At 48.3% G+C, this 71,085-nt stretch overlaps 2 protein-coding genes and 1 pseudogene across 2 annotated transcripts; 1 reads left to right on the top strand and 2 right to left on the bottom strand.

Moving 5' to 3' along the window:
- Positions 1–34,571: 34,571 nt before the first annotated feature.
- On the bottom strand, positions 34,572–37,505 carry LOC112901590 (UNC93-like protein 1). Its single transcript, XM_025970537.1, has 2 exons — positions 36,037–37,505; positions 34,572–34,998 (listed from the first exon to the last, which is right to left on the bottom strand). Exons 1-2 carry the CDS (start codon positions 37,194–37,196, stop codon positions 34,758–34,760), a joined length of 1,401 nt encoding a protein of 466 aa, XP_025826322.1. The 5' UTR covers positions 37,197–37,505; the 3' UTR covers positions 34,572–34,757.
- Positions 37,506–40,625: 3,120 nt separating this feature from the next.
- On the bottom strand, positions 40,626–44,692 carry LOC112901135 (UMP-CMP kinase 2-like). Its single transcript, XM_025969978.1, has 9 exons — positions 44,280–44,692; positions 44,077–44,124; positions 43,921–43,969; positions 43,564–43,681; positions 43,301–43,457; positions 42,728–42,808; positions 42,305–42,412; positions 41,750–41,814; positions 40,626–40,962 (listed from the first exon to the last, which is right to left on the bottom strand). Exons 1-9 carry the CDS (start codon positions 44,583–44,585, stop codon positions 40,956–40,958), a joined length of 939 nt encoding a protein of 312 aa, XP_025825763.1. The 5' UTR covers positions 44,586–44,692; the 3' UTR covers positions 40,626–40,955.
- A 531-nt stretch (positions 44,693–45,223) lies between these two features.
- Positions 45,224–48,038, top strand: LOC112901134 (annotated as a pseudogene).
- Positions 48,039–71,085: the final 23,047 nt, after the last annotated feature.

Here is a 71,085-nt window from a genome sequence, read left to right as displayed (position 1 = left end):
CTCAAATTACATAAACCTATTTATAACCGACACCCTTTAGCAATGCCCTGATTGATTCCAGGATTCGCAAATAAGCCCCTACCCTCTTTAGATAATTCTGAACAGGCCCCTGAACCCCCGTTTAAACCCTGGAACCACCTTTAGCGCGACATTTTATGCGCGAAACGACCTCCGATTGACCCGAAACTTTACCACGCCCTTTCTAGTATAGTTTTGGCACTGCCATTAAGAAACCACCCAGAGATATTGCCCCGACCTCCGTAACTAAATTATTTCCGATTCAAGCTCGACGATAAAAGCTTTTAGTTTTTGTGCTTGATTGTGTGTTTGTTTGATTGCGTCGTAGGACACGGAGTGAACGAGGAAGGTCCCGACTGTGACCAAGCGAACGAGGACCAGTTCCGCGACCCCGAGCCCGAAGGACAGTGCTTCGATCAGGACTTCCCGCAAGGGTTTGACGATGGCAAGTTCAATTCCGCCCTTTGATGCATATTTCTGTCCTAGTTTTTATAAACACGACCCAATGGCCTGTTTTATAAAATTGCATTGTTTTGCGTGCTGGAAACCCGGTAGGATAGCCACCCCTGTTTGAAATAACCATATTTTGACTGCCTGATTTATAAAGAAAATGCGTGTGTGTGGAAAGGGATAAAATGTGGTTTTGAAAAGCGAGTTAGATGAGATGGATGGCATTTCTGTGTGAATTGCCGTTGGTGTGCTCGTACCTGTGTGGTTGAGCGTGGATGGGAGATATCCATCTTGTCACCCCTAAGGACCGAGTTGATGTGACATCTCACCTAGCTTCTCGTAGTGCGAACCACTGGACCGTTGTATGGGCAACGGCTTGGCCTAACCCCACTAGTTAGTCTGATAGCCATCGGGAGAGCTGGGAGCAACGGGTGATCAAGGAGACGGGATAAGCTCTGTGTGACTTACGCCCCGGTTAAACCTCGGTGTTAGGTCGAATGACCCCTTGATAGATCCCGTGGTGGCTAGTCAGATCTAGCTACGGTGGGTAAGGGCTTCGATGGGATCTGCACCGGCACCAAGGTGCTCGTGTTGTGGTACCCCGCCTGTGGGTAAAGTTGCACACCTCTGCAGAGTTAGAAAACTATTCGAATAGCCGTGCCCACGGTATTGGGCAGGTTACGGTGTGGTCACATAACTAGTGTTTCTCTCTGGGAAATGGTTGAACTGGTGTGAGTTGTTTGAAAAGTATCCGGCAATGGTGCTGTGTGCTACGACGGACGGGGAGTCCGGTAGCGGCCTGAAACTTGGATCCGTGGAGATCGACATTGTGCGTTCTTAGAGGCTTGAAAAACTTGTTTTGAAAAATGCTTGTAAACGAACCCCTGCATACAAATGTGTTTCCGCAAAAGAACCGTAACTTTACCCTTGGATTATCCGGTGCATCTAATTCTGTTATAACCCCCCCGTGGGTGTGATTGGACTTGCTGAGTACGTTTGTACTCACCCCGTTCTTACTTTACAGTGGAGGATCCCGACTACAACCCCGAGAACGACGAGTAGGGTCCCGTCCTGCACCCAGTCTTGCCTGTGGGTGAGGTCACCGTTGGAGCTCCGCATGGCGCAAGACTCTGATGATCCTTTGTTCGTAGTCAGTGTAGTTGTGTGGGTTCTGGTTGTAATCCTCGCGATAGTGGCGCTTCACTGCCCATTACCGCGTAGAATCGTACGGTGATGTACCATCTGATGTAATAAAAGTGTTATCAGCCTCCTGGGACTGATAAAATCAACACTTTTAAGTCTTCCCTGATGGGAGGACGCTTCAGGTGGTATCAGAGCCGTAGGCTGGCCGTAGGACGTAACCCCAGGAGCGAGACCCCTTTTCAGACCCTAGAACTTATCCTGGTTTAGATATTTTTCTGCACAAGCACTCACCACTGGTCTTTGCTTTGTTCCAGATGGCTGGCAATGGATGGGTTAGCGGAATCTGCCACGCAGAGCCCGGCCTCCCCAAGTTACTATTGCTCAGCCTGGAACGCGTCGGGGTCATGGAAACGCCGGAGTACGCCTACCGAGAATACATCTCCGGTGGCACCCTTCGGTGCGACACGATGATCTTTGTGGAAAGAAGCACCCGCTACCCTGAGGTGGACCCTTGGTTCATCTCCACAAAGGGCTTCCGATTCCCCGACGCCTACCGAAAGGCCGCCCGTAAAGCCCTGCGCCGATTACGTGTGCTCTACAGGCACTACCTTCAGCGGACTCCTATGGGATTTTTCCCACCCGCTGAAAGAAGTGGACGCACTTGGATTGCCCGGATGAGGGGACTTGGACGAGAAGAAGAAGATTTAGAAGATGCGGTCTCCCACCTATCCATCTACCTTACTGGCTTGGATGCACTCTGCCGCGAACAGTCGGCACAACTGAAGAAGCTAATCCATGGGATTGAAAAGTTAACCCAGGAGCTGGAGGAACAACGGACAAGAGCCGCAAACGCCGAGTACTCCTTAGCCGCCCTCCAAGCCCAGATGCAAGAGTACGAGAACCGCAACGGAATAGGTGGATGGATCGAGGAAGAAGAAGAAGAACCCATGGAAACCCATTGGGATAAGGGTACTCAGACTGAAAACGAGATGGATCAGTTCCTTCCAATAAAGAAGCGCTCTATCAGGACCGAGGAAGAATCCCCATGATAGGATTAGCACCCCTAGCAAAAACCCTACCCGAATGACCACGTATCCATAAAAACTGTACCACCCTTGTTGTAATAATAAATATCATCTACTCCCGTTGCACCTGTACCAGATTGTTTACCCTGTTTCTGTTTCAGATGGCTGAGGAAGGATGGACCCAGGGCGATTGCCAAGCTGCACCTGGATTCCCCAGCCTCTTAATCAACACCCTGGAGGACCTTGGCGTTACAGAGCGCCCAAGGTACTACAGCCGAGAGTACGAGCACCATGGTACCCTCCGCTGCAGGGTGATCCTGGTCATCGCCAGGAGCAACCACTACCCCGACATCCAGCCTTGGCGCGCGACCGCCACAGGGTTTAGGCACCAAGACACCTACCCCTTGGCCATCAGAAAAGCACTCCGTTACTTGTGCCGGATCTTTGAAGAACACCTCGCCCCTACACCAGCGAAGTTCTTTCCGCCGGCCATCAGAACCCCAGTCTGGGAAGCGCGCATGAGAAACCTGGAGCGACGCCGCCACGAAGAAGGGCCCCTGTACCAAGTGGCTACTTACCTAGCTGCCCTGGACCAACTCTTTGACGAGCAAGCCAACCTTCTGAGGGAGCAGACTCACCGAGCCGAGCAAGCAGAGCTCGCGGTGAGGATGCAGCAGATCCGAGCCGCCCATGCCGAGGCAAGAGCCGCAGCCGCGGTCAGTAGCGAAGCAGTCGCCCAAGAGAGCCTCAGGCAGGCCCGAGACCGGCGTATGCAAGATTGGACCCAAAGTGGAACACCAGTCCCGGCGATAGGGGAAGACCATGTTTTGCTCGGGACACCCGTCATAGGGTGGGGATCACTCTTTGGGAGCACACGAGCCCCACCCGAGAATCCTGAAAGTTCTGCTGCCGCCGACGAAGGAGATGCTGCAATGCAGCCCCTGACCGATGGGGACCCAGAAGACGGCGAGCGAGAACCTCTCACCCTGTCCGCCCCGGAAGAAGACACACCACGCAAGTAGAGTGACCAACGCCATCACAGCAATGCCCTCCCCAGCCTTTCTGCTTACGCCGTACCCTTAAGACAAGACCCTGGATGAGTAGCACGAGGCCTAGCCTTACCCCAAGTTGTACCCCCTTTCCGCAGTAATAAAGTTGTTTGTACCTGTTGTGTGTGATGTGTGCTGCTTGTTTAATTATCTACTGGCGGGAAGTAGATTCCGCCATATATAAACAACTTAAACATCACCTAATCGTAATCCCACTCTACCCAATCAACAGATGATTCCCCGGAGCGTCACGAGGGCCTCCCGTAGCCGGAACCCCGCAGCCGCTGGTGCCAGCGCACAGCCTGCTGGGCAGAATCATCCTCAGGTAGAGCAAGAAGTAAGCCAGAACCAAGGGGGGAGTCAAGAAGGAGAACAGCTACCGCCGCCCCCACCCCTCGGAGACCTGGCGCAGATCATCCATAACCAGACCCTCATACTGGAGACTCTGGCGAATGCCCTCATTAACCGGCAGCCACGAGGGCAGAGTATGAACGACAAGCTGACGGCCTTTCTAAGGACCAAGCCACCAACCTTCGCCGGATCCTGCAACCCGTTGGATGCTGACGACTGGTTGCGAGTAATTCAGAGGAAGCTCGAACCATTCGAATGCCAGGACCGGGATAAAGTCCTACTGGCAGCTCACCAGCTCACCGGAACGGCATTATCCTGGTGGGAAAACTATTGTGCTGCAGCCGAAGATGCCTCTACCATCACCTGGGGGGAATTTGTAAGGGAGTTCCGCCGCTACCACATCCCTTCGGCCACTATGAAGCGCAAGGCGGATGAATTCCGCGCACTACAACAAGGAAGCATGTCGGTGGAAGAATACACCCACCGGTTCATAGAATTGGCCCGGTACGCGCCGGAAGAAGTGAACGACGACGATAAGAAGCAAGACATGTTCAAGAAAGGATTGAGCCCAGAGCTCCGGACCTTGCTTACTCCCCAGATCTATCCGGACTTCAACACCCTGATGAACAAAGCTATCCTCACGGAAAGGGCCAAAGCCGAAGAGCGGAAGGACAACAAGCGGAAATTCCTGGAGAGCAAGGCCCGCCAACAAGACCGCTACCAGAAGCCGAGGAACTCCAACTACACAGCACCAAGATATCAGGCTCCGATGCAGTATAGGACTCAGTCGCAAGTGACAGGACCACAGGCCCCGCCCAGGAGCCAGAATACCACGAGGGCCCCGCAGAGCAATACAAGCCAGGTCACCCCCGACAACAACAATGTTAGGGCCTGCTTCAACTGCCGTGAGATAGGGCATTATATAGCCAATTGCCCTTATGCCAAGAACAAGCCGGCCACATCAGCCTTCTCCAACTCGGTGAATGGACCCAGACCAGCCCTGACCGGTGCCAACCGAGTGCCTGTCCGCAACAACGACAACAGCCAGCAGACAAAGCAGCCCCAGCAATCCTTTGGACGAGCCCGCGTCAATCACATCGATGCGCAGGAGGCTCAAGAAGCTCAGGGCGTAGTGCTCGGTGAGTACCTAGTCAACTCAGCCCTAGCAACAGTATTATTTGATTCTGGAGCATCGCACTCGTTCATATCCTCAAGCTTTGTGGGAAAACACAAAATACCCACAGTACTATTAAATACACCCCTATTAACCCGGACACCTGGAGGCGACATCAATTGTCAATTAGGCTGTCCATGGGTAAGGATCAATTTAAGTGGGGTAGAATTTCTAGCAGATTTGGTAGTACTTAAGTCTGGGGGAATAGACGTAATCCTTGGAATGGACTGGTTAAGCCGACACAATGGACTCATAGGATGCACCGACAAAGTGGTACACCTAACAAATCCCGAAGGAATACAAGTGATCTGTCATACCCGGGATAGTAAGTTTGACCCAATGGTGTTTAGCATGGAAGCCAAGCCCTTAGAAGGAGTCCCGGTAGTAAACGAATACCCAGATGTCTTTCCCGAGGAACTTCCCGGTATGCCACCAGACAGGGATATAGAATTCGTCATCGACCTTAACCCCGGAACCTCCCCTATAGCCAAGAGACCCTATAGGATGGCGGCCTCTGAATTGGCAGAATTAAAGAAGCAACTAGAAGAACTGCAACGGATTGGTTTCATCAGACCAAGCTCGTCGCCATGGGGAGCCCCAGTCCTGTTTGTCAAAAAGAAAGATGGGAGTATGAGGATGTGTGTAGATTACCGGGCACTGAATGAAGTTACCATTAAGAACAAGTACCCTCTTCCCAGGATTGATGACCTGTTCGATCAGCTAAAGGGAGCTAAGTACTTTTCGAAGATCGATCTAAGATCAGGGTATTTCCAGCTCAAGATTAGAGAAAGTGACATCCCCAAAACAGCCTTTGTCACCCGCTACGGGCAGTTTGAGTTCACTGTAATGTCCTTCGGACTAACCAATGCCCCTGCCTATTTTATGAACCTCATGAACAAAGTGTTTATGGACGAGCTGGATAAGTTTGTCGTAGTCTTTATCGACGACATACTTATCTACTCTAAGAGTATTCAGGAACATGAGCAACACCTGCGGGTAGTATTAGAAAAGCTGAGGGCACATAAGTTATATGCCAAGTTCAGCAAGTGCGAATTCTGGCTGGAGAGAGTAGCTTTTCTTGGTCACATTCTAACCGCGGAAGGAGTAGCAGTGGACCCAGAAAAGGTCGAGGCAGTATCCAGTTGGCAGCAACCGACTAATGTTAGTGAAATCAGGAGTTTTCTTGGACTAGCTGGGTACTACCGGAGATTTATCGAGGGATTCTCCAGGATAGCCCGACCCATGACGGAACTTCTTAAGAAGGAGAAGAAGTTCGCCTGGTCGGAAAGTTGTGAAAGAAGCTTTCAAGAGTTGAAAAGAAGGTTGACAACCGCCCCAGTGCTGACCCTACCGGACATTCATCGGGACTTTGTCATCTATTGTGACGCATCCCGACAAGGATTAGGGTGCGTACTGATGCAAGACGGGAAAGTCGTTGCATATGCCTCCCGCCAACTCAAGACTCATGAGCAGAACTATCCGACCCATGATTTGGAACTAGCAGCCGTAGTGCATGCCCTTAAAATTTGGAGACACTACCTGATCGGAAATAAGTGTGAGGTTTACACCGACCACAAGAGTCTAAAGTACATCTTTACTCAGCCAGATTTAAATTTAAGGCAGAGAAGATGGTTGGAGTTGGTCAAAGACTATAATCTGGAAATTCAGTATCACCCCGGAAAGGCGAACGTGGTAGCCGATGCCTTAAGTCGGAAATCCTATGGGCCCACGAATGACCCTCTGCGAGAGGAAATGGCACGATTAAATGTGCACATTATACCTCGAGGTTCCAGCCAAGTGCTAAACGTCCAATCAACATTAGAGGATAAGATTAGAGAAGCCCAAAGCTCGGATCAAGAGTTAGTAAAAATTCGCAAACAAACTGGAGAAAACAAAGCACCGGGTTTCAGAGTGGACGATAAGGGAACGTTATGGTACGAGGATAGAATTTGTGTACCCCAGAACGGAGATTTCCGGCAATTGATCATGGACGAAGCCCATAGCTCGGCCTACTCCATCCACCCAGGATCCACCAAAATGTATATGGACATAAGGCAAAAATACTGGTGGAATGGAATGAAAGCGGATATCGCACGATTTGTGGCACACTGTGATACTTGCCAAAGGATCAAGGCCGAACATCAAAAGCCGGCAGGATTATTGCAACCCTTGCCTATCCCGGTTTGGAAATGGGATGAGATAGGAATAGACTTTGTAGTGGGACTACCCCGAACACAGAAGGGACACGATTCCATATGGGTAATTGTGGATCGACTCACTAAATCAGCACATTTCATACCCGTAAGGACCACTTATGGCGGAGAAAAGCTGGCAAAACTTTACGTGGAAAATATAGTGAAGTTACATGGAGTGCCCAGCAGAATCGTCTCGGATAGAGGGACCCAATTTACATCTAGGTTTTGGAAAAGCCTACATAAAGCCATGGGCACTAAGTTAGATTTTAGCTCCGCATACCACCCACAGACGGATGGTCAGACCGAAAGGGTGAATCAGATCATGGAAGATATGCTGAGAGCATGTGTCCTGACCTATGGAAATGATTGGGAACAGAGTCTGCCCTATGCGGAATTCTCGTACAACAATAGTTACCAAGCCAGCCTAGGCATGTCGCCATTTGAAGCACTCTACGGAAGAAAGTGCAAAACTCCCCTAATGTGGTCGGAAGTAGGGGAACGTGCCCTAGAAGGACCCGCATTTATAAAAGAGGCAGAGGAAAAAGTAGCGGAAATCCGCGAGAAATTGAAAGCAGCTCAGTCCCGACAAAAGAGCTACGCAGACAAGAAGAGGCGGGAAATAAGTTTCAATCCAGGAGATTTTGTCTATCTCAAAGTCTCACCCATTCGAGGGACACGAAGATTTCAGGTACAAGGAAAATTAGCCCCTCGATACGTTGGGCCGTATCGGGTTCTAAAGAAGGTAGGAGCAGTGGCATACCGACTGGAGTTACCGGAAGAAATGTCAGATATACATCCGGTGTTTCACGTCTCGCAATTAAGGAGATGTTTGAGAGTACCCGAAGGAGAACACGTGCCAGCAGAGACAATAGACCTGCAACCGGATCTGCGGTACCAGGAAGTACCGGTCAAAATCCTGGACACTGTCACTAGAAGGACAAGAAACTCCGAAGTACGGATATGCAGGGTTCAGTGGAGTAGACATGGAGTAGAAGAAGCGACATGGGAACGCGAGGAGGCTCTCAAGAAAGAATTTCCCCATCTATTTAGGAGCCAGCCGAATCTCGAGGACGAGATTCATTTAAGTGGGGTAGGTTTGTGACACCCTGAAAATTTGCAAATTTAAAACTACGCGTTAGAGTACCCTGGCCGAAAATGTAATCGTCGTAAAACCCTGATTCTCTCTGTTTCGCCGTCACGCCGACGCCCGACGCGAGCCTGTCCGCCGCATTGCTCGTCCGCTAGGGTAATCCGTAAGAACGGTTCAACGTCGAAACCCTAAAACCCAAACGGGACGTTGTCCCGTTCCGTTTCGCTCAATGGTCTATTACTCACGCGCGACCGCCCGCCGCGATTAGCGCCGGCGCGACTCCTCCTCTTTTTCCTCTCTCCTCGCGCGAATCCTGCGCGCGTGGCCGACCGGCCGCGGTCGCCGCCGCGACCGGCGCCGACGCGTTTCCCTCCTCTCTCTCTCCTTTCTCTTTTCCCCTTCCATTTCTTTTCTCTCTTTTCTCTTTCTCTTTTTCCCCTTTTTCTCTCCCCTTTCTTTTTCTCTCTTTCTTCCTTTTCCCTCTCCCTCTTCCCTTCCCGGCCTCCTCTGCCGCTCGCCCGCACACCGCCCAGGCCGCGCCGCGCCTGTGCCCGGCCGTGCTGCCGCGCGCCCACCCCGCGTGCTCCGCGTGCCCGCGTACCGCGCTGACTGCCTCGCCGCGCCACCCGTCGCCGCACGCCCGCCCTGGCCCGCGCCTCGCCGCGCCGCCCGTGCGCGCAAGGGCGCGTGCCGCGCCGCCCGTCGCTGGCGCCCTGCCCGGCCGCGCCGTGCCGTGCCGAGCCACGGCCCTGGCCTGCGCACGCCACCCGCGCCCGCGCGCGCGTGTACCGCGTGCCGCGCCGCCCGCCGTGCGACGCGTCGCCTGCGCGCGCCCTGTTTTCCCCGCGTGGCGCGCCGCCCGCCGTGCCGTGTCCTGCCCCCGCTGTGCCGCCCCTGTGCCCGCACACCGCCGCTCGACGACACCCGCGACGCGACGCGGCCGCCATTAAGGCGCTCCGCGCCGCTCGCCGGCCTCCCCACCGGCCCCGTCTCCTCGCCGCCTCAACCCGCCTATAAGTAGGCCGGCCACGGCCTCTCACCTCCCCACAAACCTCCACCGCCGCCCCTGCCTCTCCCCCGCGCTCCACTGCTGCCCCCGCCGAGCCGCACGGCCGCCGCCGCCCGCCCCACGCCGGCCCGCCGCCTCGCACAACCCCCGCCCGAGGTGAGCCCCAAAAAGGGACCCCCTCTTCCTCCTCTCCCTTTTCCCCCACACGCCCGAGTCGATTAGGCCCTAGGGCCGCTGGATTTGGGGGCCGGCCGTGCCTCCCATCCTCCTCTGTTTCACGTGGTGAGGGGGAGGAAGAAGAAGGGCATTTTGCCCATAACCCCCTGCCCTTTCTTGTTTTCTCCCAAAAAGAACCCTCCTCGCTTATTTACTTCCTTTTGCTAAAAAGACCCTGTTCTTCCCGGTATTTCAAACCAAACCACTCAAATTACATAAACCTATTTATAACCGACACCCTTTAGCAATGCCCTGATTGATTCCAGGATTCGCAAATAAGCCCCTACCCTCTTTAGATAATTCTGAACAGGCCCCTGAACCCCCGTTTAAACCCTGGAACCACCTTTAGCGCGACATTTTATGCGCGAAACGACCTCCGATTGACCCGAAACTTTACCACGCCCTTTCTAGTATAGTTTTGGCACTGCCATTAAGAAACCACCCAGAGATATTGCCCCGACCTCCGTAACTAAATTATTTCCGATTCAAGCTCGACGATAAAAGCTTTTAGTTTTTGTGCTTGATTGTGTGTTTGTTTGATTGCGTCGTAGGACACGGAGTGAACGAGGAAGGTCCCGACTGTGACCAAGCGAACGAGGACCAGTTCCGCGACCCCGAGCCCGAAGGACAGTGCTTCGATCAGGACTTCCCGCAAGGGTTTGACGATGGCAAGTTCAATTCCGCCCTTTGATGCATATTTCTGTCCTAGTTTTTATAAACACGACCCAATGGCCTGTTTTATAAAATTGCATTGTTTTGCGTGCTGGAAACCCGGTAGGATAGCCACCCCTGTTTGAAATAACCATATTTTGACTGCCTGATTTATAAAGAAAATGCGTGTGTGTGGAAAGGGATAAAATGTGGTTTTGAAAAGCGAGTTAGATGAGATGGATGGCATTTCTGTGTGAATTGCCGTTGGTGTGCTCGTACCTGTGTGGTTGAGCGTGGATGGGAGATATCCATCTTGTCACCCCTAAGGACCGAGTTGATGTGACATCTCACCTAGCTTCTCGTAGTGCGAACCACTGGACCGTTGTATGGGCAACGGCTTGGCCTAACCCCACTAGTTAGTCTGATAGCCATCGGGAGAGCTGGGAGCAACGGGTGATCAAGGAGACGGGATAAGCTCTGTGTGACTTACGCCCCGGTTAAACCTCGGTGTTAGGTCGAATGACCCCTTGATAGATCCCGTGGTGGCTAGTCAGATCTAGCTACGGTGGGTAAGGGCTTCGATGGGATCTGCACCGGCACCAAGGTGCTCGTGTTGTGGTACCCCGCCTGTGGGTAAAGTTGCACACCTCTGCAGAGTTAGAAAACTATTCGAATAGCCGTGCCCACGGTATTGGGCAGGTTACGGTGTGGTCACATAACTAGTGTTTCTCTCTGGGAAATGGTTGAACTGGTGTGAGTTGTTTGAAAAGTATCCGGCAATGGTGCTGTGTGCTACGACGGACGGGGAGTCCGGTAGCGGCCTGAAACTTGGATCCGTGGAGATCGACATTGTGCGTTCTTAGAGGCTTGAAAAACTTGTTTTGAAAAATGCTTGTAAACGAACCCCTGCATACAAATGTGTTTCCGCAAAAGAACCGTAACTTTACCCTTGGATTATCCGGTGCATCTAATTCTGTTATAACCCCCCCGTGGGTGTGATTGGACTTGCTGAGTACGTTTGTACTCACCCCGTTCTTACTTTACAGTGGAGGATCCCGACTACAACCCCGAGAACGACGAGTAGGGTCCCGTCCTGCACCCAGTCTTGCCTGTGGGTGAGGTCACCGTTGGAGCTCCGCATGGCGCAAGACTCTGATGATCCTTTGTTCGTAGTCAGTGTAGTTGTGTGGGTTCTGGTTGTAATCCTCGCGATAGTGGCGCTTCACTGCCCATTACCGCGTAGAATCGTACGGTGATGTACCATCTGATGTAATAAAAGTGTTATCAGCCTCCTGGGACTGATAAAATCAACACTTTTAAGTCTTCCCTGATGGGAGGACGCTTCATACAGGCAACACGGTGAACCTCGTACCGTGTGCCCCAGCCCCCACCTCTTGCTTTTATTTGGCGCTGCGCGACGGGGGCCCACATGCCATTGACTTGGCTGTGCGCCCCCGATCAGGGTGCGTAACGGACTCCGGATCGGTCGTTGGACCGATCCGGGGTTGAGATCAAACTAACATTCTCCCCTTTGATCTCTACTCACTTACTCACTTCTTACATCCGATTTCATTCAGATTAGTGCATTGGGCATGCCTCGTCTCAATAGTTAATACTGTTGGATTAACAGCCACAACACACTCTTCTGTTTGAAATAGAACCTTGCTTTTGGGCCCTTACTGTCCAGGAATCATAGGCTTTCCCGTAAACCCATGCCGGCTAAGTGTTCTCTGAACACATTGGGTGGTAAGCCTTTTGTGAGCGGATCCGCTAACATCTTCTTTGTGCTCAAATACTCAAGACTAATTGTATGATCCTGAATTTGCTCTTTAACAACATAAAATTTTATGTCAATGTGTTTGGCAGCTCCACTTGACTTGTTGTTGTGAGCGTAAAATACTGCAGGCTCATTGTCGCAGTACATCTTTAGTGGTTTTTCTATGCTGTCAACCACTCTTAATCTGGATATGAATTTCTTTAGCCATTTAACCTGCCCCGATGCCTCGTAACATGCTATGAATTCTGCATACATCGTAGATGATGCAGTGACTGTCTGTTTGGAGCTTTTCCACGATATAGCTCCACCTGCGAGAGTGAACACATAGCCTAACGTGGATTTTCTGTCATCCTTATCTCCCGCAAAGTCTGAGTCGGAATAACCCTCTATCACTTGGGATTCAAATCTCCTGTATGTTAGCATGAGGTCTTTCGTTCCTTGCACATAACGTAAGGCTTTCTTAACCATTTTCCAGTGTTCTAACCCTGGATTACTCTGGAATCTGCCAAGTACCCCGGTGACAAATGCTAAGTCAGGGCGCGTACATACTTGAGCATACTGTAGGCTTCCGACAGCTGAAGCATATTGTACCGCTTTCATCTGATCGATTTCATACTGATGTCTGGGACACTGAAATTTCCCATAACTATCGCCCTTGACTATAGGAGCAGGTGTTGGCTTACTGCATGCATACCATACTTCTTTAGTACGTTTTCTAGGTATGCTTTCTGCGATAATCCTAAAACCCCATTGCTTCTTTCTCGGTGAATCTCAATTCCTAAAACGAATGAGGCTTCACCTAAATCTTTCATGTCGAACCTTGAGGACAAGAATTTCTTCGTCTCCAATAGCAGATCAATATCACTGCTAGCAAGCAGAATATCGTCCACATACAGAATAAGGAAAATGAATTTTCCATTCTTAAACTTTGCGTAAATGCAGTTGTCCTCCTCATTTTCTTTGAAACCAAACTTTCTTACGGTTTCATCGAATTTCAAATACCACTATTTGGAGGCTTGCTTTAATCCATAAATGGATTTCTTCAGACGACATCCCATCTTTTCTTTTCCTTCCACGACAAAAACTTTTGGCTGTGCCATGTAAATATTCTCATAAAGGTCCCCGTTGAGGAACGCCGTCTTTACATCCATCTGATGTAACTCTAAATTATAATGTGCCACTAACGCCATTACAATTCTGAAGGAATCCTTGTATGAAACAGGAGAAAATGTTTCATTATAATCTATCCCTTCTCTTTGCGTGAAACCTTTCGCCACAAGTCGCGCTTTATATCTTTCTATATTCCCTTTGGAGTCACATTTTGTCTTGTAGATCCATTTATAGCCTACTGTTTTGGCTCCTTTAGGAATTCCTTCTAGATCCCAAACATCGTTGATACTCATTGATTTTATTTCATCTTTCATGGCTTCCAACCATTCAGATGAATGAACACTTCTCATGGCTTCTTCAAATGAAGTGGGGTCACCCTCCATCTGAATTTCCTTGCTATTATAGATTTCATAATCGTTTGAAATAGCGGGCTTTCTAGTTCTTTGAGACCTTCTCGGTGCCACAGCTATCGGCACTTCTTCTACTTGGGGCTGCTGTTGCTCCCCCTCATGTGCGGCTATCGGTTCTGTCGGATCCTGAAGGACAGGTTCCTGATTCTGACTCGTCGCCGCAGCTAGAGAACTAACAACAGATGCTGACACCGTAGGTGAAGCGGCATCAGGTGGAGAACTAACAACAGGTGATGACACCGTAGGTGAAGCAGCAACAGACAACACAAAAAATAGATCTTGGATCATCGGAGTAGGTACAAAAACCCGTTTCTCCTCAAGGTCAATCTTTCAAGCTACCGTGCTCCCCCTCATCATCTGATCCTCCAAAAAGACAGCGTGTCTCATTTCTACGAACTTTGTATATCCATTAGGACAGTAGAAACGATAACCCTTCGACTTTTCTGGATAGCCAATGAAATGGCAACTTACTATCTTAGGGTCTAACTTTCCAATACTTGGATTAAATACTTTCGCCTCAGCTGGACAGCCCCACACATGTAAATAATTTAGTGTGGGTTTTCTCCCTGTCCATAACTCATACGGCGTTTTAGGCACCGACTTACTCGGTACACGATTAAGAATATGAATAGCGGTTTTTAACGCCTCCATCCATAAATTAATCGGTAACGTGGAGTAGCTTAGCATACTCCTCACCATATCCATTAAGGTACGGTTACGTCTTTCAGCGACTCCATTTTGCTGAGGCTCGCCCGGTGTAGAGTACTGAGTTACTATTCTATTTTCCTGTAGAAACCTTGCAAAGGGTCTAGGAACTTGGCCATACGGGGTGTATCGACCGTAGTACTCACCTCCACGGTCAGATCTTACTACTTTTATCTTAAGATTTTGCTGATTTTCTACTTCAGCCTTAAAAATCTTGAATTTATCTAATACTTCTGATCTTTCTTTAATTGGATAAATATAGCCATAACGCGAATAATCATCTGTAAACGTTATAAACGAATCATAACCGTCTACAGACTTTATGTGAAATGGACCACAGATATCTGTGTGCACTATCTCCAAAACCCCTGAACTGCGTTTGGCTCCTTTCTTTATTTTCTTAACGTACTTTCCTTTAACGCAATCGATGCAATGTTCTTCATCTGAAAAATCTAACGGACGGAGAATATTTTCTTTAATTAATCTCTCGATTCTCCCCCTCGAAATATGGCCTAAACGACAGTGCCATAATTTCGCTGAATTTTCATTATCGCATCGTTTGCGCTTATTGCTTGCGTCGTTAGTCGTACGTTCAATACTCGTAGTATTGCTAACAGAATTCACAGTCTCATGCATAGGCAACATATAAAGTTTATCTTGTCGGATGGCAAGACCAACACACTGACTATTAGATATAATCTCACATTGTTCTTTGCCAAAATGGCAATCATAACCATCATCTGCCAAATATGATACTGAAATTAAGTTTCTAGACAAAGAAGGTACATAAAGAACATTATGCAACTGGAGTCTAAAGCCGTTCTCTAATTCTAACGTGAGTTGATAAACTGCTTCAACATCGGCTCTAACTCCATTGGCGACTTTCAGAACTTTCTTTCAGATGTTTACACATGATGAGGTGTTGAAGTTTGAGAAGGATGCACATAAATATGAAGCTAAGATCAATAAGGGCATATGCTTGAATGTTTACAATGAGATGGTGGAAGCCCGCACATATATTAGGACCCAAAAAACCTTGAAGTCCTTCTTGCCAAAGATGCATGAACAGAGCATGAGATCCCGTGAGAGAATAACACAGATTCAGCAAGAGTAAGGGTTTGGAAACCTGGTCCTAATGGTGAGGCTGCCTGAAGCTTCACATGTTTTTTTTATTTTGGTTATGCACTATAGGAGACTTGTAATAAGACTCTTCATCACTTTTCATTTTTCTTTAACTATCAATCACCAACAATAACTGGTTGGTAGCAAAAGTGATATCTGTACAGTAGTAAGTAATATGTCATGGACTTTGATGATGGAAGATAATGCCTCTAGAGTGAACGAACTGCCACCACGGTTTCTCTTTGCTTTGGCGTGTGAAGATTCACAATGATAGAATGTCTCTGCTTTAATCTTTCATGTTTAAGTAAAATACTTTCTTTACATTTATTGTTTCCAGTTTTCTGTTATAGTGGGTTAACTGAGCCTAAAAGAATGTGGGTTAGCTCTAAAATGGTAAAAGATTTCCATGAATGTGGGTAAGCTGTAAAACGGTAAAAGATTTCTGCATATTGAAAAGGAGTTAAATGCAAAACTGGTACTTAGACCTGATCATTCGGTTTGGGTCCGGCCAAAAAGAGCCCTTCCCCAAAAGCAGAGCAGGGCAGCAGGCACGAGCAGAGCGGCAATCTAGCCTGTATTCTAGACTTCAGGTTAGTTCAATATTTTTCTTGTTGGTCCCAACTCTTTTTTCCTAAATAATTTTGTGTTGTTGTATGTTGACACAACTAATTAATCACATGTTGCAGTATGTATGTTTTCATTAATGCAATTAGAATTAGAATTAATCACTCCCCATCAACAAGACCTGGTACTAGCAAAAGGGATTCTTGAACTTTTTGCTGCTGATTCTGGTTTAAAGACTAACATTCAGAAGTGTCTGATTTCGCCGATTCAGGGCTTCCTCGAGGACACGGTGATCCTTGTACAGCACTTCCCATCCAAGCTACCAATTACCTACTTGGGCATCCCGCTGGCCGCCAGGAAATTGAAGAAATCTGAGCTGCAACCTCTGGTCGACAGGGTCAATGATTGCTTGCCTACTTGGAAGTCCAAGATGCTAAGTAAAGCTGGTCGCGCACTGCTAGCAAAAGCTAAACTGTCTGCTATCCCGATCCATACTGCTATGGCGATCACCCTCTCACCTTGGGTGCTCAAGTGTATTGATAAATGTCGTAGGGCGTTTCTCTGGACGGGTTCGGATTCGGCAAAGGGTGGTAACTGTTTGTTAGCTTGGCCGAAAGTTTGTAGACCACCGATTTAGGTGGTCTTGGTTTCTTGGACCTGCAGCTTTTTGGATATGCCCTGCGTATGCGTTGGCTGTGGACAAGAGCACTGACCCTTCTAGGCTGTGGGCTGATCTACCGGATACTTCTGAACCGTTGGTCGTTGTGATGTTTCATGCTTCAGTTTCTGTTCAAATTGGTGATGGTAACAACACTCTTTTTTGGTTGGATCGATGGATAAATGGCAAGTGCATTGAGGAGTTAGCTCCATGCCTATACCAGATAGTCAGGAGCAGAACCATCAAATGTCGAACTGTCGTGCAGGGTCTCTCAAACAATGCTTGGGTTAGAGACATTAATGGGCTCTCACGGTGCATGTGATCCTGGATTTCTTGATGATTTGGGATACCACGAGATCCTTAACACTGCAGCAAGGGGTACAGGATGTCTTCTTGTGGAAATGGACCAGTGATCACTGCTTCTCTATAGCTTCTGCTTACATGGCATTCTTCATTGGTCAGTATGCCATTCCGGGTGCCAAAATCCTGCACAAATCAAGAGCCCCGGGTAAATGCAAGTTTTTTCTCTAGTTGGCTTTGCATGATAGGTGTTGGAGGGCCGAAACAAGAAAGCGTCACAACCTTCAGGATGAAGACTCTTGCGCCCTTTATGACCAAGATCCAGAATCTATAAGAGTAACTTGCATCAATCATACAACAACTTGTATGGTTGTATCACTTTGGTCCAATAAGTTGCAAACCGTGCAAATATGTACATGAAGGTGTCACATATGTGCGTATATAGTCACATGTACACCAAAGAATGTATTTTATCCTGGTGGGAGGTCATGTAGACTACACCTCACTAACAATATGATGTAATGGGCTAAACATGTCTTATCATATGTCTAAAAAATAATTATATATTTATGGTGTGGCTGTAATGGGCTAGACATAACCTGAATAAAGAACCTGAGCAAGAAGAGAGCAACCGGTAAGGAGGAGCAAAGGTCAATAAGATATAATGTGCGTTGGCATGATCATGTGTGTTGGGATCCGAAGGATTATTTTCCCAAATAGAAAAGTAGAAGTGGTGTTCTAACTCAATAGGGTAACTTATATGCACTCATAAAATTTTAAAAATCACCCCAGTTACAGTAAAAGGCGAGGGTATTTATACCCCTACCTTCATTACATAGTGTCGGTAATGCCCTTGCCTACCCGGAATATGCGTAGGATATTCCGGTTTTCTAGTCATTTCCGGATATTGGAGTGTACAATTTGCTCAGTACAAGGTGATGACGCTTCTCATGTTACATTGAAGGTTCCAAGATACCTTCGATCTTCAGTCACGTACGCGCCCCCACCTTCCGTTCCGCTGCTGAGGTCTCGGCGTCATTGAAGGTTGTGCAATTGCTTCCTTCATCATCCTGAAGTCGCTCCTGACCTTCGATAGGCTCGCCACAGGTCCAAGCGGCTGGCCCATCCTTGCGCAAAGGTTGTGATGGAACCTTCATGCGTTCAGCATGGCGCGAACCTTCGATCATCACAGAAGGGGCTAATCCTGCAAGACAAATGGAAGCTCGTTTAGCACTTTTTTAAACCTTTCGAAGGTTCCTACCTCGATACCTGTGCACTTGGATTTTCAGCGTAACCTTTGGCGAGACCATCTCGGGGATAGCAATCCCCAACAGTAGCCCCTTGCAGGCGAGGGCCGACTCCGACAGTCCGAACCCTCAAATAAGGATTGCCAGCCAACCTCTGTGAAAAAACATCTCCCCGAGCATTGGAGCTTGGCACGAGCCGAAGGTTACGTTTGCTTACGTGTTGCATTTTGGTTGGGCGACATTTGGGCTTCCTCTCGGGTTTACCGCCGGCCGTTACTGTACCTCCCCCCATCCCCCCCCCCTATATAAGCGGGGGGCTAGGGTAAGTCGCTTTCATGCTCTCATCAGCTAGCAACATTCGCATTCTATTTTCTCAGCGCCATGTGTCATGAGCTGATTCAGTGCTTCCTTCGCCAGAGTTTTATCGATCTTTGTGAGTGAAATGAACATTTTGTTTCTTTCCTTTTAGGGTCATTGTTCGTCAATCTTAGTTTTCCTGATCTCTTTGTTAGGGATGGCTCGTGTGAAAGAGATTGCTAAGCTCATCGAAGGTTGTGAAGCTAGCGCGGAGGTTGAGGACTTAGTTCATCAAACTAGGGATGAGGACCTGTCTCAAGTGGATACTGGCCCCTTTGAGCTGATGGGTCGTGAAAAACCTGAGGCAACCCTTTGGTTTGGAATGTCACTGTGTCGCAGAACCTTGTCAACTTTTACATTGACAAAGGTTACTTCAAGGCAGGGGAGTGCCAGCCCCCGGAGGATGAGGATATCCCCAACCCGCTCGACTGCGAGACTGTTGTGTTTCGGGAGTTTAATTTACTGCTGGCCTTCGGTTTCCACTTGACCCCATCTTTCTTGAGATCTTGGCAAGATACAACGTGAAGATGCATCACTTGACACCGAATGCTATTATTCAGTTGTCAAAATTTTTCTGGGCAGTAAGAACCTTCGACGCTTCAGTGTCACCAGACACCTTTTGCAGATTTTATGAGCTGCACCCTCAAGGGTGGAAGATCTCTTTCAAAGGTGAAGAGGAAATTTACAATGTGCAGAGCAGGTGCTACACTTTTGTTCCAAGGAGGAACAATAAGGTTTTGAGGCTTGATCATGTAGAAATATCCTGTAGCCAAAAGAATAAATGGGTTGACGATTGGGCCCAATATTGGTTCTATGCCAAGATTGGTTTTGCTAGTGCCGATGGTTCGCAGGAGAAGGTTTTTCCACTGGCGTTGAAGGTTCTTACATTTCAGCATATCAACCAGCCAGATTTTGATAGATCTCTTAAGGAATTCAAGGAATGCAGTGCAGCGTTCAGGGAGGTGGCGAAGGCTATTGGCGGCCGTGATCTAGTAGAGGAGTATCTGGCTGGTAAGATTTGGCTGTTGACCTTCGGGTGGTCGGCTAGGTCTTTCTCGAAGGTTAAGTTGTGAGAGATGGCGCATCCTATCCCTTGCCCCCAATTCGTGCTCGAGAGGCCTGCTGATTTGAGTGATGAGATGATAGTGGTGGAGGTTGAGCGTGAAGCTAGTGTGCCGCTCGGAGTTTGTAATAAGAAGGAACACAAGGCTTTCTTGGATTGTTGCGCTCATGGTAGACGCATCAACAGAAGTTTCCATGAGATGGGAGTTGTGTATGAGTCTCGGGAGGCTCCTTCGAAGCCAGTAAAAAGAGGTAGAGTGGGTGGGAGTGTGGGCTTTGAGGAGCTTGCTGCTAAAAAGGGAAAGAAGGGAGTTGTGGCAGTGGTCGAGAATTCCTCCGGGCAGATTGCGCTGGGGAAACCTTCGAGGAAGCCTACCGCTAAACTGGTGGCTGGTCAGGTGGAGGTTCAGAAGAAGAAAGTTGCTGATCCAAGTAAGGATTCGTTTGAAATTGCTGATTGTGATATGGGGAGTCCTGCTTTCATGAAGGCTCTGAGGGCGACCGAGCGTAGTGTGCCTTGGGGAGTTGGGAGCAGGGGGTGGCCCATAGAGATTGATATTGAGCAATTTGGCTCTTTGCACGCAGGCCCTGATAGCATTAGTGCGGTGATCATAGATCTCCATCAGAAGTCGAGTGAACCAACCCGTATGAACTTGGCTGATGATGAGAGCGATGAGGATTCTCTGAAGGCTCTCCCGAAGGTTATGATGCTTTTTGAGGTTGCTTCAAAGGAGGCTGAGTCGGTGGCTTTGGAGAAGGTTCAAGTCTCTCCCAAAACTAGGGCCTCACCGATGCGCTCGTCTGGATTTGGTGGGGATCATGAGGCACCTTTGGTGGAGGAAAAACTACCTGAGCATGTGCATGGGAGCTTTTCAAAGCTAGGTAAAATTTTGACGACTCGTCGTCTACCTTTTCAGGGGCCTGATATTGGCCCATACCTTCGCTATGCTCTTGAAGTAGATGTTGTGAAGCTCATGACTGAGCTTGGTGGAATTATCAGCGAAGGTTCTAGTAATGAGATGTCTAGTTGGGCTGGTTCATCCACCAAGCCTGAGGGCCTTCCAAAAGAATTTGAATCTTTCAATGTCGGAGGCATTCTATTGTAGTTTATTGTGGTATTTGCTTCGTTCCTAGCATTGAAGCAGCTTAGAAGTTTTGTTTCATAGAATTCGGGAAGAGCCTAAGTGTTTATGGGACTCAGTACCTGGGCCGTGTGGCTACTTCTCTGTGTTTGAAGGTATGGTACTTTCTCTGCTTGGTACCTTCTTTTGCTGAGGGATTTTGTTCCTAAAACATTTTTTGCAGGCATTGCTAGCCAGTAGGGCTGTTGTTCAAAGTGCTCAGAAGGACTCTGAAACTCAGCTTGCTAAATCCATCGAGAGCCTTCGGCTGGTTATGGTGAATCAGTAACTGAAAGAGGAGAACAAAACCTTGGAAGATCTGCGCGCTCTGCTGACCGACCGAGCTGAAGGTTTCACAAAGCAGGTGAAAGAGCAGGAGTCTGTCATTCATAAAAACCAAAATGATGAAGTCCTGGAGAAGCTTCGCTCTTTCATGGTGGAGGATGTTATCAGAATTAAATCCTTGGAAGTGGAGAACAAGAAGTTGAAGGATAAAGGTTCCAAGAAGGATCAGCTGATCGATAAGTTGTTGAAGGAAGCCGAGGAGAGTCGGAGCTTAATGGACGAGGGCATTGGAGAAATTGTTGAAAAAAAGACCAGATTTATCTTGCGTATAAAAAGGCTTTGGCAACCTTCGGAGCTAAACCCGAGCCCCTACCTCAAGATCCTGAGGGTGGAGCTACGGGTTTACTCAATTGGATCCTAAAGGAGTTCTCTTCATTGACGAACATATTAAACATGGCTTCTAACAACTCTGCAGTCATCTCTTGTGAAAGCATTCTTGCAATATTGGATCATGAAGGTTGTCAAGATTTGAGTCGCTTGAGTTCCAGCAACTACATTTTTTTGGCATATTCAGATCTTGCTCAAAATATCTCGAACATTAAGGCTGTGAAGAAAGCTTTTGTTTGAAGGTTTTGGGAGGTTGCAGGACGAGAGATCATTCATAATGTGGCACAAACCCGGTTGGAGCTGGTAAGTTTTATGTGTTTTGGTTCTTTTTAATGCCTTGTTGTGTTTGGTTCTAAGTGAACCGAGTCCGTGCAGGCAAAAAGGCTGAGGTAGAGGGGAGGGCTAAGGATGAGTCTACAAGGGTTGCGGAGGTCGCTGGGAGCCCCAGAATGAAGGGTACCAAAGATGGTGGTGGCAAGGATTCGAAGGTGTAGATTTAGTTTCTGTGAGAAACTTTGTGATCCATGATTCAAAGAATACTTGATGTAAATATTCCCACCTTTTGGCCAACTGCTCGTGTCTGTGAGGCCCGCGCTTGACGTACTTCCGATGAGCATAGGTTGTGATGAAGTTATCGTGCCCGGCTCTACTTGGGAGAGATACAGTTTCTCTCATCCTGGAGCTAGTGTGAGCGAGTTTTTGCAAGCATGCGTGTTCGACCAAAGTACTGAAGAGTGACGTGCAAACATGTAACTTGCTCATGTTTATATTTTGCTATGAACTGTAAGCTTGGTGTGATGAAGAATTGTAACATGGGAATGTGTTGGTGAAAGAATGATTTGTGTATGCTGCTTTGCATGATCATGTCCTTCGAGGCATAAAGACTAGTTCTTTGCGCTTGAAAAATGTCTCCCCTCTCCCTAGTCTTTGTGACTCGGAGGTTGCGTTGGACAACTGTGTTTTTTGTTATTGCCTTTCATCACAACAGAGGCTTGGCATTTGTTTTGGTTAGTAAAAAACGTCTCCCCCCTCCCAAGTCTCTGGTGTGCGAGAGTTGCACAGTAGCTGTGGTATGGAATTTTGACTGTCGATTGATGTTGCAATGAAGACTAAATAGTTTTGTGTTTAGGAAAAAATGTCTCCCCCCTCCCTAGTCGTTGTTGAAAAACAACCATCTTTGCGTTCAAGTGCTTGTTGTTCTTTTGTTTTTCTTAGCCGAAGTATTTTTGGCTTCAAAACCGCTTGGGGTCGATAGCCCCTTAGCTTTCGAGTGCTTGTTGCACTTTTGTTTTGGTGCCGAATGTGTTTTGGCTTCGATACCCTTAGGTTTGACGGACCCTTGGTTTTTTAGTGCTTATTGCACTTTAGATAAGTATGCAAAGTCTGTGTGGAATGCTAGCTTTGCTAAAATACATAATTGAAGCCTTCATGAGGCGATGGTCAATGTTCGCAACACGGTGCTTCGACCTGGGCAAGATTTAGGGAAGGTAACTCTTTATTCATTTGGAGAGTTATTACAAAGGATCCACCTTGTTAAAAACCTCACCTCCAATGTGGAGTCCCCTTTGTGAGGAAAAGAGTACGGTCCTTAATAACTTTGAAGGAAAAAGAAAGAGGAAAAAAGAAGCCTACGGAGCCTAAGTCTGCTTATGGTTTTGCAGGCCGGTCTCATTACATGAGATCATAAATGTAGTATTTCTTCAAGCTATCAGCATTCCATGAATGCTGCAGCTCGTGACCTTTGCTGTCTACCAGGTAGAAAGACCCCGGCCGATTGCTTCTGGCCACAAGGAATGGGCCGTCCCATTTTGACTGTAAATTCCTGATGGTTTCAGCGTTGGGCTTCCTCTTGAGTACCCAATCACCCACTGATATATCTCTTTTGACAACCTTCTTGTCTCGCCGTTTTCTTGTTTCTTGTTGATACTTGTTTAGATTGTCGGCTGCTTGCAGAATATCAAGCTCGATTAGATCAGCTTCGCTCGAAGGATGTTTGTCTTTTTCTTATGATTGAACTTGGAGGCTTCTGTTTTTTAGCTCTTCTGTGTGGCAGAACCACCTGAATTATTCCGGCTCAAGTGCGCTAGTCATCGCTATACAGCCGATACTAACTCAACACACTTCAAACAGAACAACCCATTGGTCTGTCGGGTCTCCGCCCGATGCAACCACGGTTCAACAGGATCGAAGCAGGTTTACCTCGCACGAAGGCGAGTTTACAATTGCACACAACTCATCAACTTTTAAATCACAGGATATTAAACATTATTACAAAATGTTCGGACTTAAAGTAAACTTATACAAACATTGTTAAAACGACAAGCTAAACAGCTTGTCCAGGTTTACAGCGGAAGAAAAATTAACGCGCGACTACACTCGTCACGGAGGTGGACACCACACTCAGCCTGAAGTATGGCGTCATTCAGGAGGGTCACTGCTAGCCGGGGACGGATCCCACTCCACGGACCAGCCAGAAGTTGGCCATGCAGGACTATCCGTGGGGTTCTCAAAGGTCACACCTGAAAAATTCACTAGCAAGATTGAGTATACTAATACTCAGCAAGGCTTAACCGTTTCATGGTATACCTAGCCATGTAACTAGACTCATGAAGGTTTAAAATAGTTCTGGGTTCAATTTCAGCTGAAAAGCAACAAGAGTATAATCTATTTTCATGTTTTAGCTTTCAGATTCTAGGCTTATTAACCATTCTAGGTAAGCACCTATTCTAGACAAACAAGGTAGAGATTAACATCCATTCAGATTATTCCATAATGGTTACTGTTCTTACTCTACGTGGCAGAAGGAATAAGCAGTCTCAATCTCTGCGAGAAACGGACGATTCTGAATCGAATTTCCAGACCTTACAAGGGTAAACCTAACTCACACGCTTGAAACATCCAAAGATCATTCCGAAGCAACCGTTTCCCTCATATTCCGGGTTATGGATCAGGGCCGCCACAAGCGACTGCAGGACCGTACGCACACCAATTGTGCAGGACATACGTCTATAGCACGACTATATGATCATACTCCTATCTGCTACGCAGAACGTACTCCCACACGTCGATGCGTGTGTACAACAGAAACCAAATAATCGAGTGGTGGAGACATGTCCATTTGCCGGGCCAATCAAGTACTAGGCTTACCGCTTTACCATATTTCGCGGCATGTGGCTAGTACTTTCAAATGCTTAGCCACCACTACCACACACTGCGACCTTATCAACTTTGATCAACACAGACGGGGTAACCTTCCGAGTCATGATACAGCATATGACCCCGTCCATCATCCTTATAGTGATGCAGAATAGTAAGCATTCAACTCCTATATCGCGCGAGTGATAGGAAATCACCCGACTTCTACCGGTCTTATTAGCAGAGCATCTATCCGATATGGACTCAGGTACAATACATAAGTTCCTAGTATCAATGCATCTAGGATTCCATTTCAACTCCTAGACTTAATGCAAGATATAATATATAAGTATAAAATTGTAGTAAATTGAAATACTGCGTTATGCATCGGGGCTTGCCTTCTTGAGCGAGGCTGGGGGCAGGAGTGTCAAGGATTTTGGAACTTTGGTTCGGAGCTTCAGTTAGAGTCTCGACGACATTCACTGGGTCTTCAAAAAACCCTGGCTCAGTTTCCGGAACTAGCTCGTAGTCTCCGTCGTCAAGTGTCGTTGACTCTACATGATATGTAATGATTTGATTAGATGGTTCTCAAGTTAAGTGTTTTATTTCACAATAAAGTTGCAATCCAATAGGTTAATACACTCAAACTCATAAAGCAAGAGGGTTAAATATAAACTCATTATTAGTATTCTAGTCCAATTATCCCATTTAATTGAATTAGGTTAACAAGTTTGATTTTTAATTTGAAATTTATAAAGGTATGGCCTTGAATTTTTGTGTGTAAGCTTATTCCTAGTGGATAAGCTTCCTATGAATTTTTGATAATTTTCTGAAAATAGACATTAGGGTGTTCAAATTTAGTTCAAACTTCAAGTTTAAATGCAAATCTTAAGTAAAACAGTGTTCTAAATTCCTAAAATATTTACTATGGACTATTATATTGTAGATCACACATGGTAAAAAGATATAGGTATAAAATCCTTAGTAGCATGCTTAATTAAATTTAAACCCCTTTCAAGCTTAATTTGCATAAGTTTAAACTAACTTAGGCTAGGGTTCAGCACTATAGTTGAAAATTGCGCACAAGCTCATTCATAACATAACCAGGTTACAAACCAAAATTCACCATCAATAGAGCTAGCATGCAAAAGTTATGCTCAAACTACCCTTTTGTTAAACTTTAAAATAACTCAAAAAGCATTTAGTTTTGAACCAAACTTTAGTAACAAAAGTAGTTGAGTTCAACTTCTAGAGTACAACAAAACTAGTTTGACCATTTTTGGATTTTTCTACAAATTCCTATGAATTTTACAAGTTGGTTGATTTGTGTTTAGAGAGGGGTGCTGCTTTCTCACAGATAAGCCCCTGGAAACATTTGAATCTTCGCAATTGAGTCCCTGGCTGGACTACACAGGAAGTCCGATCGATGCCAATCGAATTCCAGCAAGAGAGCTCACCAGCGGCGAGGGGCAAGTGAGGGGAAATGCCCAGTAACTCACGGCGGTCTCGGGGGTGGCCGGGGTTGAGGCACAGAGGGGCTGTGGCGGCGTAACGACGGCGAACAGGAGCGGGCGGCGGAGGTCCGAGGAACGTCATCGGCGTTTCGGTGGCCGGAGAGCAGGAGGGCGGCGGGGAAGTGGCTAGACAGCTTCTACGCGATGATGTGGTGCTGATGATGTGCTTGGCTAGGGCTAAGAGGCGATGGATCAATGGAACGACGGTGAGGCCGAGTGGCGGCGGAAGCTCGAGCTCACCGGCGTAGTGGTCCGGTCGTTCCGGTGCACAAGAGCGAGATTGGGCGGGCTGGGGAGCACCAGTGGGTGGCGGCGGTGCTCTAGGAGCACTGGGTCGGGGATGGGAAGCGGCGTGGGCGGCTGTCGACGGCGAGCAGAAGCTACGGAGGAGGTCCGGTGAGGCGCGGTGGTCGGGAAAAGAAATGGCCATGGAAATGTGGGTGTGGGAACATAAGAAGAAGTGCATTGGGAGCTCCAGGATGTGCTTCGAGTTGAAGAGAGGGCACAGTGAGCGATAGCTAGTGCTGGCGGCCGGCGGCAAGCGTGGCAGTCGCGGGCGGAGCTCGGACAGTGGCGGGGGCAGCGTGGCGCGTGCGGGAGAAGACAGCGGGGAGAACTAGAGTGGCGGTCGACCGGGGAGCGACGTGTGGGGACTGCTAGAAGTAGGAGGTGGTGCTGGCAGGGCTGCAATGACGGCGAGCAGCGGCGGAGAGCAGTTCGGGCGGATGGCCACGGCAAGGCGAGGAGAGGCCCGCGCGGTCGGGTGAGCGGTGGCGGGGTGCAGGAGTAGCATGTGGTGCACAGAGGGGCGGCGCGGGGCAGTTAAGGCTCAGCACATGGCCGGCGAGGGTGTCGGGCAGAGCGAAAACAGAGCAGAGCAGAGCAGGGGAGCTGGAGGTAGACGAAGGGTCTGACTCGTAATTTTCCAAAAATGTAGGGACTCTACTATAAAGACTAGATAACTTTCAAACCATAGCTCAAATTAAAATGTGCCCAAAAGCAAAAGTGTAGAGTTCAACAAGATCTACAACTTTGCTTTAAGGTTTAGTTGCAAAAGAGCTAAGGATTTGAAACTAACATAAAACTTGGTAAAGCTTTAAACTTTAAGTAAATCCTATTTAAAATTCTACACTACACTTGCATCCTATGGGTAGTTTTACCTCTATTTGGGGTTAAAAGTAAGTTCTTGACTTTTCACACAACAACCTTCATATGTTTTGATTTTTACTTCCCATTCTTGCCCATTTAGCACTAAAGGGCCTAAATTTTACAAAATTACACAAATGCCCCTTTTCCTTTGCATTCAAATGTTAGCACACCTACACAAAATCAAGCATACATACTTTCTACTAGCATTTAGTGTGTTTTAATTCTAAGCACCTGAATGTCACATTCTGGGCTCATTGCCTCGGCCCCATAGAGTAGTCTCAGTGGTGTGAATCTAGTTGCTCTAGACTCGGAGGTGTTGTGGGACCATATATCCTTCGGGAGTTCATCTGCCCATTTTTCTTTCTTTTGATCGAACATGCATTTTTTGATGCTTGAAAATATTAGCCCATTCACTCTTTCGACTGCCCCATTGGACTAGGGTGATAAACAGAAGCGAACATGACCTTCGTGCCAACACTATGGCAGAATTCTTTGAATAAATTAGAATCAAATTGCTTCCCATTATCGACAGTTTGCTCTTTGGGTACTCCGAATCTGCATATGATATTTTGCCAAAAGAACTTTCTGACTGCTTCGGAAGTTATATTGACTAGCGGCTTAGCTTCTATCCACTTGGTGAAGTATTCTATTGCTACCACGGTGTACTTGTAATTTCCCTGTGCTATGGGTAAGGGACCAACAAGGTCCATGCCACATCTTTGGAGTGGCCATGCCGGAGGTATGAGCTGCAAGGGTTGTGATGGCCTATTGGATTTTGGCCCCATCATCTGGCAGGCTTCGCAGGTTTTGACTATTTGCTCTGCGTCTTTTAGTGCCAACGGCCAAAAGAAACCCTACCTGAAGGCTTTAGCTACTAGGGTCTCACCCCGATGTGAGAGTTGCAGAGTCCATAGTGGATCTCGTTTAGCAGTTCCTTACCCTGTGCTATGGGGATGCATTTTAGCCATGGTGCTGTGACACCGGACTTATAGAGTTCACCTTCGGATACAAAGTAACCCCTTGCTCGCTGGGTCATTCTTTTTTTATTTGTTTCATCAGTTGGCTCGAAGTGACCTCGAAGGTATGCCATTATGGGGGATCTCCAATCTTCGCTGAAGATGGTGTTGATTTGCTTTCCTTTCTTTTGTCATATCGAAGGTGTGCTCATTTCTTCATAGAAAACATCCAGAGGCAAGGGTTGTTTTCTGGCTGCTGCCTTTGCCAGCTTGTCTGCTTCATTATTTGGTGCTCTGGGTATTTGCTCAAGCAAGAAGCCGCTGAAATATTTCTCCATTGCGCTGATTGCCTCTAAATAATATATCATTTCTTGGCCTTGGGCATCGGACTCTTTCTCAATGTGATCTAAAATGACCTTCGAGTTTGATTTCACTGTGAAATTTTGGTGACCAAGAGCCTTCATCTTGCGCAGGCCCAGCAATAGAGCTTCGTATTTGGTTGTGTTGTTTGTACTTGGATCTAGCTTGGTGAAATTAAGTTGAGCTGCATATCTGATCTTGACTCCCAAAGGTGATTCAATGATGGCTGAAATGCCAACTCCGTCTTTGCACCATGCTCCATCGCAGTATATTACCCATGGCTCTATGGGTGCCTATTCCTCGAAGGTTGGTGATGTCCAGTCTGCAATGAAATCTGCAAGGACTTAGGATTTAATGGATGTTCGTCTTTCAAAGTCTATGTAGAATTTTGATAGCTCTGGGCCCATTTGCTGATTCGACTCGAAGCTTCTCTTTTGTTGAAGAGATCATGCAGTGGTTGATTGGTGACTACGATAATTTTGTGAGCTTCGAAGTAGTATCGAAGCTTTCTTGATGACATAATGATAGCATATGCAATTTTTTCCAACTCCAAGTAGAAAAGTTTGGAGCCTGAGAGTGCCTCTTAAACGAAATATACCGACACTTGTCTGAGAGATCCTTCGATCTCCTTTTCCAGCACTAGGGCTGCACTGACTACTGAGTGTGAGGCTGAAACTTATAACAAGAGTGTGTCCTTTGGATTTGATGCTGTCATCTTGGTCATTTTGATAAGATAATTCTTAAGGGAGTTGAAGGCCTCCCTTTGTTCTTTCCCCTAATCAAACTTGTTGGCATTGTGGAGGACTTTGAAAAATGACAAGCTTCAATCTGCAGAGCAAGGGATGAATCTGTTCAGAGCTGCAATTCTTCATGTAATCTTCTGCACGTCTCTAATAGATTGTGGCTCTTCCATGTTGGCTAGTTCCTTTATCTTGTCTAGGTTAGCTTCGATGCCTTTGGTGGAAACCAGGCATCCTAATACTTTCCCTTTATGCACTCCGAAGATGCATTTTTCTAGGTTTAAGCTGAGGTTCATAGCTTGAAGGTTGGCGAAGGTTTCTGGCAGATTTGCTACATGATTTTTTGCCTCTTAGTACTAGTTACGATAATGTCATCCACATAAGCTAGTGCGTTCCTCCTTAGTTGAGGGCCTAGGACCTCGGAAGACATTCTGGAGAATGAATGTCCAGTATTTTTTAGACCTTCGGGCATTCTGGTGAAGTAGTAGGTGCCGAAGGGGGTAATAAAGCTTGTTTTTTCCTTGTCTTCCTTTCTCATCCAAATTTGATGATATCTGGAGAAGGAATCCAAGAGTGACATGAGCTGGCTATTGGCTGCATCTTCGACCACTCTATCAATTCTTGGGAGACAGAAGTCGTCCTTCAGGCAGGCCTTGTTCAGATCAATGAAATCAATGCACATACGCCACTTCCCATTTTTCTTCTTGACCAGCACAGTGTTTGCTAGCCATGTTGGGTACTTGACCTCTCTGATGACATTGGCATCTAGTAGCCTCTGAACCTCCGCTTTGACTGCTGCAACCTTGTCATCGGACATCTTCCGCAGTTTTTGCTTCTTGGGCTTGATCGAAGGATCAATGTCGAGTCTATGTTCGATGATGTCTCGGCTGACCCCATGAAGGTCACTAGCAGACCATGCAAACACGTCTTTGTTCTTGCACAAGAATTCAAGGAGCTCTTTCTCCTCCGCTTCCCCGAGGGTTGCACTTATTGTCACCATCTTGTCGAGCATGTGCTTGTCAAGGTGGACCTTTTTTGTTTGGCAATCCTCCTCGATGTTTGCCTTCTCTTTATCTCTTTTTGGTTCTTTGAATGGTGGAGGTTGTGTGTCCGCTTCGATGTGGTGCACGTTTCTTTGACTCGGAGCAACACCCCTCTCTATATCTCTGGACAATTGCTGGTTGCCATGGACTGTGATAATTCCTTTGGTTGCAGGGATCTTCATGCAGAGGTACAGCGGGTGCACGACAGTTTTGAACTTGTTGAGGAATCCTCGCCCAAAGATGGTGAGATAAGGGTAGTTCATCTCCACTACATCAAAGGTGATGTTTTCTGTCCTTGGGTTAGTCAGGTCCCCGAAGGATATTAGAAGAGGGATTTTTCCCAAGGCGTTGACTCTTTTTCCTCCGAAGCCTATTAGCGGAATTTCTGCTGGCTGTAGGAGGTTTCTATCAATGTTCATCCTGTCGAAGGTGCTGGAAAAGATGATATCAGCGGAACTACCGGTATCCACAAGGATTTTCCCAATCGTGCGTCCTTGGATATTTGCCTCTATGACCATGGCATCTGAGTGTGGGTAGCTGATGAGATTGACATCTTGCTCGAAGAAGGTTATTGGCATGTGTGACCATTGAGTTTTGACCACCAGGCCGTCCACCAGGATGCGGTGAACTTGTCTGAAGTAGTCACGCCTCTGCCTTTTGTTCTCGAACTCCAGCAATGATCCTCCGACTATGGGCATTATCGTGCCGAAGGTGGGCAAAGCGTTTTGGGTATTTGGCTTTTCTTCTTTGGGAGCAAGCATTGGCGGGGGTGGAGGCAGATCTTCTTTGGGTGTTTGGAGTGGCGCATGGCTAGTAGCTTGTGAAGGTGCTAAGCTTGTGGATTGAAGGGGATTTTGCCAAGGGAACGAGTATGGCTGGTAATTGAAGGTTGGGAATGGGGGTTGTGATGCCTAGGCAGTGTGGCTTACTATTTTCTCGCCCTTTTTTTCATCTTCCATTCTTTCTAGGGTTTTCTTTTTCTCAGGGCAGTAGTTGGTTGTGTGGTCTGAATCTCTTCTGTGGAAGTGACAGAAGAACTTGTTGGGTTCATTGGGGTTGTTGTTGTTTTGATGCGGAGGTCCTTGGCCGCAGCCCCGGCCTCGGCCTCTTCCTCTGGCTCTATTTGATCGCCCTCCTCGATGCGAGGGTTGATCGAAGGTTGTGCTTTGTTGGGTTGGTGGTGGGGTGATGAAGGGCTGGATGCTTTGGGACTCGTCCTCTTGTTGAGGTTGGACTGGGTGGATGTATTGTGGGTTTGGTCGAGGGTTGTAGTGGTTTGGGTTATGCCATCCTGGTTGATAGTTTTGTCTCATCATTTGTCTCATTTCTACCATCTTCTTGTGATCTGCATCGGACCTTGCATACTTTTCCATCACTGCATATAGCTCTCGAAGGTTTGCTGGTGGTTCTCTTGACAAGTGAGATGCTAGTGGCCCTGGCAGTAAGCCTTCGCTGCATTTTTTTATTGCCAAGCGTTCTAGGAAGTTTGGAACTATGCTTTCTTCTGGACAAACCTCCAAAAATAGTCATAGAGGGGTTCTTTGTCTTGCTGGAGGCATTAGAAGTTATCGGCTGCGGATGAGTCATCCCTCTTGAAACCCTGGAAATCTTGTCTGAGTTTGTTTTTGAGGTCACTCCAACTGGTGATGGACCTTGGTGGCAAATAGGAGTACTAGTTAGCGATTGGACCTTCGCAAACTATGATGAATGACTTAGCCATGATGGATCATCCCCTCCAGCCGATGCAATTGTGACCTCATATGTTATGAGGAATTGGGTTGGATCTATAGAGCCATTGTATTTTGGAAGCTGGACAGGCTTATAGCCTTGCGGCCATGGGACTTGCTGCAGTGTCACCGATAGTAGTGAACTAGGATCGAATGCTTGTGGTGGGGGTGATGGTCTGTGGGTTTTTCTTTGGAAACGATCTTCATGATGGTGGTATCCTTCGTGGTGAGGGCTATGGTTTTCTGTGTAGTGGTTGGTGGTTTGGTTATTGGAAGGTATTTCCTCTTCTTGTTCGTACTCTTCTTGAGCGCTTTGAAGGTCATCGAGCTCTGCTTGCATCTCTGTTAGCTTGCGCTTGGCATCTGCCAGCTGCTTGGCCTCTTGGGCTTTTTTTTCTTAGCCGCTACTTGAACGCTAATTTTGCCCTTTGCTTTCTCCACAGCTTTGAGTTGTGCTAGGACCTCCGCCTGTGTGGGCTCTACTACTGGTTCGTGTTCGGTGGTGTCTTCAAGGGTCTTAGTTCTTGGCTCTGGGGGGTTTAGCTTTGTATTGGGGATAGGGTTTCCTCATTTGGGTGGCTCAGGCTAAGTGTTTGTCCCGGAGCTCACGGTCTTCTTCTTTAGTGGTGCCATCGGAGGTTTTTTTGTCAAGCTGAGATTATGTTGGGCGCCTCTGTTGGGATCTGAAGGATTATTTTCCCAAATATAAAAGTAGGAGTGGTGTTCTAACTCAATATGGTAACTTTTATGCACTCACAAAATCTTGAAAAATCATTCTGGTTAAAGTAAAAGGTGAGGGTATTTATATCGCCTACCTTCGTTACATAGTCTTGATAATGCCCCTACCTACCCGGAATATCCGTAGGATATTTCCGATTTTTTAGTCATTTCCGGACCTTGGAGTGTACAATTTGCTCGCTACAGGGTGGTCACGCTTCTCATGTGACATCGAAGGTTCCAAGATACCTTCGATCTTCAGTCACGTACGCGCCCCCACCTTCCGTTCCGCTGCTGAGGTCTCGGCATCATCGAAGGTTGTGCAATTGCTTCCTTCGTCATCCGGAAGTTGCTCGTGACCTTCAATGCGCTCGCCACAGGTCCAAGCGGCTGGTCCATCCTTGCGCGAAGGTTGTGATGGAACTTTTGCGTGTTCAGCATGGCGCGAACCTTCGATCATCACAGAAGGGGCTAATCCTGCAAGACAAATGAAAGCTCGTGTGGTGCTTTTTTAAACCGTTCGAAGGTTCCTACCTGGATACTTATGCACTTCGATTTTCAGCGTAACCTTGAGCAAAACCATCTCGGGGATGGCGATCCCCAACAATGTGATGCAATTCTTTAAAGCAGCTAAATCTTATAAAATTTTTTAGTTTGGATAGGATGTAAACATTTTGTACCAAATGGAAAACAACGTATATCTGGTATCTATAATCCAGACAAGAACCGCAATACTTCGATCAAAATAATGATAATGTAGAAGTGAAAAAACATGCAAAATAAAATAATTTGTCAAAAATGGTTGTGAGAAAATGCTGATGGCATAATTATTGTTTCATGTGTAGCCAATTACAATCACACAATAAACATGAGATTATTTTTAAGATATATTCCTAATATATGTTTACCTCATTACAATCACACAATAAGCTATAATCCTTTATCTTTCCCACGTGGCATAATACGCTCATAGTCTATATGTGACCGTACATGCACATATTTTATAAGTTCATGTATCCATTTGCATGTTTTGCAGCTTGTTGGACTAAAGCGATACAACCATACAAGTTGTTGTATGGTGTGCGTAATTTACTCAATCTATAAATCACCTGCTGCTTGGTTGCTCCTATGCTAGACAGCTATGGTTTAACGTTCTACTTAGCCTAAGATGGCATTTTCTCACCCCTGGTAATCTTGATGGCTCTCTCGTGGATTGGTGGGCGCGTTCATGCAAGAGGTTGCAAAACGCTGATCGAAATTGCTTTTGACTCCTTAGTCAGCCTCAACTCATGGATAATTTGGAAGGAACGCAATGGGTAGAGTTTTCGACAGCAAACAACTGACGGTCGCGGAACTGCTCTGGCGTGTCAAGGAGGAAGCTGATGTTTGGTTGTTGGCGGGGTTCAAGCAGATTGGTGCTTTTCCTGCAGCTTTTGGTGCCCCCTCTGGTCGCACATTGTTAAGCATGTAATTTTTTCTTTGACTTTTGGTTGGTCGAGCTTTGGAACTCTTTCCTTAGCTCGTTGTACTGGACACTTTTCTTCTCCCTCTTAACGAAATATGTGCTCAGGCACTGTCGTGAAAAAAAAACATTTATGTATGAGTTTATTTATAGCTTTATGCTGTAAAATGCCCATGTCCTTGTATGTGTGTATAAATGTGTATACATATGCGGCGACTATGCCTTTTGAGGTTATGAATATTTGAATTTAGATAAACCATGAATTGCTCAAAAATCGCACATACGCTACAACGCAAACAAGGAATAATGATCACCATACTTAAGCTCAACTAATCTCAACAAGGAAATAGTAATTACCAACGACCCTACCATCCCCATCATGTAATCCACATACATAAACACCACACTCTAAATTTCTCTTCGTCCTCGTGTACTTTCTTGATTTCTACAACACTAAAATCCCATCACATCTTGATCCTTAGTGAAAGCTGGTTGGTGCAGACAGCTTACTGTCTTTCTCCTTTCCGTCCTCGACCGAGGAAACCGAATTGTCCTCGTCCTTCACAGCCAGGAACACCAGCAGGGCAAGCAAGGGGTAGCTGATGGTCATAAGCCCCCAGTTCACAAACAACTGCGATAGCAGGGACGCCTTGCGCCTGTCGACTTGCCATGCCACAGCCGCACCCGCGCTCTGCACCCCCTTGTAGAACCCAACGTACCTGTATCAAAGTTGAAGAGTGGTTCAGGCAAGAGGTTTCTTTTACCCTCGTGGCACGAATGCTTCAAAGATGGTTCCATAAGAAAATTGTTTGTTTTATCTCTCTCTTCCCCATTTTCAGAAAGGTTGCCAGCCGCATATTACTTATTCAGAGTGCTGTCTGAGATAGGTGTTTTAGAAAAGGCTTGTTGGAGTAGGAATCTTTGAGGGGGAAGCTGGATAAGAATCGCTGTCCCAAAGCTTTTGAAGATTGTTGTTGGCAGTCTTTAGTTATCAGAGATGACGTGCTGGTATCTTAAAGATTAACTTCAGCATCTAATAAATGGCAAAAGGACTTAAACCGAAACTCTGTTTTCAGCATGTTAAAATGAATTTTGGCATCTAACAGATATTGCAAGGTGACTGCTTGCTGCTCATAAACTTTTAGCGTATACATATTAAACACGTTGCAGTGCTGCCTTTTAACCAGTAGTATCTTCCACGATGCCCTTTACACCATACCGGAAGAGTCTGATATCCCACGGCTTCAGTTACATTCTTTATATGAAAAGGGGACACAACCAATTTCAAGTTTGGACGATTAACATGGCAAGGTGGCAGCATGGGTTGTGTCGCTTGAAGTGGTCAGTAGTCAATGGAATCTCCAGTCCAGATGTACTGAATTTGACTAACAAGGAAACTGGAAGTACTTTATCCCTTCCTAATTAAATCAATGCTTAATTCAGTCTGCTATGCTACTGAGATCATGGAACTCTTCAGACAGTGATGACCAGGGCGCTATCTATTTTCGTGAATACCACGAAGGCATATCTGATTTTATTAAACTGTGCTTTGCAGTTTAGTGCAGCAATCTGTCTTTGTTATCCTAAAATCCTGAACGAATTGTTAGTTTCAGCCAACTGACCACATGGGAACCTTCTTAGCTAGTACTAGTAAGGTAAGCAATTTTTTTATTAGTAATAACAAATTGCTAAGAGTACGTTATTGAATGAATAGTAAAAAAGAAAGAAAATGGATTGAGTTGGAGCAGAGTCATTACCTGCTGAGGATTTGGGAGTCATTTGCCAGGGCCCCAATGATCCAGTAGATAAGGCTCTGGAACATTGCATCCAGCAGGCCGTAGCTGAAGTAGAGCAGGAATGGCCCGGCATATCGGTGGCCGTCCTTGAAATCGATACGGTTGGCCAATTCGCCGTGCTTGTACTTGAGCTGGTTGGCCAAGCCGCCTCCCCAGATTGCCGTTCCGATCAGGGCGACGACGAGGACCCCGAAGAGCCCCCTCTTCCTGCGGCTGGCGAAGCCGAAGTCGAGGAAGTAGCCGATGCCGGCGGAGCCGAGCATCTGCGCGCCCCAGTAGAAGACGTTGTTGAGTCCCTTGGTGCGGAGCGTGAAGAGTGCGCCGTTGACGTTGTTGAACTGGTACGTGTAGAAGAAGTTGCTCGCCCAGGCTGCGGGGAGCACGAGCAGCATCTTCCAGTTTGCGAAGAGCTTGAGGATCTCTGCGCCCTCGGTGGCCGGCGAGGAGAAGGTGACCCTGGTGGCCTTGGTGCCGTCGTCGCGGACAATCCTCACCGGCGGCAGGACGAGGACGGTGAGCGCGGCGCCGAGGAGCATGAACGCCATGAAGGCGATGTAGGTGCCGTCGTTGACGCTGGCGGGCTTGCCGCCGCTGTTGTAGTTGAAGGAGAAGGGGAGGAGGCCGCCGAGGACGCCGCCAAGGTTGAAGAGGCACCAGAAGAGGGAGATGTAGGTGCCCCGGCGGTTGGGCGGCGGGTAGGAGGTCATGATGGCGCCCTGCGCCGCCCAGAGGAAGCCCGCGCCGGCGCCGAGGAGGGCGCCGGCGGCGACGGGGAAGGCCTGGGAGGCGTGGTGGTTGTAGTAGAGGAAGGAGCCGGCGTAGAGCGGGTAGGTGAGGGCGCCGAGCAGGAGCGTGACGCGCGGGCCGAGGAGGTTGTGCGCGGCGCCGCCGAGGACGCCGAAGACGGCGAAGAAGGCGTAGAGGGCGGTGTTGGCGTTGTCGGCGGTGGTGTTGTCGACCTGGCCGCCGCCGCCGAGGCCGGAGAGCGCGTTGAACATGCCGGGGCAGCAGAAGCAGATGATGCCCAGCAGGGACACCTGCGCCAGCGGCGAGTTGTACCGGAGGAGGCCGCGCTTAGCCGGCGCCTCCGACGGCGGGCCCTCCACCTCCGTCACGGCCATTCTATTGTATGATTGTATCCCCGGCCCCTTCCCCCCTCTAATGGATTGCTTGATTGATTGGTCTCTCCGATTCCGATGGGGAAATCAGAAATGGCAGTCAACTCAACGAGGGGATCAGTGGCGGATGGAGACGAAGAGCAGGAGCGAGGGTGGTATATATACAGATCGAGATGGATCCTGATTTGTTGGATTCATCGTTGCGTTGCAAAATCGAAATGTTAGTTTTGGCGAGGCATTTGGGGGAGGGAAGAAGAAGAGATGAAGAACCTACATTGTGACATTTGGAGGGATGCCCTGCAGCCACTGCGAGTATGATAATTTATTCATCTTATTAGTGCTTCCACCTTAGTCATCTTTATTTTACTAGAAAATAGACAACATTTCGTAAAAATGCTACCAGGTTTATAAAAGTTATATCGTAAAATTTAAGTAAATTACATCCTTTTAAGAACCGATCACGCGGAAGTGCACTTCATTGGGGCTTTTGTTATACCTGAAACTACATTATACTATTTATCAAATCAACTCCACATAAGAATACCTCAGTTATCATATTTATTGCCAAACATCGTGTTAGTTATCTTTCCTACTAAGAAACATATATCAGGCTTCAACAGAAGTATATTTTTCTTGTACAAAATGGAATTTTGATTTTGTCAATCCTAAATTAATTTTATCTTGATATCTCCGGGCTCAGTTTCTTGGAGATCAGTTTCTTGGAGATGCTCTACACTGTATTTAAGAATTATTTAATGTGGATGGAAATTATAAATTTGTTTCTGAATTTGTTTGGAGTTCACTGGTACTCCCTATCGTTTAGCCAGCAGCCTAGTTTTATCCCCATCGAGATTCAATGGCATCGATCTGGCTTGACACCGGGGACGGACTAAGTAAGTTGGCAAATATTCGTGGCTGATTTCCTCGAGACACAGCACTCAGATTCTTCAGTTGGGAGCTTTGGACATGATCGCTACTGCATCTTTGTCCGTCCTAGTAAATCACATTCGCTACATCTTTGGAGTACAAGACACAGCAGCCAGCTAGCTATTTATTCACGAAGAATTTTGGCATTTGCGTGATGCATGCCCTCGAGTCCGAATTCAGGGCTGTCTTAGCTTGTGCGTATCTATATGTGATGATGAGTTTAATCTGCACTCGCAAGTAGCTATTTTCACCATCATAATATTATCATGCGTATGTTTACATACTTATTTATTATTTTGAGTATATTTATATACTTATTCTAAGATACTTGAAAGGGATATATACGAAAAATTTTGAAAGCATCCCTATTTTTTAAATATATATTATTATACCTTAGTACTAGCATATAAAATTGAGTATAATCATATACACCTCGTACATACCTTTCATTAGATCAGATACGTACTGTATCATGAGATACACATGTAGGAGTAGCTACAAACGCATGTAGAATAGATTTTTCCTATATATATATATATTCTAATTGGGTGAGGGCATTAAATAGAAGATTTTGACAAATAATTGATACAAGAGGAAATTGTATTTCAAAAATTAATTGAAGCTCATTATCAAAGAAAATGGACAAGAAAAGGGACCTACCTAAAGGGATCCTTGTAAAGTGACTTACTATTTATATTTAATGTAGCTACTTCTAGCATTCAAATTTTATCTCGTAATATAGCTACTTTTAAGTTTTCAAGTGGATTTTTTAGTACAAGAGGTCTAAAATACCCCTCTTTGCATGCAAATTAATTATGGCATGCAGATTTAGAAAAGCTATAATTATTCTCTTGATCAGTGCATGGTAAGTAAATAAGAGTAATATAGACCTTTACTGTCCATTATTAATTTGTCTGAAAAGCTCTAAAATTAGCTATACTATGAGACAGTGGGAGTAGATTCTTACTTATCCACTGGTGAATTTTCCGGACCATCAGATCTACATCGAACCATTCAGATTGACCACTAGGAAAATTTCATTTAACTTGATGGTGCATACTAACCATTGGATTGCAACGGCATTTCCGAGCCAGCCGGCACTAAACATTGTTGATCTGCATTAGCTGCAGCCGGTTGTTACGCTCATAAAAACAATGCAGTATTTGTTGCATGCATGAGCCAGCCGATAAGCGGTGCTAAAAGTAAAAAAGGTTTGCAAAGCAAGTTGGTAGCGCGTAAATGTAGCTCGAGGACATCGAATCCGTTTGTCATCATTCACCATCAGGACATGTAAAAATAATATGGGAGGCGATTGAAATCGTAGCCTGTTGCTAGCTAGTTTTGCTCTGGAGTTGACGTAGCTACTGACAGGAGCGCAGCAAGGCAAATTGCAAGCCGGCCGGATACTAACAGAACTAAAAGTTTAAACTGGTTGATTTATACATCTTCTCTGCGAAGAACAAGAAGGAAATAAACTGTTGTGGAAATAAAAGAAATTCAACTGATGATGCGTACGTGAGCGTCTGTGTTTCGGGGGGGGGGGGGGGGGGGGGGATCAAGTGACGGTGTAGACGGGACGGCAAGCTCACGCATGAGCAGTTTTCGAGTCGTGATCTCCAGCACAAGCATCGACGATGACCACCCGAAAAGACTCCAAACGCAACCTCGTCATGCCGATGATATGAGACTCCTTGCGTTTGTTTGCTTGCGATGCATCTTCGTCTAGTTGTTCTTTAGTTCTCCAGCTGAATATCGCTCCTCCCTTCAAACAAACTCCAGTTGAAACTCCAAGGTGGCAACCACAATACGCAGTTTGAAAATTTTAAAATTTTCGGTTCAAGAGACAATACTTGTCAGTTTCTGAATTTAATCCACCCGTAATTGCCGTGTGGAGGCCGTCATGGGGCCAAATGGCACTGCAGAGTAGTCAACACAAAGAAACAAGAATTTGTTTTTTGGATACTCAAAGAAACAAGAATTGACCTCCTCCGTCTCATGAATGAATGTCTGATGATAGCATCATCACCCAATCCTTTTCCCGTCCAAGAATTGAAGTGCTTCAGTAATCAAAAGATCCGTTGGATTCCTTTCAGCGGTTGCGTGGCAGTGCCAGTGCCGGCCCTCCATTTGAAAACTGGCAAATACACATATCATAGGCACGCCGGCTGCAGCAAGACAAAAATGGGCTACAAAACTACAAATGCTTTCATACCCGATCCCACGTATTTTAAAATGCATAGTCCTTACCGGCCGGGAACCAAGAAAGCCTTAAAAATTAGTAGAAGGCTGCGTGCCTGCAAAGCTTTTCTGTTCTCTGAAAGTCCAAGTGACCAGCCAGCCACGGCACCCCATAGACTTCAAATTAATCAAGAGGCTCCATGTAAAACAGTTGCACATATGGTTCTCTACTCCATCTTAGTAACCAGCCACTAAATCCGCATAAAGTTACCACAACACATGCCGCTGTTTTGATTTTCTCCTGTCTCAATCTCAGGTAACCAAATCTTATATATCCGCATCCATCATAAATCGGAACCAAGTGAAAAACAAGACATAAACACAGAGCATGGGCAGAAAACCATATGTAGAAGTTGCAGTACAAAATCAGAAAAAAAAGGTAACAAATAATGCCTGCCATGCAGGACGAGCTTCAGGTTAGATGTGTCACAAGTCATATGTGTTTCCGTGGGTATTATTGGGTAAAGGCATAGCGTGTATGTACAATTACTGCGCCGAAGTTTTAGACGGCGCAAAGTGGGCACGGGCTTTAAGACAAATAAATACCAGATAATTCCTAAGAAAACTCCAGGGATTCCTTGGAAGACAGTATCCTCGTCAGAACCTGCAGAGTGCAAATTTCTGTTGTTCATGATCTTAGTCTAATATGAGCTAATGATTGAAATTGACAGTAATTAAAATTCTCTTTCGACTGCATGTTAACAAGTAATGCACGAGTTGCCCTACAAATGGTGAAATGATTACACCACCCTTTTATACATAACCTAATGAAGTTGGGGCCTGCAGATGCTGTCGCTATCATCTAAATGGGTCAACAAAATGGCTACAAGCATAGCTTAAATGAGTCAACAAAAATACAAATACATCCCGTTCCATCCTTATCCTACTCTCTTGCTGCCATCAGCACCAAAAGAAAATGGCACCTGCTCATTTTGCTTGTGAGCCATGCCTTTCTTTGTTGTCAACCATCAACACAAAGGGCACGGAATCATAATAGTCAGGCTTTTACTAGCAATAATGATTAGCTTAGCTGATAGCTTTCTATAGCTACAATGGCAACCTTACAAGTGAGAAATTGTTTTTTACTTTTGAGTAGTGATGGAAAAATGTTACCATGAAACAACTTGCTACCAATTCCCAGTTCATCATCATACATGACAACTACCGATACACAGACAATTTGGTGCTACTAGATAATAGCAAGCAGTCATATAAAGCAAAAACAAAACTTCTTTAGGACAGCCACACATGGTTCACTACTCTAGGGCATATAATTAGACATACCAAATATGTGGTCCCTTTCTTCTAGGAGAAGAAAAACAACATAACCATTTCTATAACTTTATCATCAATCTTTGGAGAAATTTCAAACGTCATTCACTGGGATTTACCTTAAGGATGAAAAGAGCTTGCGGACTGCTTCAAAGATTTCATCTGCAGTGCCCGTGGCATTTATCTGCATGCAGTTGAACAGTTCTAATGTTAGAAGTACTATACCCTCAAGTTGACATACAGAGAAAAACATTCTACCACGTATATCCCTGGTTCATGTCCCTTTTGCAGCAATTTAGCGACCTAATGTATGCAAGCCATGTTCCCCAGATGATCACAACACAGTTGCTCATCTAAAATCTAACAAATAAGTAATTTCACTTCTCCCCAAAACAAAGAAAGTTGAGGTTATACAGCAACGCAGACGTTAACAAAGAAACTGCATCATATCTGTTTATTTTTGTGTTTCAACACATCCCACCATTTATGCTTCTCTAATAATATTCTTCTTGAGTACATACACTGAGATTAGATAGATTCCGGGATACAGATAGAAATTTTACAGTTAGACAAAGAAGCTTTATCATTCAGCTTTGCAACAAAAGGAGTTAGAGCAATGTAAGATACAGAAGTTGTCCTGTTTGCATAGCTGTGTGCAGAAACAGTTTACTTACCTTGCAAACCTTTCCCCTAGAAGAATAGTAGTCAACAACAGGAATATTCAAACTCTCAAACACTTTTAGACGCTTCTTGATTGTCTCAATGTTATCATCAACCCGCCCCTAAAAGGCATATGTGAGAAAATGACAAAATAATAGAAAAAAAGGAAGGGATTGACATAACTTAAGATTAAACTTAATATATTCATATTTGTATTGTCATATTTCAAAAAACTCAGTAGATTTCTGCTAAATATTTGTTATGCGCCTTAGATTACTGAGCTAAATAAGTTGGTTTTTCTTTTTTTTTCCTTATAATGAATGAATAGAATTCTATTTTCAACTATGGAACATGATTGCTCACACTATACTGTGGGAAAATCATGCTTTTTGAGTAAATATCAGTCTAGAGTTCAAGAGCAAAGCGTAGAGACTAACCTGGTTACGGCCTAGAAGTCGTTTAACCATCTCATCCTCAGGACAGTCAAAGAAAACCACAATGTCTGGTTCTCTTCCAACCTGAAAGTTTTTGGTACACATACACTGATGTATTAGAATTGAGAACAGGTATGAAGGACAGAAGGAGTATTAATTTACATAAATACAGAGCAAAAAACAAACTCAGGTGTCATGCTGGTCTTCTTAATAAATGACTGCACCAGCACTAATTGATATAAGTACTCCAAAAGAGTGTATGATTCTCAAGCATAACAAAGTGATTTGTACAATTGTGATCATCTGCTTATTCATAAGACATACTAGTAATACAAGTCTAGGCCAGCATGCATGCTGAAGTCAAAAGAATAAAGTCACGTCTGCTTAAGTTATTAAATAAAGTGAGCAGCTTTAAACAGCAGAAAGGTCCATCCATGTGAAGTATTGGCAAACAAAATTCAACCAGAACTGATGAATTGAACTGCATGGAGTTTGTAATTGTTTATCCACAAAATCAGTTAGTAGGTAGTCCTGAACTATCAATGCAATGCAATGCAAGGGTCAAAATTGACTTACAATTCTTTCAAAAGTGATTCTGTTTTCCTCACACCTTGGGAAGCCATCAATAAGAACCTTATTGGCACTGCTCGTTTCCATAGCTTTTCTGATGAGTTCCACGGTTATCTCTGATGGGACGATCCTCCCTTCCTTAATGATGTCCAGGATCAACTCCCTGAAGTGTAACCATGTGTGACGATAAAGCAATGCACTGAAATCCTTTGCATAGGGAGGGCATCCAAAGATTGACGGAAGGAGATCATGTGACAATATACTATTACCCTTTCTCACTGCCAGATGCTATTTCATGGCGTAGAAGGTCGCCAGCGCTCAAATGGGCAAATCCGAAATCCGAAGCTATCTTGGTGCATTGTGTTCCTTTGCCACTCCCAGGACCCCCTACAGGCAGGAATTGATTGATGAACCATGTGATTATACAGCATTGAACCAACCAGAGTCAAACTTGAAATAGCATCGGTTTGACATTCGTTGTGTGGAAGTCTGTTAAGTATGTCTCTAGTAAATATTCGTGTTCTTTTTACGGTCCGTATATGCGGGGGCAAAAGTGCATGTAAAGTAGGCAAAGTAGAATCTTCATCTCAGAAAATAAAAAAAGAAGAAGAAAAGGGAAACTTTACCTAATACGAAAGCAATGAACGGCTTCTGGGAATTGCCACCATCACTTCCCTGGAGAAACAAGAGATCCATGTGAATCGATTATTCACACGCGAGGAGCAGCTTATGCTGCAGAAGCAAACAGCAATGCATATGTTTGAGAGCAAACACAAACTTACAGCTTGGGACGTGAAGAGCCTTGCAAGACGATCGAGAGCAAGAGGTTCCTGCAGCACACAGATCCGAAGCAGGGACAATAAGCGTGGAGGGGAGAGCGGACGACGAGGCGCGGACGAGGTGTTCGACAGAATGCGCGCGGGGCGGGAGAAGGTAAAAGAATACGAAAAGAAAAGAAAAGTGTCGCTGGGCAATAAGATGTTACCTCGCTGGGCAGGAGATGGTGGCGGTGATGCTGGCAAGAAGAGGCGGCTGCGGAGGAGGAAGACGGCGGGGATCGGAGAAGGAGAGCGCCCAGCCGCCGCCGCCACATCTCCTCGGCTCCTCGCAACGCACGCGCTAATAGAGCTCTTCCCCTTCCGGCGCTCGCTGTCGTCTCCTCCTCCTTCCTCCGCCTCTTCCCCTCTTTTTCTCCGTTCCGTTTCTCTCCTCTCTTTCCCTGAAGCAACAAGCTCTCTCTAGCGCTAATCAAGGCCCACAGTTTGTCCGAGGCCCATGGGCCCCCTCTCATCCTTTTTCTTTTTCGTTTTTCTCTCTAGCGCTACATCCATGAAAAAAATTCTGTGCAGACAGCAGATGTATGATTGTTTTTCACAGCTTATTTCCAAGAATTTATGGAGCTTGTAAACCGACCACTCCTACATGCTTACAGTTTATTCTAAAATCTCCATGTGAGTTAGATTTTAATCTTGTGCGTATTTGAACTAGAGAAGAATTATGTTAAAAATATTTTCCTAATATATATGTTTTCCTTTTATTGACTAGAGCGGATTTGTGAGAATATTTTCCTTGTAGATATCTTACCAAGAAATCCCTATGAAAACATAGTCTTTTACTATGCTTTTTTTAATATATGTCGTTTGGGTTGTGTGAGTCAAATTAATTATATTTAGCCGTCGTTATCTTTTCTTAATATTGATAGGTCTCCAGGCCACAATATGTTTCAAAATCTTAATACGGGGGTTATTATTAATGAATTACTATATTACTCCAACAAAAGAAGACGGGGGTAACGTCTCGCGACCTGAGCCTTGACCTGACCCTGACCAGCGGACCCCACCCAAAACCCCCCGCCTCCCTAGTCCCTCCCTCCATCTCCCCGCCCAATCTTTGTCTACCCGCCGTCGGCGGCACGGCAGGCCATCCCGATCCACCGCGTCCGCCGCCGTACCCGAGAAAATGCCGGCCTCCACCGGCCACCCCCTCTACGACTACGATCCCAAGCCTCCCGCTTTCCTCCCCCTCCCCCTCCCCCCACGCACCCCAACCCCGCCGCCGCCTCCTCCCCGCTCCTCGCCGCCGCCGGCCGTCCCGCCGCTCTTCTTCCGCTACCTCACCGCATGCCCACGCTGGTCCTCCTGGGTCGCCGCCGCTCTCCGCGACCCCTCGTTCACGCCCGCGCTCGCCTCGTCCGACATCTCCGACGCCGTCGCCGCCTCCACCGCCGCCATCGCCCCCGACCGCGCGGCCCTCTCCGCCCTGCTCTCGTTTTGGGATTCGGGTACCCATACGTTCCGCCTACCAGCGGGCCCGGCCACCTTCACCCTCGAGGACGCGCTCGTCCTCGCTGGCCTGCCCCCCACGGGCGCGCCGCTCTACCGGCCCCTCGCGCCGGAGGAGGAGGACCTCCGCGTCCGCCTCGTCGTCGAGAGGGAGAAGATCAGGGAGCTCCACCCATGCGCCCGCGCCGCGCGCCGCGTGTCGCTGGAGGTGTGGCTCGAGTGGTTCCACGGCAGCGGCATACGCCCAGGCGAGGACGATGAGCTGCGCCGCCTCGGGTTCCTCGCCTACTGGCTCGCCTTCTTTGTCACGCCACAGATGCGGCCGAGGGGTGGCGAGCTGCCAGAGCTTGCCTTCGCACTTGCCGCGAGGCTTGCTCTTGGCGAGCGCATCTCCCTTGGCCCGGCCATGGTGTCAAATCTATATGCGGATATGGATAAGGTTGTTACTTCCGCTGCGGCCGATGGCGTGAGTGGCCGTGTAGATGTCTGGGCGCCGCTCTGGCTGCTGCAGGTCTGGATGTGGGAGCGCTACAAGAGGCTGAGCCCGCTGCCGCTCAAGGCGCCACAGTTCCCTGTCTCCAATGTCCGGGCATTGCACTGGAGCAGGAGGAAGAGGACGACCACACCCGAGGAGGCCCTACAGGTATTGCAGGACGAAGCATTCTTCGAGTGGAGGCCCTATCAGTACAACTCCCTCAACCATAAGGAACCCAAGTGGTTCGACGTCGACACGGTTTTGGTGAGCTGTCGAGGTAAAGCTAAGCCGGAGTGGTTGCTGGATTACATTGCTGTTATCAGTCAAGCAGTGTTGACCGGGTTCCATGGCGATGGCATGGGCAATTCGGTGCTGTACAATCCTCACCTTGTTGCGAGACAGTTTGGTTATGATCAGGCTGCTCCTTTGTGTATTGTCGGTGAGTTTGACTTTGAGGGAATTGAGATGTGGATACCAGGTATTGGTAGATACGGGATGCCTAGTGAAGATTATGTTGCATGGAGCAGCGGTGAGCAGTTCGACGGGCATCAAGTTGATGATCGACATGGTTGCCTGGTGGTCCAAGGCCATGAAAATGGGGCTGGTTCGTTGCAACTGAATGTAAATAAGAAATGTGCTATAGTGCCAGTACTTGATCAATTTACACGAGACACCAGGAGAGAACACGACAGTTACATCGGAGAAAAGCAGCTGGGGCAAATGGATAATGGGAGTCTTGAGAATAAAACAAAGGTGATTGTCCTTGGCCTTAGAGCTTGCGATAAGGACAGCAGAACTACTTCAGCTAAATGGAAAAAGGACAAGAAACAAAGTGGAGATAAAATTGAGGATGATGGGGTTGACAATAAGATGAAAAGAAAAGTCAGAAGTAACTCGAAAGGGAGTCCATTGCAATTGGAAGGTCAGAAGTGCACTGACCTACGAAAAGATCTAAATTCTGACTTTAAGAAATGTGAGGAAGTGGCACGACTCGACAGTGATGATGAATGCATTGTTCTTGAACAGCCTGAGAATAAATGTGAAGTAATAAATCTGGATGAGGAGGAGGAGGAACAGAGTGCCTCTGATCATAATATGCAACTTGTCCTAGAACTAGAAGAGTTTGTTCGGTCTGGGATTTTCTCACAATGGGAGGAAAGTGAAGATGAAGATGAAGATGATTTAAGTGGGAGGAAGCGAGAGAACCTGAAGAAAAGCTTTGATGACCCTTATGCTGAAGCAGCCATGAGGGAGTACCCTCTGTTCTTCGAGCTCATTCCCCAGAAACCACATTACAGAGGTTTCATTAATAATGACGAAGCTCTAGGAGAACTAGCTTACAGTGGACTATGGTTTTTGCTAGTTGGCTTGGCTAAGGAGGTTCTCAAGACGTCACGTGATACACATGCTTCTGAAATTTCATGTTTGATGAAAAAAGCCCAGCATTTACAGCAACTGGGTTTCAATGTGAAGCATCTCATTGCACGCTTAAAGGAGCCACCACATCAGGCTTAGGAATCTTCAAGATTGTAGAGCAAGGCTTCAGCATGCTCCTGAGAAAGAGGAAGCCACCAGAGTTGAATCTCTTTCAAGTTATCTGAGTTAACTGACACAGAACGATGGAGAGGCATGTGGATGAAAAGAAGCAAGCTTTCATTTATCTGCACATGATGAATTCGATCTAGTCAGTTTGGAAAAGGAAGTACAAACTGCTGAAAAATATTGTCAGGCAATGAAGGATGAAGTGGCTACGATGAGAATGAAGTAGTTTCTGGAGTTTAGATCGTTCCATTGTCCACTCTTTTCATTTAAGCGGTTACTTTCTTTCTGACATAGAGCTTGCTTGTTATCTATTTTGTATCATCAAGCATGCCTGTGGGTAGAATATAACTATTTTACTTTCCAGAAAAGTGTGCCACGATTCAGGATCATATTTCAAATGCCAATATCCTGATAATATCTGTCTGAGACATTCCAATCACTTTAAACAAACATGGGTGGTGAAGGTTTCACCATATGCTAATGGTATTATGAGTATATAATACAAGTCTCTGCCAAGAAAAATAATCCATTTTGTCATCATCAGATCAGAATTCAAATTAATATTACTTATCAAAAGTCTAAATCTGAACTCTTAATGTCAGTAACCAGTAGGTGTTCTCCTGTGTGCAGCAGATTATATTGTGGTGAAGATTACTATTATGTAAGACACTTCTTTCTAGTCCTAAAGCTAATTTTGCTTCTTATCCAACTTCAAGATATATATACTGATGCTGGAAATAACTGTGGTGATTTCTCTCCAGGAGATTAGTCATCAGGCAATGTTTTTAATTTCTAGTTCTTGCTTTCTAGCCAATAGATTTGTGTTCGATTTCTGTTCCCATGCTACAGTATCAATATGTTTTTTTTACTTTTGCTATAAAAATAGTCAGTGCTAACAACTTTTCAATATTTAAGTATAGAAGCACTATTTAAATTAAAATATACTCACCAATAGAAAGGAAACACACTGGCAATACAGTAAAGTGCTGTTTGGTTTGTTGTTTTGTAATGTTATCAGCTCACACTGCAAAGCAATTTCGATATTTTTTGTTTGGTCACTGGTAAATGTAAATGGGGGATGATTATTGTGATGTTCTCTAGAGGCCAAGGTCCTTGTGCCCAAAGCTGATGTGTCGGTGCGGCGCTCTTATTGGAGCTCGGCGATGGACATCTTCAAGGACTCCACGGTCTCGGTCAGAGATTTGACAAGAACCGCGAGTTCAGCGGTGGTGGTTTCCGCAATGGTAGAAGGAACGGGAGCAGCAGGTGTTGGGTTGAGCGGCTGTGTGGGCGATGAGGATTGGCTGGAACATGATACCAAAGTTTTATGGCGTCGATGGATAGGCAATGGTGGAAGTGGAAGCGGTGAACCCTGGCTACGCACAGCATAGCCGCCGGTAGAGGAGGAGTGAGGTTTTAGCCCTCGGCTCCCTATTTTGTTAGAGAAGATAGAGATAGGAAGAAGATAATTGTATTGCTTGATTTTTTTTCTGGGTGCCCTGCTGCTTACATAGCCATCTGGCCAACTAATCCCCTTCAAATCACTCTCAAATCTTCCTTAATAATCTCAGCTAACCTTCCAAAGAAAGTACCGGCTAATTGTGCAGCAAGAAATCCTCTCCACAGGCATCATTCTAGCCACTTTCCTGGTTAGATGGGGCTAATTTCTTGGCCATAAGGGTGTATCTCTTACCCCACATGACATCTCTCCCCCCTCGACAAGCAGCTCGTTCGTGAGGTGGAATTGTGGGTAGCACTGGACGAAGGAGTCAATGTCTTCTCCCAGGTGGCTGATGAAGGAGGTTCACCTTGCCACTGAATGAGCACCTGGCGTACGCCTCGTGCCAACTGGGCTTTGACTGCTGCTGCCGGAGCCGGGATTGTTGCACCGTGATGCATCAGCGGCATTTGCGGTGCAGACGCTGGGGGCTGACCGTGGAAACGCTTGAGGAGGCCGACGTGGAAGATGTCGTGAACGCGGGCGCCCGGTGGTAGCTGTAGGCGAACGGCGACCACATTGATGACCTTTGCAACTTGATATGGCCCGTAGTAGTGAGGGCGGAGCTTGCCCGACGTCGCGGTGGGCAGAGAGAGCGGGGTGCGATGGCGCATGCGCAGCTAGGCCCAATCCCCGACCTTGTAGGACACCAGCCGGTGACGCTAATCGTAGTAAGATTTGTAGACCGTCTAGGCTTGCTCCAGTCTGTAACGGGCATCCACCGGCAGCTCGTCCCGCTCAGCCATGGTTTTGGCCACAGCCGCCACCCTGGAGTCGCCCTGCTCGTAGGAGCGGATTGTGGGAGGGTCGCGGCCGTACACCAGCTTGAACGGCGTGTCCTGTAGGGATGTTTGAAATGCCGTGTTGTAGGTGTATTCCACCCAAGGGAGCCACCTTAGCCATTGGCGTGGACGATAACCTGTGAAGCAGCACAAATACATGGTGATCACCTTGTTGGCAGCTTCGGCTTGTCCATTTGCTTGCTGGTGGAACAGATGGTCATGTGCAGCTTGACGCCGGAGAGGGTGAGAAGTTCCTTCCAGAACGTCAAAGTGAACGCCGGGTCGCAGTCGGAGACGATGGACTGCGGGATGCCGTGCAGGTGGACAATCTCGGCGAGGAAGACCTTGGTGACTGTTTCGTTGGTGTAGGGATGGCCCAGCGGAATGAAGTGGCGGTATTTGGAGAAGCGATCCACCACTGTTAGGATGACGGACCTGCAGCCCACCTTTGGGAGACCTTCGATGAAGTTGAGGGCGACATCGGCCCACACCATGGGTGGCATCGGAAGGGGAAGGAGAAGGCCGCCGGGGAGCAGGTGCTCTGTCTTGTAGCGTTGGCATGTGAGGCAGCCCCTTATAAAATCCAGCACAGTTGAGCGAAGATTAGGGGCGTGGAAGTCGTGATGCAGGGTCCGTTGGATTCCCTCGTGCTTGTCATTGTGGATGTCGGCCACCAGATCGTGGAGGAGCGTGGACGAGGGGGGCACGTAAAGCTTGGTATTGAACGTGACCATCCCGTCCACGAGAGCCCAGGGCGCGGTGCGGCGGCCTTCCTGGATATCTTCTTGTAGCGACACGAGTGCTGGGCCGGTGAAGCGTCCTCCCATCAGGGAAGACTTAAAAGTGTTACTTTATCAGTCCCAGGAGGCTGATAACACTTTTAGTACATCAGATGGTACATCACCGTACAACTCTTCGCGGTAATGGGCAGTGAAGCGCCACTATCGCGAGGATTACAACTAAAACCCATACTACTACACTAACTACGAAAAGGGAATCATCAGAGTCTTGCACCATGCGGAGCTCCAACGGTGACCTCACCCACAGGCAAGACCGGGTGCAGGACGGAACCCTACTCGACGTCTTCGGGGATGTAGTCGGGATCTTCCACTAAGTAAGAATGGGGTGAGTACGAACGTACTCAGCAAGTCCAATCACACCCGCGGGGGGGGGGGGGGGGGAATAACAGTGTTAAATGCACAGAGAAATCAAAGAATAAGGTTGTGGTTTCATTTGCGGAGGAACTCGACTTTATGCAAGGGTTCGTTTAAAACATTTTTAAAACAAGTCGTTAAGCATCAAGGAGCACATGGTGTTGATCCACACAGGATCCAAGTTTAAAACTGCTACCGGACTCCCCGTCCGTCGTAGCACACGGCACAGCGGCCGGACATTTTCCAAACAACCCACACCAGTCCAACCATTCCCAGAGGGAAACACTAGTTATGTGACCACACCGTAACTTGCCCAGTACCGTGGGCACGGCTATTCGAATAGATTTTCAACTCTGCAGAGGTGTGCAACTTTACCCACAGGTGGGGTACCACAGCACGAACACCTTAGTGCCGGTGCAGATCCCATCAAAGCCCTTACCCACCTTAGCTAGACCTGACTAGCCACCACGGGATCTATCAAGGGGTCATTCGACCTATCACCGAGGTTTAACTGGGGCATAAGTCACACAGAGCTTATCCCGTCTCCTTGATCACCCGTTGCTCCCAGCTCTCCTGATGGCTATCAGACTAACTAGTGGGGTTAGGCCAAGCCGTTGCCCATACAATGGTCAAGTGGTTTGCACGACAGGAAGCTAGGTGAGACGACACATCAACTCGGTCCTTAGGGGTGACAAGATGGATATCTCCCTTCCACGCTCAACCACACAGGTACGAGCACACCAACGGCAATTCACACAGAAATGCCATCCATCCCGTCTAACTCACTTTTCAAAACCACATTTTATCCCTTCCCACACGCACACACACTTTCTTTGCAAAACCAGGTGGTCAAGGTATGGTTATCACAAGTAAGGGTGGCTATCCTACCATGTTTTCAGCACACAAAACCATGCAATTTTATAAAACAGGCCTCTGGGTTGTGTTTATAAAAACTAGGACAGAAACATGCATCAAAGGGTGGAGTTGAACTTGCCATCGTCAAGTCCTTGCAGGAGGTCCTGATCGAAGCACTGTCCTTCGGGTTCGGGGTCGCAGAACTGGTCCTCGGTTGCTTGGTCGCAGTCGGGAACTTCCTCGTTCACTCCGTGTCCTACGACGCAAACAAACAGGCATGCAATCAAGTGAGAGAACTAAAAGCTTTTATCGTTGAGCTTGAATCAGAAATAATTTAGTTACGGAGGTAGGGGTAATATTTTCGGGTGGTTTCTTAATGGCGTGGTTAGAACTATAGTAGAAAGGGTGTGGTAAAGTTTCGGGTCAATCGGAGGTCGTTTCGCGCATAAAATGACGCGCTAAAGAGGGTTTTAGGGTTTAAACGGGGTCCAGGGGCCTATTCGTAACTATATATGGTATGGAAAGGACTTGGTCGTAATTTTTAGAGAATGTTTGAGGCTCATTAAAAGGTGGTGGAAAGTTTATTTGATATTAGGTTTATATGGTGGGGGGGTGTACTTTGGATTATCAGAAAGGGCAGGGTTTCTTTCGCGAACAAATGTAAAGAGTGAAAGGCTCTTGAGAGAAATAGGGGAAAGGCAGGGGGTTTTGGGCAAACTTGCCCTCCTTCTTCCTCCTCCCATTGATAGAAAACAGGGGAGGGAAGGGAAGTTCGGGCGCCGGCCAAATCCCGGCGGCCGGGGCCCGGGGTGGCTGGGGGCTGAGGGGGAAAAGGGAGAGGGGGAGGAGGGGAGCCGATTCCCCCACTCACCACGGGCTGGGGTGGAGCAGGGAGGTGTGCCCACGGCGGGCGGCGGGCGGCGGCAGAGCCAGAGGCGGCGGTGGCGCTGCGAGCTTTGGGGAGGGAGGCGCGCGGTGGCTAGGGCGTTGGTGGTCGTCGGGGCTACGCGGGGGCCCTATTTATAGCCCGGGGGAGGCGGTGGAGGGGTGGTCGCGACGGTGGCCGGTGCGGGCGCCATTAATGGCGCCTCGGCCGCTTGCTGTCGTCGTGTGCGGCGAGGGCGTTGAGGCGTCGTAGGGCACGTGGGAAAGGGGCTGTGCGAGCACAGAGCGGGCGCGCGCGCGGGGTGCGGCGGGGAACAGCAGCGGGCGGCGCGGCTGACGACGGGCGGCGCGGGCCAGGGGGCGGGGCGGTGCGTACCGCAGCGTGCGCACGGGGAGGCAGTGGCCGGGCCGGGGCCAGCGACGGACGGCGCGGCGTCGCGGCGGGCGGCTCGGCCGCGCTCGGGGGCGAGCACGCGCGTGCGCGGGCCAGGCGCACGGCGTGATGCGCGGACGGCGCGGCACGGCGCACGTCCACGCGGGGCACGCGGGGCGGGCGCGTGCGCGCGGCCTGCCGGCGTTCGGGCACGCGGCAGGGGAAACAGGAAAGAAAGAGAGAAGGGAGGAAGGGAAAAAAAGAAAGAAGGAAGGAAAAGGAAGAAAGGAAAAGAAAAAAGAGAAAAAGAGATTGGGGAAAAGAAATGGGAGAGAGAAAAAGGAAAAGGAGAGAGGGAGAGAGAGGGGGGGGCGTGTCGGCGCCGGTCGCGGCGGCGACCGTGGCCGGTCGGCCACGCGCACGCGGATTTCGCGCGCTGCACGAGGAGCGCCGGCGCTAATCGCGGCGGGCGGTCGCGCGTGAGCGACAAGCCATCGAGCGATGCGGAACGGAACAACGATCCGGTTAGGGTTAGGGTTTTGTCGTCGAACCATTTTTTTTACGAATTACTCTAGCGCGTGAGCGGTGCGGGATGGGACGGCGGTCAGGCTCGCGTCGGCCGTCAGTGTGACGGTGAAACGGAGAGAGTCAGGGTTTTACGACGAATGAATTTTCGGTCAGGACACTTTAACGCGTAGTTTAAATTTGAAATTTTCGGGGCGTCACAAACCTACCCCACTTAAATGAATCTCGTCCTCGAGATTCGGCTGATTCCTAAATAGATGGGGAAACTCCTTCTTTAGCGCCTCCTCGCGTTCCCAGGTTGCTTCTTCTTTGCCGTGTCTGCTCCATTGAACCCTGCATATCCGCACCTCAGAGTTTCTTGTCCTTCTAGTGATAGTGTCCAGCATTTTGACCGGTACTTCCTGGTATCGCAGATCCGGTTGCAGGTCTATTGTTTCCACCGGCACGTGTTCACCTTCGGGCACTCTCAAGCATCTCCTTAATTGCGAGACGTGAAACACTGGATGTATATCCGACATTTCTTCTGGTAACTCCAGTTGGTATGCTACTGCTCCGACTCTCTTTAGAACCCGATACGGTCCAACGTATCGAGGGGCCAATTTTCCTTGCACTTGAAATCTTCGCGTCCCCCGAATGGGCGAGACTTTGAGATAGGCAAAATCTCCTGGGTTGAAGCTTATTTCTCGCCTTTTCTTGTCCGCGTAGCTCTTTTGTCGAGACTGAGCTGCTTTCAATTTCTCGCGGATCTCCGCTACTTTTTCTTCTGCTTCCTTTATAAGTGCGGGCCCTACTAGTGCACGTTCTCCAACTTCCGACCACATCAAGGAAGTTTTGCACTTTCTTCCATAGAGGGCGTCGAACGGCGACATGGCCAAGCTGGCTTGATAACTATGATTGTACGAGAATTCTGCATAAGGCAGACTCTGCTCCCAGTCCTTTCCGTAGGTCAGGACGCATGCTCTCAGCATATCTTCCATAATCTGATTTACCCTCTCGGTTTGACCATCCGTCTGTGGATGATATGCGGAGCTGAAATCTAACTTGGTACCCATGGCTTGATGCAAGCTTTTCCAGAATCTAGAGGTAAATTGGGTCCCTCTATCTGAGACAATCCTGCTAGGTACTCTGTGTAGCTTGACTATGTTCTCCACATAGAGTTTAGCCAGCTTTTCTCCACCGTAATTAGTTTGTACGGGTATGAAATGTGCCGATTTAGTGAGTCGATCCACTATTACCCATATGGAATCGTGTCCCTTCTGTGTTTTAGGTAGACCCACTACAAAGTCCATCCCTATCTCATCCCATTTCCACACCGGGATAGGCAAGGGTTGCAATAATCCTGCCGGTTTCTGATGTTCGGCTTTGATCCTTTGGCATGTATCACAATGTGCCACAAAGCGTGCAATATCCGCCTTCATTCCATTCCACCAATACTTTTGCCTTATGTCCATGTACATTTTGGTGGATCCTGGGTGGATGGAGTAGGCCGAGTTATGGGCTTCGTCCATGATTAATTGCCGGAAATCCCCATTCTGGGGGACACAAATCCTATCCTCGTACCATAACGTTCCCTTATCGTCCACTCTGAAACCCGGTGCTTTTTTTTCTCCAGTTTGTTTGCAAATCTTTACTAACTCTTGATCCGATCCTTGAGCCTCTCTGATCCTATCCTCTAGTGTTGATCGGACGTTCAGCACCTGGCTGGAACCTCGAGGCACAACGTGCACATTTAATCGTGCCATTTCCTCTCGTAGGTGGTCATCCTTGGGTCCATAGGATTTTCGGCTTAAGGCATCGGCTACTACGTTTGCTTTCCCGGGGTGATACTGAATTTCCAAATCGTAGTCCTTGACCAACTCCAACCATCTCCTTTGCCTTAGGTTTAAATCCGGTTGGGTGAATATATACTTCAAACTCTTGTGGTCGGTGTAAACCTCACACTTATTTCCAATTAGGTAGTGTCTCCAAATCTTAAGGGCATGCACTACGGCTGCTAATTCCAAATCATGGGTCGGATAATTCTGCTCATGAGTCCTAAGTTGGCGGGAAGCATATGCAACGACTTTCCCGTCTTGCATCAGTACACACCCTAATCCTTGTTGGGATGCGTCACAATAAATGACAAAGTCCCGATGAATGTCCGGTAGGGTCAGCACTGGGGCGGTTGTCAACCTTTGCTTCAATTCTTGAAAACTTCTTTCACAATTTTCCGTCCAGGCGAACTTCTTCTCCTTCTTAAGAAGTTCCGTCATGGGTCGGGCTATCTTAGAGAATCCCTCAATAAACCTCCGATAGTACCCGGCTAATCCAAGAAAACTTCTGATCTCACTAACATTAGTTGGTCGCTGCCAGTTGGATACGGCTTCGACCTTCTCTGGGTCCACTGCTACACCTTCCGCGGTCAGAATGTGACCAAGAAAAGCTACTCTCTCCAGCCAGAATTCACACTTGCTAAATTTTGCATATAGTTTATGTATCCTTAGCTTTTCCAACACTACCCGCAGATGTTGTTCATGTTCCTGAACACTCTTGGAGTAGATAAGTATGTCGTCGATAAAGACTACGACAAACTTATCCAGTTCGTCCATGAATACCTTGTTCATGAGGTTCATAAAATAGGCAGGGGCATTGGTTAGTCCGAAGGACATTACGGTGAACTCAAACTGCCCGTAGCGGGTGACAAAAGCTGTCTTAGGGATGTCACTTTCTCTAATTTTGAGCTGGAAATATCCCGACCTTAGGTCGATCTTGGAAAAGTACTTGGCTCCTTTTAGCTGATCGAACAGGTCATCAATCCTGGGGAGGGGGTACTTATTCTTAATGGTAACCTCGTTCAATGCTCGGTAATCTACACACAACCTCATACTCCCATCTTTCTTCTTGACAAACAGCACTGGGGCTCCCCACGGCGACGAGCTTGGTCTAATGAAGCTAATTTGTTGCAGTTCTTCTAGTTGCTTCTTTAATTCTGTCAACTCAGAGGCTGCCATCCTATAGGGTCTCTTGGCTATCGGAGAGGTTCCGGGGATAAGGTCTATGACGAATTCTATATCCCTGTCCGGCGGCATACCGGGAAGCTCTTCGGGGAACACATCTGGGTATTCGCTTACTACCGGGACTCCTTCTAAGGGCTTGGCTTCCAAGCTAAACACCATTGGGTCAAACTTACGGTCCCGGGTATGGCAGATCACTTGGACTCCTTCGGGGTTTGTTAGGTGTACCACTTTGTCGGTACAGCCTATGAGACCATTGTGTCGGCTTAACCAGTCCATTCCAAGGATCACGTCTATTCCCCCAGACTTAAGTACTACCAAATCTGCTAGAAAGTCTACCCCACTTAAATTGATCCTTACCCGTGGACAACCTAACTGACAGTTAATGTCGCCTCCAGGCGTCCGGGTTAATAGGGGTGTTTTTAGTAGCACTGTAGGTATTCTGTGTTTTTCCACAAAACTCGAGGATATGAACGAGTGCGACGCTCCAGAATCGAATAGTACTGTTGCCAGAGCTGAGTTGACTAGGTACTCACCGAGCACTACGCCTTGAGCCTCTTGAGCCTCCTGCGCGTCGATGTGATTGACGCGGGCTAGTCCAAATGATTGCTGCTTCATCTGCTGGCTGTTGTCGCTGTTGCGGATGGGCACTCGGTTGGCACCGGTCAAGGCTGGTCTGGGCCCATTCACCGTGTTGGAGAAGGCCGATGTTGCCGGCTTATTCTTGGCATAAGGGCAATTGGCGATGAAGTGCCCTGTCTCACGGCAGTTGAAACAGGCCCTAACATTGTTGTTGTCGGAGGCGGCCAGGCTTGTGTTGCTCTGCGGGGCTCTCATGGTATTTTGACTTTTAGGCTGTGCTTCAGGGGCCCGTGGTCCTGTCACTTGGGACTGAGTCCTATACTGCATTGGGGCCTGAGATCTTGGTGCAGTGTAGCTGGAGTTTCTCGGCCTTTGGAAGCGGTCCTGTTGGCGGGCCTTACTTTCCAGGAATTTGCGTTTATTATCCTTCCTCTCCTCGGCTTTGGCCCTCTCCGTGAGGATAGCTTTGTTCATCAGGGTGTTGAAGTCCGGATAGATCTGTGGGGTAAGCAAGGTCCGGAGTTCTGGGCTTAATCCCTTCTTGAACATGTCTTGCTTCTTATCGTCATCGCTCACTTCTTCCGGCGCATATCGGGCCAATTCTATGAACCGGTGGGTGTACTCTTCCACCGTCATGTTTCCTTGTTGTAGTGCGTGGAATTCATCCGCCTTGCGCTTCATGGTGGCCGAAGGGATGTGGTAGCGGCGGAACTCCCTTACAAATTCTCCCCAGGTGATGGTAGAGGCATCCTCGGCTGCGGCACAATAGTTTTCCCACCAGGATAATGCTGTTCCGGTGAGCTGGTGGGCCGCTAGAAGGACTTTGTCCCGGTCCTGGCATTCGAATGGTTCGAGCTTCTTCTGAATCACTCGCAACCAGTCGTCTGCATCCAACGGGTTGCAGGATCCAGCAAAGGTGGGCGGCTTGGTTCTTAGAATGGCCGTCAGCTTGTCGTTCATATTCTGCCCTCGTGGCTGCCGGTTAATGAGGGCATTCGCCAGTGTTTCCAGAATGAGGGTCTGGTTATGGATTATCTGCGCCAAGTCTCCGAGGGGTGGGGGTGGTGGTAGTTGTTCTCCTTCTTGACTTCCTCCTCGGTTCTGGCTTACTTCTTGTTCTTCTTGGGGAAGATCTTGCTCAACGGGCTGTGCTCCGGTACTAGCGGCTACGGGGTTCCAGCCACGGGAGGCCCTCGCGACGTTCCGAGGGGTCACCTGTTGATTGGGGTTACGATTATGTGATGTTTAAGTCGTTTAATTCATATATATAAGGCAGAATCTACCTTCTGCCAGTACCCATATAAACAAGTAGCACACAACAAACCAGCACACAACATCACAAGCAACAAGCACCAACTATTTTATTACTGCAGGGAGGGTACAACTTAGGGGTACGACTAGGTCTCGTGCTACTCGGCCAGGGTCTTGTCTTAAGGGTACGTCGTAAACAGAAAGGCTGGGAAGGGGCATCACTGGGATGGCGTCGGTCACTCTACTTGCGTGGTGTGCCTTCTTCCGGGGCGGGAAGGGTGAGAGGTCCTCGCTCGCCGTCTTCTGGGTTCCCATCGGTCAGGGGTTGCATTGCAGCATCCCCTTCGTCGGCGGCAGCGGAACTTTCAGGGTTCTCGGGTGGGGCTCGTGTGCTTCCAAAGAGTGATCCCCACCCTATGACGGGTGTCCCGAGTAAAACATGGTCTTCCCCAATTGCCGGGACTGGTGTTCCACTTTGGATCCAATCTTGCATACGCCGGTCTCGGGCCTGCCTGAGGCTCTCTTGGGCGACTGCTTCGCTACTGACCGCGGCTGCGGCTCTCGCCTCGGCGTGGGCGGCTCGGATCTGCTGTAACCTTACTGCGAGCTCTGCTTGCTCGGCTCGATGGGTCTGTTCCCTCAGAAGGTTGGCTTGCTCATCAAAGAGTTGGTCCAGGGCGGCTAGGTATGTAGCCACTTGGTACAGGGGGCCTTCTTCGTGGTGACGTCGTTCCAGGTTTCTCATGCGTGCCTCCCAGACTGGGGTTCTGATGGCCAGCGGAAAGAACTTCGCTGGTGTGGGGGCGAGGTGTTCTTCAAAAATCCGGCACAAATAACGGAGTGCTTTTCTGATGGCCAAGGGGTAGGTGTCTTGGTGTCTAAACCCCGTGGCGGTCGCTCGCCAAGGCTGAATGTCGGGGTAGCGGTTGCTCCTGGCGATGACCAGGATCACCCTGCAGCGGGGGGTACCATGGTGCTCGTACTCTCGGCTGTAGTACCTTGGGCGTTCTGTAACGCCAAGGTCCTCTAGGGTGTTGATTAAGAGGCCGGGAAAGCCTGGTGCTGCTTGGCAATCGCCCTAGGTCCATCCTCCCTCCGCCATCTGAAACATGAACAGGGTAAATAGTCTAGCACAGATACAAAAGGGAGTGGATAACATTTATTATTGCAACACGGGGATACAGTTTTCATGGGCACGGGGTTATAGGGGTCGGGTTCTGTAACACCCTAAGGTAATTTCCTCAAATTTTAATTAATTTATTTGGGGCTCGAATGAATTTTCCAGGGTTTTCTCTAATTTATCTCGTATTTAAAGTAATTTTATGACGCAAGAAAATAAAATTAATCATAAGATCAACTTGATTGTGCATTCATGCTGGTGCATTATTTTAATTGTGTTGGGTTTGAATTCAAACTTATTTGAATTCAAATGGCTTTGTTTGAATGATTAGAGTGTAGAAAAAGAAAGGGAAAAGAAAGCAGCCCAACCCCAAACCTTTGGCCCAGCCCAATTCCCCTTTTTCCCTCTCCTCTCCCTCACCCGCGGGCTCTCTCTCTCCCTCTCTTCTTTCCTGGCCCACTTCCTCCCTCGGGCCCTCCTCTTTTCTCTCCTCCTCTCCCCGCACGGCCCAGCAGCCGGCCCGTTTCTTTTCCTCAGCGCCAGCCCGAGCGCCCCTCCCTTCCTCTTCTCTCTCTGCCAGGCCGGCCCCACCGGTCAGACGCTCCTTCTACCAGCGCCCGATCCCCCCCTCTCCTCTGTTTTTCCCCCCCCGCCGGCCGGCCGCTTGGCCGCTGGCCGTGGCCCCTCCCCTCTGCGCCTCTGGGCCCTTTCCCGAGCCGCGCGCCGAATCGTTCCCCCACCCGGATCCTTCTAGAAACCTGGCCGCGATCGGATTAGATCGAGCCGTAACGGGACCGCGGGGAGCTCGGGGTCCGTTGTGACCCGCACGCCGAGGCCGCCCTTCTTCCCCTTTCTTAGACCCGGCCGTTTCCCCGCGTTCTCCCTCAGCCACGCCTCTTCCCCCCACTCCTGTTTCCCGAGACCCTACGCCACCGCACCGCCTTCGGATTTGAGCCGCCGCCGCCTCGAGCCTCTGCGCTACCGCGATTCGTCCCCGGCGCCTCGATCCCCGGCCTCCAACTGCCGTTGCAGTACCCCGGAGTGGTAAGGAAGCAGCTGTGCCCCTTTTCTTCTCCTATTCCCCGCTGTTAGCGCGCTTTCTCCGTGCCGCCATGAACCCGAGCCGCATCCGCCGTGGAGAGCCCCTACCCGAACCCTAAATCGCCTTCTTGATCGACTAGAGGTGTTCACCAGGTGGCGCGCTAGCTCCCAGGCCTAATCCCGTTCCAAATGGAGCCCTGAGGGCCGAGTTTGCCCAGCTCCGGCGAGCCTCCGCCGCGGGAGCCGAGCTCCGGTGGCCGGCGCCGCCGTCCCGAGCGCCCATCTGCCCGAGCCGTAGGATGCGGGGCGAGCGGACGAGATTAGATCGAGCCGAAGTAGATCGGAGCCGCCGGATCGCGATCCAACGATCTGGATTAGAAGATACCGGTTCACCCTTGCTTGAATCTGAGCCGTCCGTTCCTGATCCGGCGCGTGAGATTTGATTTCCATCATGATAGGCCCTGGCGCGTTAGATCCCGATCGGACGGACGAAAACCGCGCGTACCCCTTCGTTTAGCAGATCTAATCTGAGCCGCCCGAGGAGGATCCAACGATTCAGAACAGAAGGTACCGCTTCAGCCCGCTTCTTTTGCTAAAGAACCCCCGGGTTTTCTAGGAATCAACCCGCAGTCCTATTAGTTCAAAAATAAATTACAGGCAGGTCCTTTTCTTCCCGTTTGACCCCCTGGCTTCTCTGGATTTTGAACCCGCCGTCCAAGCCATGCCTTTTCACGTGGTAGCCCTTGAGTCTATGCTTTATTTACGTTTTAGTCCTCGGTTTTTGTTCAGAAGCCCCTGGAAGTCCTGTTTTTCTTACAATTAGGTCCCTGGATCCTGTTTTAAGCGCAGTTTTCACGTTTTAGCTCCGTTTTAAGTGTTCTTTATATGCACGCGATCGTTGTAACGCGTAGAATAGCTTTAGACTAGTTTTGTATGCTGTTTCTATGTGATGTTGTACTGTTTTCTTATAGTTTGTTCTTGTCATGCATGTGTGTATGTGTGGGCTATGTTTGATGATCGTGAGTAGACGCGGAACCTTTGGAGCAGTACCAGGAGCAGCCGTCTTCCGAGCACTTCGAGCAGCAGCCGGGAGAGTACGAGGAAGGCAAGTATAACATGAACTTCCTATCACTTTTAAATACAATTTCATACTGCATTTTAATACTGTATACCCATAAGGACCTCCTAGCCACCTTTATATCCTTATATATATCCTATGGGTTGCATTTTTGGTTAGTTGTGCTAGGTTGCTGCGCTATAACGTATCTGGGTCCTTTTTAATTAATTGGATTAATGGTCTTATGCAACTTAATTCTGGAGCCGACCCTCTGTGCTGTGTGCTTGAGTGGTTCGTGCGTCCTTAAAAGATGTTTTTGTTAGAAACATGGTTTAGGGGGCCAGCACGGTGCTTAGTGCTTGGTTGGCCACTCTCCATAAGGACCGGTTCATAGAGCGACAACCTGGGACAACCGCGCAACCACAAGACTGGTATGGGACGGTCTTGACTTACTAATTAGGTCATTTTGGTTCGGGAGTAACTTACCTGCGTGGGCAAGAGGGGTGGTAAGCTTCAATGGTCCCTGCTCCTCCGGCTTGGTCTGTGCTGTGTGTCTTGTACCCCCGGAGGTGGGCCCCATCGTTGCTGATCCAGAATCCTTAGCGGTTACACCTTACCAACGTGTCCTTTGTAACGGTCTCGTAGTGTGCTTGCTAGCCATCTCACCTAAGGAAGTGTGATGAACAACTAGCGTAGCTCACGACTTGTGGGTAAAGTTGTGCAACCTCTCGAGAGTGTAAAACTGATATATCAGCTGTGCTCACAGTCATGAGCGGCCCAGATCCTCCTTTTGATTAGTGGGGTTATCAACCTTTGACGAGGGCGATTCCCCGGGTGGTTTTGGTTTGGATGGTTCTTAGTAGTTCTTAATTAATATTGATTAATTCTTATGCAATTTGGGTTATGGTAACTCATCCACTTGTAGTAATTAGCTTTAATAAAATTTGCCAAGATTAAAAGCTAATGCAGTTGAGTCAGCTAACCTTAGAGCCTCATGCTCGTGTTATACTTGTTGAGTACTAGTTTTGTACTCACACTTGCCTCTCTACTCTTCTGTTCCCTTTCGGATATCTTCGATTGCTGCTCAGTGCCCGGCAACGTGGAGGACTACGTCAGCGGCTTCGACGACTTCTAGGCGTTTGTCTCCCAGTCGACGTCCCTGTGGCGCCCAGCTCTTCATGTATTCATTTTACGCTTCCGCATTCCTTGAACTGATTCTTGATTCAGTTGTAATAAAGATATTCATTTATTAATTTATACGCTTTTATTCGTGACATGTGTTGTGATATCTTGATAATCTGTTGTATATATGCGTGACTTGATCCTGGCGCATATATGATTGCTCGATTTATGTTCTTATAAATCGGGTGTGACAGATTGGTATCAGAGCCGTGTCGACTGTAGGACGAAGCCTAGATAGAATTGGTGGAGTTTAGGGCTTCGGTTCTCTTGCTTGCCTCCGCAAATCTTCAACCATCATTTTTCTGCTCCTATTCCTTGAGTCTTAAGCCCTAGATTTGCTATCTCCCCCGTCTTTTCTGAGAAGTAGCTTGAGTTTTCCGTAGACGTTGGCCTGAGTCGCCTAATCCTATAAGTTATAAGTTTAAGATGTCCCGATGGGAATACGCTAGAACGAGTGTGTTAGTCGAGTAGTGTGAAAAACTCGACTAAGTTGTGAATGTTGAATGTTTGTTATTGTGCAAATGCTTGATTTGGATTTTTGGTTGATTGCATAGGCTAGTAGTTAAACTTGTTCATGCAAATCGACCTAACCCAACTTGAACTAAATAATAAAATTGAGTTAGAACGTTGGGGGTAAAACCTATATTCCTTTCTTTCTGACATCTCCTTCCGAAGTTCATTTCCGCAGCTGCACCCTATCTTTTTCTCATAAATTTCGTTTGTTGCAATCAGATGGTGAACACCAGGCGCACCGGTTCCGGTTCTGACCAGCAGGAGCAGAACAACCAGGGTACTGGTCAGCCGCTGCCGATGCCTCCACCACTGACCCCGGAGCAGTTCTTCCAGCTCCAGATGCAGATGATGGCTACCCTGAACAACACCGTTCAGGCTCTGCAGCAGATCCATGCTCAGCCACCGCCTCCTCCGCCGCCTCAGCCCCGTGACAGGCGTGCGGATTTTCTGAGAGGTCACCCGCCGACCTTCTCTCACGCCACGGACCCACTCCAGGCGGACGACTGGCTTCGTTCGGTGGAGCGCCAGTTGGTTGTTGCGCAGTGCGACGACCGGGAGCGAGCCCTTTACGCCGCAGGGCAGCTGCGAGGCTCCGCTCTTGACTGGTGGGAGTCCTACCCAGCTCGGGATCGTGACGCTCTCACGTGGGACCAGTTCCGTGAGCGTTTCAGGAACCATCACATTCCTGAGGGCATTATGAAGATGAAGCAGAAGGAGTTCCGTGCCCTTAAGCAGGTAAAAATTTAAGGGAATCTTCTACAATTTCTTTTGAGCTTGATCTATCCTTGACTTCTTTCGTAGACCTGACCAATTGAGCGATTTCTATCCTTGTTATCTGTGTTCGTTATTTCAGGGATCTATGACGGTGACGGAGTACCGTGACCGCTTCCTTCAGCTTGCCCGCTACGCCCCTGCCGACGTCGCTCGTGATAGCGACAAGCAGGAGTACTTCAAGGAGGGACTGGATGATCACATCCAGTATGCGCTGCTGAACCACCGCTTCGACAACTTCAACCAGCTGGTTGATGCGGCCCTCAACACCGAGCGTAAGCGCCGGGAGATTGAGGATAAGAAGAGGAAGATGGCTCCATCCTCTTCGGGCAGCAACACTCGTCCCCGCTATCAGCATCCACCTCAGCAGCAGCAGAGGCCGCCCCAGCAGTACCAGCAGCGGCAGCAGTACCCGCCTCGTCCTCAGCAGCAGCAGGCGGGACAGGGTCAGAGGCTTCCAGCGCCTCCGGCTCCACCAGCTCAGAGGCAGGGAGCGCCCACTCCTCCTCCTGGGCAGCAGGCTCCGGCACTTCCTCGAGTGTGCTTCCACTGCGGCGAGCCAGGGCACTATGCCAACGTCTGCCCCCGGAAGGCGCAGGCAGGACAGCAGGGCCGTGCAGCACAGCCCAAGGCCCCAGCTCAGGGCAGGGTGAACCACGTGACGGCCGAGTCAGCGGCCGAGGCTCCTAACGTGGTTATTGGTACGTTCATGGTTAATGCCCATCCTGCTACAGTGCTTTTTGATACTGGTGCTACACATTCTTTCATCACCCAGTCTTTTGTTGAGCATCATGGTATTCCTACTAGCACATTAAAGAGGTGCATGATAGTATCTTCACCGGGGGGGCAGTTGAGGTCTCATGTCTTCTGTCCCAGAGTCAGTGTGGCCATAAGGGGGGTAGATTTCAGTGCAAATCTGATGGTGCTAGACACCAAGGGTATTGATGTGATCCTCGGGATGGAGACTCTTGCTAAGTGGGGAGTCCGGATAGATTGTGCTCAGAGGACGGTTCTTCTGTCAGCACCGGATGGTCAGGAGGTCACTGTTGGTGCCACAGAGCCTTCTGGATTTCTTCATCAGATGGAGGCTAGACCCACGGATGGTATTCGCGTGGTGTCTGAATTCCCGGATGTCTTTCCGGATGATTTGCCAGGTATGCCGCCTGATCGCGACATTGAGTTTTCTATTGATCTCTTGCCTGGCACAGCTCCTATTGCTAAGAGGCCCTATCGTATGGCTCCTGTCGAGCATGAGGAGGTTAAGAAGACTGTTGACGAGTTGCTAGCTAAGGGTTATATCCGTCGCAGTTTCTCTCCTTGGGCTTTTCCTGTATTACTTGTAGAGAAGAAGGATGGTGCGAAGAGGATGTGCGTCGATTATCGGGATCTGAATGCAGTCACTATCAAGAACAAGCATCCATTGCCCCGTATTGAGGATCTCTTTGATCAGCTCCAGGGTGCTTGTGTATTCTCGAAGATTGATCTGCGTTCGGGTTATCATCAGCTGAAGATTCGTCCTGAGGATATTCAGAAGACGGCATTCACCTGCAAGTATGGGTTATACGAGTATACGGTCATGTCCTTTGGCTTGACCAATGCTCCGGCTTTCTTCATGCATCTGATGAACAAGGTTTTCATGGATTATCTGGACACCTTTGTGGTGATATTTATTGATGATATCCTAATATATTCCAAGTCAGAAGCGGAGCATGAGAAGCATCTGAGGCTTGTGTTGCAGAGGCTCAGAGAGCACAAGCTGTATGCCAAGCTCAGCAAGTGCGAATTCTGGATTGACGAGGTCCCTTTCCTCGGTCATGTGATCTCCAAGGGAGGTATTGCTGTGGACCCCGGGAAGGTGAAGGATGTGCTTGACTGGGTTGTACCACAGACGGTGAAGGAAGTCCGCTCTTTTCTGGGCTTAGCAGGCTATTATCGGAGGTTCATTGAGAATTTCTCCAAAATTGCGAAGCCTTTGACTTCCTTGCTGGAGAAGGGTGTGGATTTCTCTTGGACTGACGAGCGTCAGAAGGCCTTCGAGGAGCTGAAGAAGAGGTTGACTACGGCGCCAGTCCTTACTCTGCCAGACCAGAGCAAGAGGTTCACAGTGTATTGTGATGCTTCGAGGGATGGTCTTGGTTGCGTTCTGATGCAGGAAGGCAGAGTGATAGCTTATGCTTCGCGGCAGTTGCGCCGGCACGAGCTGAATTATCCCACTCATGATCTGGAGTTAGCCGCAGTTGTGCATGCTCTGAAGATATGGAGGCATTACTTGTTTGGGCAGAGGTGTGATATTTACACCGATCACAAGAGTCTCAAGTATATTTTCACTCAGAGTGAGCTGAATATGCGGCAGAGAAGATGGCTAGAGTTGGTCAAGGATTATGACCTAGAGATCCACTATCATCCGGGCAAGGCTAATGTTGTAGCAGATGCTCTGAGTAGGAAGAGCTATGTTAACTTGGCCGTGGCTTTTCAGATGCCTCAGGAGTTATGCGAGGAGTTTGAGCAGTTGAGTCTGGGTTTCTTGCATCATACCTCGGGTACATCGTTCGAGGCAGAACCCACTCTAGAGGCTGAGATTAGGCAGCATCAGAAGGAGGATCAGAAGCTGCAGGAGATTCGTGAGTTGCTCAAGATGGGCAAGGCTCCTCATTTCAGAGAGGATGATCAGGGTACCCTGTGGTACAAGGGTCGTATATGTGTGCCGGATGTGAACGATCTCAGGAAGCTGATTCTGAGTGAGGCTCATGATACAGCATATTCTATCCATCCAGGCAGCACGAAGATGTATTACGATCTGAAGGAACGATTCTGGTGGTATGGGATGAAGCGTTCCGTTGCGGAGTACGTGGCTATCTGTGACACTTGTCAGCGTGTCAAGGCAGAGCATCAGAGGCCAGCAGGGTTATTGCAGCCGTTGAAGATTCCAGAGTGGAAATGGGAGGAAATCACTATGGACTTCATTGTTGGCTTGCCTCGTACTCAGAAAGGGTACAACTCCATATGGGTAGTAGTGGATCGGTTGACGAAGGTCGCTCACTCTATTCCGGTGAACACTACTTACTCCGGTGCTAGACTTGCAGAGTTGTACATCTCCAGGATTGTCTGTCTGCATGGTGTTCCGAAGAAGATTATATCTGATCGAGGAACTCAGTTCACTTCACGGTTCTGGGAGCAGTTGCATGATTCGTTGGATACGAAGCTGCGCTTCAGTACTGCTTATCATCCTCAGACAGATGGGCAGACAGAGAGAACCAACCAAGTGTTGGAGGATATGCTTCGAGCCTGTGCTATTCAGTATGGTACCAGCTGGGATAAATGCCTGCCGTATGCAGAGTTTTCTTATAACAACAGTTATCAGGCCAGTCTGAAGAAATCCCCGTTTGAGGCTCTGTATGGTCGGAAATGCAGGACTCCGCTGTATTGGGATCAGATTGGTGAGAGGCAGGTATTTGGTCCGGATATTGTTGAGGAGGCCGAACAGCTGGTACAGCAGGTGCGAGAGAACCTGAGGGTCGTTCAGACTCGTCAGAAGAGCTATGCGGATGTGCGTCGTCGAGATTTGACCTTTGCAGTGGGTGATCATGTATATCTGAAGGTCTCGCCGATGAGAGGAATCCGCAGGTTTAATGTACGAGGGAAGCTAGCCCCTCGATACATTGGTCCGTTCAAGGTGTTGGAACGGAAAGGTGAGGTGGCATATCGTTTGGAGTTGCCTCCGAATCTCTCGGGGGTGCACGATGTGTTTCACGTGTCTCAGCTGAAGAAGTGCTTGAGGGTGCCAGAAGAACAAGCACCAATAGAAGGGTTGGATGTGCAGGAGGATCTGACCTATGTTGAGCATCCGGTAAAGATTCTGGAGACATCTGAGAGAGTTACTAGAAACAAGAAGATCGAGATGTGCCGTGTTCAGTGGAGTCATCACACGGAGGATGAGGCTACTTGGGAGCGAGAAGACGAGCTGAGGAAGACATATCCCGACCTCTTTGCTAGCTAGCCTATCTGAATCTCGGGACGAGATTCCTGTAAGGGGGGTAGGTTTGTAACACCCTAAGGTAATTTCCTCAAATTTTAATTAATTTATTTGGGGCTCGAATGAATTTTCCAGGGTTTTCTCTAATTTATCTCGTATTTAAAGTAATTTTATGACGCAAGAAAATAAAATTAATCATAAGATCAACTTGATTGTGCATTCATGCTGGTGCATTATTTTAATTGTGTTGGGTTTGAATTCAAACTTATTTGAATTCAAATGGCTTTGTTTGAATGATTAGAGTGTAGAAAAAGAAAGGGAAAAGAAAGCAGCCCAACCCCAAACCTTTGGCCCAGCCCAATTCCCCTTTTTCCCTCTCCTCTCCCTCACCCGCGGGCTCTCTCTCTCCCTCTCTTCTTTCCTGGCCCACTTCCTCCCTCGGGCCCTCCTCTTTTCTCTCCTCCTCTCCCCGCACGGCCCAGCAGCCGGCCCGTTTCTTTTCCTCAGCGCCAGCCCGAGCGCCCCTCCCTTCCTCTTCTCTCTCTGCCAGGCCGGCCCCACCGGTCAGACGCTCCTTCTACCAGCGCCCGATCCCCCCCTCTCCTCTGTTTTTCCCCCCCCGCCGGCCGGCCGCTTGGCCGCTGGCCGTGGCCCCTCCCCTCCGCGCCTCTGGGCCCTTTCCCGAGCCGCGCGCCGAATCGTTCCCCCACCCGGATCCTTCTAGAAACCTGGCCGCGATCGGATTAGATCGAGCCGTAACGGGACCGCGGGGAGCTCGGGGTCCGTTGTGACCCGCACGCCGAGGCCGCCCTTCTTCCCCTTTCTTAGACCCGGCCGTTTCCCCGCGTTCTCCCTCAGCCACGCCTCTTCCCCCCACTCCTGTTTCCCGAGACCCTACGCCACCGCACCGCCTTCGGATTTGAGCCGCCGCCGCCTCGAGCCTCTGCGCTACCGCGATTCGTCCCCGGCGCCTCGATCCCCGGCCTCCAACTGCCGTTGCAGTACCCCGGAGTGGTAAGGAAGCAGCTGTGCCCCTTTTCTTCTCCTATTCCCTGCTGTTAGCGCGCTTTCTCCGTGCCGCCATGAACTCGAGCCGCATCCGCCGTGGAGAGCCCCTACCCGAACCCTAAATCGCCTTCTTGATCGACTAGAGGTGTTCACCAGGTGGCGCGCTAGCTCCCAGGCCTAATCCCGTTCCAAATGGAGCCCTGAGGGCCGAGTTTGCCCAGCTCCGGCGAGCCTCCGCCGCGGGAGCCGAGCTCCGGTGGCCGGCGCCGCCGTCCCGAGCGCCCATCTGCCCGAGCCGTAGGATGCGGGGCGAGCGGACGAGATTAGATCGAGCCGAAGTAGATCGGAGCCGCCGGATCGCGATCCAACGATCTGGATTAGAAGATACCGGTTCACCCTTGCTTGAATCTGAGCCGTCCGTTCCTGATCCGGCGCGTGAGATTTGATTTCCATCATGATAGGCCCTGGCGCGTTAGATCCCGATCGGACGGACGAAAACCGCGCGTACCCCTTCGTTTAGCAGATCTAATCTGAGCCGCCCGAGGAGGATCCAACGATTCAGAACAGAAGGTACCGCTTCAGCCCGCTTCTTTTGCTAAAGAACCCCCGGGTTTTCTAGGAATCAACCCGCAGTCCTATTAGTTCAAAAATAAATTACAGGCAGGTCCTTTTCTTCCCGTTTGACCCCCTGGCTTCTCTGGATTTTGAACCCGCCGTCCAAGCCATGCCTTTTCACGTGGTAGCCCTTGAGTCTATGCTTTATTTACATTTTAGTCCTCGGTTTTTGTTCAGAAGCCCCTGGAAGTCCTGTTTTTCTTACAATTAGGTCCCTGGATCCTGTTTTAAGCGCAGTTTTCACGTTTTAGCTCCGTTTTAAGTGTTCTTTATATGCACGCGATCGTTGTAACGCGTAGAATAGCTTTAGACTAGTTTTGTATGCTGTTTCTATGTGATGTTGTACTGTTTTCTTATAGTTTGTTCTTGTCATGCATGTGTGTATGTGTGGGCTATGTTTGATGATCGTGAGTAGACGCGGAACCTTTGGAGCAGTACCAGGAGCAGCCGTCTTCCGAGCACTTCGAGCAGCAGCCGGGAGAGTACGAGGAAGGCAAGTATAACATGAACTTCCTATCACTTTTAAATACAATTTCATACTGCATTTTAATACTGTATACCCATAAGGACCTCCTAGCCACCTTTATATCCTTATATATATCCTATGGGTTGCATTTTTGGTTAGTTGTGCTAGGTTGCTGCGCTATAACGTATCTGGGTCCTTTTTAATTAATTGGATTAATGGTCTTATGCAACTTAATTCTGGAGCCGACCCTCTGTGCTGTGTGCTTGAGTGGTTCGTGCGTCCTTAAAAGATGTTTTTGTTAGAAACATGGTTTAGGGGGCCAGCACGGTGCTTAGTGCTTGGTTGGCCACTCTCCATAAGGACCGGTTCATAGAGCGACAACCTGGGACAACCGCGCAACCACAAGACTGGTATGGGACGGTCTTGACTTACTAATTAGGTCATTTTGGTTCGGGAGTAACTTACCTGCGTGGGCAAGAGGGGTGGTAAGCTTCAATGGTCCCTGCTCCTCCGGCTTGGTCTGTGCTGTGTGTCTTGTACCCCCGGAGGTGGGCCCCATCGTTGCTGATCCAGAATCCTTAGCGGTTACACCTTACCAACGTGTCCTTTGTAACGGTCTCGTAGTGTGCTTGCTAGCCATCTCACCTAAGGAAGTGTGATGAACAACTAGCGTAGCTCACGACTTGTGGGTAAAGTTGTGCAACCTCTCGAGAGTGTAAAACTGATATATCAGCTGTGCTCACAGTCATGAGCGGCCCAGATCCTCCTTTTGATTAGTGGGGTTATCAACCTTTGACGAGGGCGATTCCCCGGGTGGTTTTGGTTTGGATGGTTCTTAGTAGTTCTTA

Source organism: Panicum hallii, chromosome 7 (assembly GCF_002211085.1).
Source record: "Panicum hallii strain FIL2 chromosome 7, PHallii_v3.1, whole genome shotgun sequence".
Classification (NCBI taxonomy): Eukaryota; Viridiplantae; Streptophyta; class Magnoliopsida; order Poales; family Poaceae; genus Panicum; species Panicum hallii.
This window is presented reverse-complemented; position numbering and strand designations above follow the sequence as displayed.

Bases quoted from the DNA above. Each gene is read 5' to 3' on its own strand.
- LOC112901590 (XM_025970537.1), bottom strand. From the start codon at position 37,196: ATGGCCGTGACGGAGGTGGAGGGCCCGCCGTCGGAGGCGCCGGCTAAG. The intron at 34,999-36,036 runs GTAATGACTCTG...ACTTTGATACAG, and splicing joins GACTCCCAAATCCTCAGCAG to GTACGTTGGGTTCTACAAGG.
- LOC112901135 (XM_025969978.1), bottom strand. From the start codon at position 44,585: ATGAGAGGGGGCCCATGGGCCTCGGACAAACTGTGGGCCTTGATTAGC. The intron at 43,970-44,076 runs GTAAGTTTGTGT...TTGTTTCTCCAG, and splicing joins GGCTCTTCACGTCCCAAGCT to GGAAGTGATGGTGGCAATTC. The intron at 42,413-42,727 runs GTTAGTCTCTAC...TATGCCTTTTAG, and splicing joins GACTTCTAGGCCGTAACCAG to GGGCGGGTTGATGATAACAT.